The sequence below is a fragment of the Dendrobates tinctorius genome, unplaced genomic scaffold (genome assembly GCF_039654945.1).
Source record: "Dendrobates tinctorius isolate UK_male_01 unplaced genomic scaffold, ASM3965494v1 ptg000455l, whole genome shotgun sequence".
Classification (NCBI taxonomy): Eukaryota; Metazoa; Chordata; class Amphibia; order Anura; family Dendrobatidae; genus Dendrobates; species Dendrobates tinctorius.
This window is the reverse complement of record NW_027362117.1, coordinates 1,317,350-1,389,438: the sequence shown is the minus strand read 5'-3', so window position 1 is coordinate 1,389,438 and position 72,089 is coordinate 1,317,350. Positions and strand designations below refer to the sequence as shown.

At 45.4% G+C, this 72,089-nt stretch overlaps 1 protein-coding gene across 2 annotated transcripts; it reads left to right on the top strand.

Moving 5' to 3' along the window:
* Positions 1-18,814: 18,814 nt before the first annotated feature.
* LOC141077469 (uncharacterized) lies at positions 18,815-71,172 on the top strand. 2 transcript variants are annotated; one of them, XM_073564410.1, is made up of 2 exons: positions 18,815-19,365; positions 69,541-71,172. In XM_073564410.1, exons 1-2 carry the CDS (start codon positions 18,979-18,981, stop codon positions 70,156-70,158), a joined length of 1,005 nt encoding a protein of 334 aa, XP_073420511.1. In that variant the 5' UTR covers positions 18,815-18,978; the 3' UTR covers positions 70,159-71,172. The 2 variants fall into 2 exon arrangements, with proteins under 2 accessions (XP_073420511.1, XP_073420510.1); XM_073564409.1 differs by lacking the exon at positions 18,815-19,365 and adding an exon at positions 46,731-47,294.
* The last annotated feature ends 917 nt before the right edge of the window (positions 71,173-72,089 follow it).

The following is a 72,089-nucleotide window of genomic DNA, read 5'->3' as shown; positions in this document are numbered from 1 at the left end:
CGGAGACAAAATAAATCCCAAAAATGAAATCCTCTGTACCCCAAAAAGGCATTTCGATCCCTTGACATACAGGGAATTCTCCCTCAAAATCCGGAACACAGTCCGAACATGTTCCACATGAGAGTCCCAATTCTTGGAGAAGATCAAAATATCATCCAGATAGATAATCAAAAATGTATCCACAAAGTCTCGGAATATATCGTTCATGAAGCACTGGAAGACAGAAGGGGCATTAGTGAGCCCAAAAGGCATCACCAGGTACTCAAAATGTCCCTCCGGAGTATTAAACGCCGTCTTCCATTCATCCCCATGCTTAATGCGAATAAGATTATACGCCCCCCTGAGGTCAAGCTTGGTAAACCAGCAAGCACCTTTAACTCTGGAGAATAGATCAGAAATCAGAGGTAACGGATACTGATATTTAACAGTAATTTTGTTGAGGGCACGATAGTCAATACAAGGCCTTAATGAACCATCCTTTTTAGCCACGAAAAAAAAAACAGCACCTAAGGGTGAAGAGGATGGTCTAATATGACCCTTCTCCAATGCCTCCTTAATATAGGATCGCATAGCCTCGTGCTCGGGTACAGATAAATTGAAAAGCTGACCCTTGGGGAATTTACACCCCGGGTTCAGCTCAATTGCACAGTCATAACTCCTATGAGGAGGCAAAGACACAAACTCATTCTCACTAAATACATCATAAAAGTCAGCCAAATAGTCAGGAACATCATGCGACTGGGGAGAGGTGGAGAAAACAGGAGCATTACTAAGGGCACACCGACAACCCCAACTCACCACAGACAAAGATTTCCAATCCAGAACTGGATTATGGATTTGCAACCAGGGAAACCCCAGAACAATGGTATCATGCAAATTATGCAACACCAAAAATCTGCAATTTTCTTGATGGTCTGGGGCGACCCGCATTACCACCTGGGTCCAAAACTGAGGTTTATTCTTCGCCAAAGGAGTAGCATCAATACCCCTCAAATGGATAGGCGTCCGCAGAGGTGTCATAGGAAATCCACAACGTTTAGCAAAATCCAAGTCCATCAGGTTCAGAGCTGCTCCTGAATCCACAAAAGCCTTGGCGGAAAATGTGGACAGGGAGCAGATCAGAGTAATTGCCAGAAGAAACTTAGGTTGAACACCACCCACAGAAAACGTGTGTGCACAACGTTTCTCTCGTTTAGGGCAGACAGAAACAATATGCGAGGCATCTCCACAAAAAAAACACAGCTTATTACGCCTTCTGAACTCCTGACGTTGAGCCCTAGACAAAACTCTATCACATTGCATAGGTTCAGACATTTGTTCAACAGGTGGTAACATCTCTCGTGTAGTTTTGCGTTCACATAAACGCCGATCCACCTGAATGGCTAATGACATAGAATCGTCAAGACCAGAGGGAACAGGAAATCCCACCATAGTATCTTTTACAGTTTCTGACAAACCCTTCCGAAAGAGGGCTGCCAAGGCACCATCATTCCAGGTAGTAAGGACCGCCCACTTTCGGAATTTTTGACAGTACAACTCTGCCGAATCCCGACCCTGGCTTAATGCTAACAGGGTCTTTTCAGCCTGATCAATAGCATTAGGTTCATCATACAACAACCTCAAGGCTTGAAAAAATGCGTCCACATTATTCAGAATAGGATCATCAGGTTTCAAAGAAAACGCCCAATCCTGGGGATCGCCGCGCAGCAAAGAGATGACAATTTTAACCTGCTGCGCGGAGTTCCCCGACGAGTTAGGCTTCAAGGCAAAAAATAATTTACAATTATTCTTGAAATTCAAGAATTTAGACCGATCCCCCAAAAATACATCAGGAGTAGGAATCTTTGGTTCAGCAGCATGTGAATGAGCAAGATAGGCGGAAATTCCCCGCACTTCAGCAGCCAGCTGTTCCACATGATCAGACAATTGCTTCATCTCCATTGAGAGAAAAATTCCCCCTACGGCCTCAGAGATATAGAGGAAAAAATATGCACACAAAAAAAAAAAAAATTCTGACACTTTTTTTCTTCTTTTTTTACAATTCTCTCCTGCTATTGAGTACCCTAGGATCTGCGGTATGGCTGGTGAGTCTGTTATGATGAGTCACCGAAGGAGGAAAAAACCAAATACCAGCTAAGTCCAGAAAAACCAGAGAGGTTGGCAGCTATCGGATTGCAGACCCCTGAACCTATCCACAACAACTAGCAGTAGCCGTGGGGGGTTCCTACGGTGCCCTAGACCCCTCGATCACAGCCGGAGAACTATATAGCCTAAAGACAGAAAGGGGAAAAACTAAACTGCCCCAGAGCAGACCCCAAAGCAATAGGCAGCCCCCAACATATAATGACGGTGAAGCAAGATGAAAACACTAACACAGATAGAAAGATAGGTTGAGCAAATGATGGGGCCCAAGCTAACTACATAGGACAGGATAGGAAAGCTGCTGTCTGCCATCCGCAAAAACCCTATCAAAATGAGCCAACCGACTGATAGGAAAAACAGGCCCTGAAGTCGCTAGGCTTCAAAAGACTATATCAGCACTCAGGTATATTCTGAAGACAGAGCAAAATATCAACAGATCAGAGACAAAAATGGAGTTCAGCTCACCCCTGGCCGGGGATGACAGAACTCCCAAAAAACAAGGCAAAACAAAAACAAAACTGAGGAGTACTAAGAAGAGCAGAAAAATTTAGCTTTGAGATGCAGGGATCAGACTGGTCTACAAGAATCCAGCAGGAAAATCACCAGCCAGGAAGAAGGGCGTCGGCAGCCTTATATCCAGTCCTAAATTCCAGCCACCCAGTCATCATCTAGCTGCCCATGTGTTTGGTAATCAGCCTCACTACCTTCCTTCACCAGAGGAGGGAGTTCATCAGACCTCAATGGTGAAGGGAAAAATGAACTCACAACACTCACCTCTGCAGGTAATTAACACAGGGGAAAGTGACAGAAACCAAAGGGACAAGGTAACAAAAACACAACACCAAATAAGCAAACTCAGCAGAAGCACCACTGCACCCAGAGAGCTCCTTACTCCAGCTTGGTCACTGCAGATTGCTCTAACACCGACAGTCAGTGTATAGGACACAGCACCAGAGTCAGAATGTGTGCCCGGGAAGTGCGGAGGAAGCCAAGGACTCCTGCTGTAACGAGCGGCCGTGGCTGTGAGTGTGTCGCAGGTTAACAGGACATGCAACACGTGATAACCAGGGGAGTAGCTGGAGGCGGGGAAAAGCCTCGTACTCCCAAGAACAGGGCCGGGATCCACGACCGATCCTCTGGACCATACCCCCTCGAGTGTACCAAATACTGCAAAGTACGACGCACCCACCGGGAATCTACAATGCATCGTACCTCGTACTCCATGTGACCCTCTACCAATACCGGGGCAACAGTGGACAAATAACCCTCCTCAACAGTTCCCAAAGGCTTCAAAAGGGATTTGTGAAAAACGTTGGAAATTTTAAGCTGGAAGACATAACCTATAGGCAACCAGATTAACAATTTCCACAATTTCATCTGGGCCAATGAATTTAGGACCCAACTTAGCAGAGGGAACCTTGAGTTTTATATTCTGAGTGGACAACCACACCTTCTCCCCTACCTGGAAAGTAGGACCTGACACTCGTTTCTTGTCAGCAAAAAACTTGTACCTCCCCTGAGCCTTGGAGATGTTTTGACGAACCTCAGCCCACATACCCTTCAAATGCTGCACAGTCCCTACAGCCCCACGACAACCAGAGTCCAAGAGACAAAACTTCCCAAAATGGGGGTTAAATCCATAATTGACAAGGTAGGGCGACATGCCAGTAGTCTGACTCACACGACTATTGAAAGCACACTCAGCCAAAGGCAAAGCATCACACCAATGATCCTGCCTAGAAGAGGCCACACACTGCAGAATTTTCTCCAGGGACTGATTAGTACGTTCGGTCTGACCATTTGACTCCGGGTGATAAGCAGAAGAAAAGGACAAGGTAACCCCCAATTTCTTACAAAACGTCTTCCAAAATTTAGCGACAAACTGCACACCTCTGTCAGACATCACACTCATCGACGCACCATGCAGACGCACCACATGTTGCACAAACAGCCTGGACAAGGTCTCAGCTAAGGGTAATGCGGATAAGGGTACAAAATGGGCCTGTTTAGAGAACCTGTCCACCACCACCTACACAACGGTATTATCCCTGGAAGGAGGGAGATTGGTGATAAAATCCATGGACAAGTCCATGGTCTATCAGGAACTGGCAAAGGCAACAATTCCCCGGCCGGCTACAAGAGCTCTTAGAACGAGCACAAACCCCACATGCAAACACAAACTTTCTGACAACAACCAGCGAGGGCCACCAAAAAACCCTTGCCACAGGAACTCCCAAAGGAGCCAAAGACTAAATTGCACCGGGACAAACAATTTACCAACCGGTTTAGAACTAGAAGAGAATGGGCCTCAAAAATTTCTCGCTCCAACTCAGATGAGATATCGGCCACAACCACCCAAGGCTGAAATATGGAGGATGGAGGCTCGGGAGGAGACACTGGATCAAAACTTCGAGACAATGAAACAAGCGTAACATTTTTAGATTCGGGGCGAAACGTGATGGAAAATTGAAACCGAGAAAAAAAAAAAAGTGACCACCGAGCCTGCCTAGGAGTCAATCTTTTGGCAGACTCAATGTAAGCTAAATTTGTATGATCGTAATCACAGTAATGGGATGAGCCGCCCCCTCCATAAAATGCCTCCATTCTTCAAAGGCCAACTTGACAGCAAGAAGTTCTCTATTGCCCAGATGATAATTTCTCTCTGCTGGAGAGAACTTCTTGGAAAAGAAGCACATGGTTTAAGATTGGTCAAAGTGGCGGGTCTCTGTGAAAACACTGTCCCAATCCCCACCCTGGGAGCGTTAACCTCCACAACAAAAAGTTTAGACTGATCCGGTTGAACCAACACTGGGGCGGTCGTAAAACACCTCTAACGCCAAAAAAGATTCTACGGTGGACGCTGACCAATTTTTAACATCTGCACCCTTAAATGAGAACAATGGGAATAGGGGAAAATATGTGTAGGTGGGTCAAGAGCTGGCTCAGGGATAGGAAACAAAGGGTGGTTATTAATGGAGTACACTTGGACTGGGTCATGATTAGCAGTGGGTACCACAGGAGTCAGTTTTGGGCCCGCTTCTTTTTAACATATTTATTAATGACCTTGTAGGGGGCATAGAGAATAGAATTTCAATATTTGCAGATGACACTAAACTCTGCAGGGTAATCAATACAGAGAAGGACAATTTTATATTACAGGAGGATTTATGTAAACTAGAAGCTTGGGCTGATAAATGGCAAATGAGCTTTAATGGGGATAAATGTAAGGTCATGCACTTGGGTAGAACGAACAAGATGTATAATTATGTGCTTAATTGTAAAACACTGGGCAAAACTGTCACTGAAAAAGACCTGGGTGTATGGGTGGATGACAAACTCACATTTAGGGGCCAGTGTCAGGCAGCTGCTGCAAAGGCAAATAAAATAATGGGATGCATTAAAAGAGGCATAGATGCTCATGAGGAGAACATAATTTTACCTCTATATAAGTCACTAGTGCGACCACACTTAGAATACGGTGTACAGTTCTGGTCTCCGGTGTATAAGAAAGACATAGCTGAACTGGAGCGGGTGCAGAGAAGAGCGACCAAGGTTATTAGGGAACTAGGGGGTCTGCAATACCAAGACAGGTTATTACACTTGGGGTTATTTAGTTTGGAGAATCGAAGGATTAGGGGTGATCTTATTACAATGTATAAATATATGCGGGGACAGTACAAAGACCTAATGATCTTTTTACTCTTAGACCTGTGATGGGGGAAAAGGGGGCATCCTCTACGTCTGGAGGAAAGAAGGTTTAAGCATACTCACAGACGCGGATTCTTTACTATAAGAGCAGTGAGACTATGGAACTCTCTGCCATATGATGTTGTAATGAGTGATTCCCTACTTAAATTTAAGAAGGGACTGGATGCCTTTCTGGAAAAGTATAATATTACAGGGTATATACACTAGTTTCCTTAATATTGAGTTGATCCAGGCAGCTAGTCTGATTGACGTATGTGGAGTCGGGAAGGAATTTTGTTCCCCAATGTGAAGCTTACTGTTTGCCACATGGTTTTTTTTGCCTTCCTCTGGATCAACATGTTAGGGCAGGTTAGGACAGGATATGGGTTGAGCTAGATGGACTTAAAGTCTCCCTCTAACCTTAATAACTATGTTACTATGGAAGTGTGAGATCAGTAAGAGGCTTAACCACCTGTGAAAATTCCCTGATGAACTTCCAATAATAATTTGCGAACCCCAAGAAGCGTTGCAAGCCTTTCAAGTCTCGGGGCTGAGCCCAGTCAATGATAGCCTGCACCTTCTTAGGATCCATGTGAAACCCCTCGTTAGAAACAATCAATCCAAAAAATGATAATTCCTGCACAAAAAAAAACATTTTTTTCAATTTCGCAAAAAGTTGGTTTTCCCCGAGTCTCTGGAGAACAGTACGCAAATGTTGCAAATGGGATTGACCATCAGAGGAGTAAATCAAGATATCGTCAAGGTGTATCACCACAAAGTGACCGATCAGGTCTGAAAACACAACATTAATAAAATTTTGAAAAATGGCTGGGGCATTTGTCAGGCCAAAGGGCATAACCAGATTCTCATAGAGACCTTCAGAAATGAGAAACGCCACCTTTCACTCGTCCCCCTCTCAAACCGTTAAGTTGTAGGCTCCCTGTAGATCCAATTTAGAGAACCACTTAGCCCCGGACAATTGGTTACATAAATCAGGAATGAGAGGGAGTGGGTACGCGCTTCTCACAGTGATTTTATGGAGTTCCCGAAAATCGAGGCAAGGGCGCAAACCACCATCTTTTTTCTTTACAAAGAAAAATCTGGCTGCCACAGGAGAAACAGAAGGGTGGATATGCCCCTTATGAAGACTCTCGGAAATATATTCCTTCATGGCCAGCAACTCAGGACCTGAAAGATTAAACAAACGGGCTTTGGGTAATTTAGCCCCAGGAATTAAATCAATGGCGCAATCATAAGACCGGTGTGGCGGTAGAACCTCAGTCTCACTTTCGGAGAACACGTCCTTGAAGTCCTTCAGGTACTCCGGAATACCCTCCAGACCGACAGACGATACATATACAGACTTTACACATTTAGTCATGAACACAGAATTGCAACATTGGTGTGACGAGGTCAGCTTACGCTGAGTCGACTTTCTTTAGAGTGGACCCTCTGCTGGGTTGTGGCATCCACCCACCTAGGGCGAGCTGACCTTGTGAGGAACCACCCCCTATACAGGGAGTGTCAGGGGCAAGACCAAGGGGGTGAGCCACCACGACTGCCGGAACCAGACGGCCGGCTCGAGTAGACACTAGGTACAAGTGTCTGACGACAAAGGATGTGCAGGAAACAAGACAAAACGTGAATTCAAGGTTTCTTCATTAAGGCAAATTCAGGATAACATAAGTGCAAAACGTGATAACAGGCAAACACAGCAAGGTGCGTGCATGGCACGCCAAGGTCCATGGAATAGTATGTACTAGAAGGCAAGCCCGGTTACCGGCAAGGACACAATGGCATCGGACTCCGGACAGCTGGCAAGGATCTGGGCATCAGGCTGTAGTCGTCATGCTTGCGATCTCTGGCAGTGATGGCAGGTTCCGGAAATCCAGCAGGGAAACCAGGGTACAGGCAAGGAGGCACGACAGATCTCCAGGCATGGAGCGTGTTAGGAAACACGACTAGGTCCAAGGCAAGATTCCAGGCAGGGTGCGTGCTAGGGGCACACCAGGGTACAGGGCAAGGTGCAAGGCAAGGTGTGTGTGTAGGGGACACGCCAGGTTCAACGTGCAAAGTACGGTGCGTGTGTAGGGGACACGCCAGGGTTCAAAGTTCAACATACAAGACAGGGTGTGTGTGTAGAGACACGTCAGGTTCAAGGCAGAGTCCTGCGTGTGCAGAGGGGCACACCAGGGTCAAGGTTCAAGGCAGGGTCCTGCGTGTGCAGAGGAGCACGCCAGGGTCAAGGTTCAAGGCAGAGTCCTGAGCGTGCAGAGAGGCACGCCAGGGTCAGGGTTCAAGGTAGAGTCCTGCGCGTGCAGAGGGGCACGTGTTATGAATGGGTCACCGAGGAGGAAAAAAACAACAAGCTAAGTCTCAGAAAACCAGAGAAGTTGGTAACTATGCAGATCCCTGATCTTAACCACACAGCTAGCAGCAGTCGTGGAGCGTTCCTACGATGATCCTAGAAACCTCGTCACAACCGGAGAGCTACATAAGCCTAAAGCAGGAAAAGAGGAAAACTAACTGCCCCAGAGCAGACCCCAAAGGAAAGACAGCCCCCCAAATGTATTGACAGTGAAACAAGATGAAAACACAAACAAAGGCAGGAAAATAGGCTGAGCAAACGATGGGGCCCGACTAACTAGAAAGGACAGGAAAGGAAAGACACTGTTGTGAGTTCATTTTTCCCTTCACCATTGATTTCTGATGAACTCCCTCCTCTAGTGAAGGAAGGTAGTGAGACTGATTACCAAACACCTGGGCAGCTAGATGATGACTGGGTGGCTGGAATTGAGGACTGGATATAAGGCTGCCGACGCCCTTCTTCCTGGCTGGTGATTTTCCTGCTGGATTCTTGGAGACCAGTCTGATTCCTGCATCTCAAAGCTAAGTTTTTCTGCTCTGCATTGTACTCTTCAGTTTTGTTTTGCCTTGTTTTTTGGGAGTTCTGCCAACCCCGGCCAGGGGTGAGCTGAATTCCATTTTTGTCTCTTATCTGTTGATATTTTGCTCTGTCTTCAGAATATACCTGAGTGCTGATATAGTCTTTCTGAAGCCTAGCGACTTCAGGGCCTGTTTTTCCTATCAGTCAGTTGGCTCATTTTGATAGGGTTTTTGCGGATGGCAGACAGCAGCTTTCCTATCCTGTCCTATGTAGTTAGCTTGGGGCCCATCATTTGCTCAACCTATCTTTCTATCTGTGTTAGTGTTTTCATCTTGCTGCACCGTCATTATATGTTGGGGGCTGCCTATTGCTTTGGGGTCTGCTCTGGGGCAGTTTAGTTTTTCCCCTTTCTGTCTTTAGGCTATATAGTTCTCCGGCTGTGATCGAGGGGTCTAGGGCACCGTAGGAACCCCCACGGCTACTGCTAGTTGTTGTGGATAGGTTCAGGGGTCTGCAATCCGATAGCTGCCAACCTCTCTGGTTTTTCTGGACTTAGCTGGTATTGGGTTTTTTCCTCCTTCGGTGACTCATCATAACAGAATCACCAGCCATACCGCAGATCCTAGGGTACTCAATAGCAGGAGAGAATTGTAAAAAAAAGAAAAAAAAAAAGTGTCAGAATTTTTTTTTTTTTTGTGTGTGCATATTTTTTCCTCTATATCTCTGAGGCCGTAGGGGGAATTTTTCTCTCAATGGAGATGAAGCAATTGTCTGATCGTGTGGAGCAGCTCGCTGCTGAAGTGCGGGGAATCTCCGCCTATCTTGCTCATTCACATGCTGCTGAACCAAAGATTCCTTCTCCTGATGTATTTTTGGGGGATCGGTCTAAATTCTTGAATTTCAAGAATAATTGTGAATTATTTTTTGCCTTGAAGCCTAACTCGTCGGGGAACACCGCACAGCAGGTTAAAATTGTCATCTCTTTGCTGCGCGGCGATCCCCAGGATTGGGCGTTTTCTGTGAAACCTGATGATCCTATTCTGAATAATGTGAACGCATTTTTTCAAGCCTTGGGGTTGTTGTATGATGAACCTAATGCTATTGATCAGCCTGAAAAGACCCTGTTGGCATTAAGCCAGGGTCGGGATTCGGCAGAGTAGTACTGTCAAAAATTCCGAAAGTGGGCGGTCCTTACTACCTGGAATGATAGTGCCTTGGCAGCCCTCTTTCGGAAGGGTTTGTCAGTAACTGTAAAAGATACTATGGTGGGATTTCCTGTTCCCTCTGGTCTTGACGATTCTATGTCATTAGCCATTCAGGTGGATCGGCGTTTACGTGAACGCAAAACTACACGAGAGATGTTACCACCTGTTGAACAAATGTCTGAACCTATGCAATGTGATAGAGTTTTGTCTAGGGCGCAACGTCAGGAGTTCAGAAGGCGTAATAAGCTGTTTTTTTTGTGGAGATGCCTCGCATATTATTTCTGTCTGCCCTAAACGAGAGAAACGTTGTGCACACACGTTTTCTGTGGGTGGTGTTCAACCTAAGTTTCTTCTGGCAATTACTCTGATCTGCTCCATGTCCACATTTTCCGCCAAGGCTTTTGTGGATTCAGGAGCAGCTCTGAACCTGATGGACTTGGATTTTGCTAAACGTTGTGGATTTCCTATGACACCTCTGCGGACGCCTATCCATTTGAGGGGTATTGATGCTACTCCTTTGGCGAAGAATAAACCTCAGTTTTGGACCCAGGTGGTAATGCGGGTCGCCCCAGACCATCAAGAAAATTGCAGATTTTTGGTGTTGCATAATTTGCATGATACCATTGTTCTGGGGTTTCCCTGGTTGCAAATCCATAATCCAGTTCTGGATTGGAAATCTTTGTCTGTGGTGAGTTGGGGTTGTCGGTGTGCCCTTAGTGATGCTCCTGTTTTCTCCACCTCTCCCCAGTCACATGATGTTCCTGACTATTTGGCTGACTTTTATAATGCATTTAGTGAGAATGAGTCTGCGTCTTTACCTCCTCATAGGAGCTATGACTGTGCTATTGAGCTGAACCCGGGGTGTAAATTCCCCAAGTGTCGGCTTTTCAATTTATCTGTACCTGAGCACGAGGCTATGCGATCCTATATTAAGGAGGCATTGGAGAAGGGTCGTATTATACCATCCTCTTCACCCTTAGGTGCTGGGGTTTTTTTTGTGGCTAAAAAGGATGGTTCATTAAGGCCTTGTATTGACTATCGTGCCCTCAACAAAATTACTGTTAAATATCAGTATCCGTTACCCCTGATTTCTGATCTATTCTCCAGAGTTAAAGGTGCTTGCTGGTTTACCAAGCTTGACCTCAGGGGGGCGTATAATCTTATTCGCATTAAGCATGGGGATGAATGGAAGACGGCGTTTAATACTCCGGAGGGACATTTCGAGTACCTGGTGATGCCTTTTGGGCTCACTAATGACCCTTCTGTCTTCCAGTGCTTCATGAACGATATATTCCGAGACTTTGTGGATAAATTTTTGATTATCTATCTGGATGATATTTTGATCTTCTCCAAGAATTGGGACTCTCATGTGGAACATGTTCGGACTGTGTTCCGGATTTTGAGGGAGAATTCCCTGTATGTCAAGGGATCGAAATGCCTTTTTGGGGTACAGAGGATTTCATTTTTGGGATTTATTTTGTCTCCGTCAACTATTGAAATGGACCCGGCCAAGGTACAGGCCATTTATGATTGGGTTCAGCCCACTTCTTTGAAGGCCCTCCAGAAGTTTTTGGGTTTTGCTAATTTTTATCGGAAATTTATAGCTAATTTTTCTGGTATTGCCAAGCCATTGACGGATTTGACTACGAAGGGTGCTGATGTGCTGAATTGGTCCCTGGAGGCTGTTTCTTTCTTTCAGGAGCTGAAGCGAAGATTCACTTCTGCTCCGGTTTTGCGGCAACCTGATGTCTCACTCCCGTTTCTGGTGGAGGTGGACGCTTCTGAGATTGGTGCAGGAGCGGTGTTGTCCCAAAAAGATCCTGTGACATCTAAAATGAATCCTTGTGCTTTCTTTTCCAGAAAGTTCTCCCCATCCGAACGTAACTATGATGTGGGGAATCGGGAACTGTTGGCCATGAAATGGGCATTTGAGGAGTGGAGACATTGGTTGGAGGGAGCCAAACACCAAGTTGTGGTCCTTACTGACCACAAGAATTTGATTTACCTGGAGTCGGCCAAGCGCTTGAATCCTAGACAGGCTAGGTGGGCCTTGTTTTTCACACGTTTTGATTTTGTGGTCTCTTTTCTTCCGGGCACTAAGAATGTCAAGGCAGACGCCCTCTCTAGGAGTTTCCTTGCTGATTCTCCTGTTGTGACTAAGCCTGCTACCATCTTAGGCGAGGGGGTAGTTCTTTCTGCCATCTCGCCCGATTTGAGACGTGCTCTGGAAGAGTTTCAGGAGGACAAACCTGAGCGTTGTCCCAGTGGAAAGTTGTATGTTCCTGACCAGTGGAGGAAGAGAGTGATGTCTGAAGCTCATTGCTCTGCATTGGCTGGTCATCCAGGTATTTTTGGTACTAGAGATCTGGTGAGTCGATCTTTTTGGTGGCCCGCCTTGTCTCGTGATGTCAGGAATTTTGTGCAGTCCTGTGGGACTTGCTCCCGGTCTAAACCTTGTTCTCGCTCTAGTGGCTTGTTGATGCCTTTGCCGGTGCCCAGGAAGCCATGGACCCATGTTTCAATGGATTTTATCTCTGATATGCCTGTCTCTCAGAGAATGACTGTTATTTGGGTGATTTGTGATAGATTCTCTAAGATGGTCCATCTTGTACCACTCCCTAAGTTGCCATCTTCCTCTGAGTTGGTGCCCTTGTTTTTGCAACAGGTGGTTCGCTTGCACGGGATTCCTGAGAACATTGTATCTGACAGAGGAGTTCAGTTTGTGTCTAGATTTTGGAGGACTTTCTGTTCCAAGCTGGGAATTCAGTTGTCCTTCTCCTCTGCGTTTCACCCTCAGACCAATGGGCAGACAGAGAGAGCAAACCAGACTTTGGAGTCGTATTTGAGATGTTTTATTTCTGCTGATCAGGATGATTGGGTTTCATTTTTGCCCTTGGCCGAATTTGCTTTAAATAATAGAGCTAGTTCTGCCACTTTGATGTCACTTTTTTTGTAACTTTGGTTTTCACCCTCTATTTTCTTCAGGGCAGGTGGAGCCTTCTGCCTGCCCAGGTGTTGACACTGTGGTGGAGAGAATGCACCAGATCTGGAACCAAGTAGTGGATAAGTTGTCTCTCACCCAGGAAAAGGCCCAGCGGTTTTCCAACCGGCGTAGGACCGTTGGTCCCCAGTTTAAGGTGGGTGATATGGTTTGGTTGTCATCAAAAAATATCGCTATGAAGGTGGCTTCTCCTAAGTTTAAGCCTAGATTTATTGGACCTTACAAGATTTTGGAGATTATTAATCCGGTCTCTTTTCGGTTGGCTCTTCCTGTCACATTTAAAATTCATAATGTGTTTCATAAGTCCTTGTTGAAGAGGTTTGTTGAACCAGTAGGTCCTGTGGTGGCACCTCCTGACCCTATATTGGTTGAAGGTAACATGGAATATGAGGTAGAGAAGATACTGGATTCCCGTCTGGCTAGACGGAGACTCCAGTATTTGGTTAAGTGGAAGGGTTATGGTCAGGAGGATAATTCCTGGGTCTCTGCCTCTGATATTCATGCCGAAAGATTGGTGCGTGCCTTTCATCGGGCTCACCCGGATCGCCCTGGTGGCATGGATGAGGGTTCGGTGACCCCTCCTCAAGGGGGAGGTACTGTTGGGAGTTCATTTTTCCCTTCACCATTGAGGTCTGATGAACTCCCTCCTCTGGTGAAGGAAGGTAGTGAGACTGATTACCAAACACCTGGGCAGCTAGATGATGACTGAGTGGCTGGAATTGAGGACTGGATATAAGGCTGCCGACGCCCTTCTTCCTGGCTGGTGATTTTCCTGCTGGATTCTTGGAGACCAGTCTGATTCCTGCATCTCAAAGCTAAGTTTTTCTGCTCTGCTTAGTACTCTTCAGTTTTGTGTTTGTTTTGCCTTGTTTTTTGGGAGTTCTACCATTCCCGGCCGGGGGTGAGCTGAATTCCATTTTTGTCTCTTATCTGTTGATATTTTGCTCTGTCTTCAGAATATACCTGAGTGCTGATATAGTCTTTTTGAAGCCTAGCGACTTCAGGGCCTGTTTTTCCTATCAGTCGGTTGGCTCATTTTGATAGGGTTTTTGCGGATGGCAGACAGCTTTCCTATCCTGTCCTATGTAGTTAGCTTGGGCCCCATCATTTGCTCAACCTATCTTTCTATCTGTGTTAGTGTTTTCATCTTGCTTCACCGTCATTATATGTTGGGGGCTGCCTATTGCTTTGGGGTCTGCTCTGGGGCAGTTTAGTTTTTCCCCTTTCTGTCTTTAGGCTATATAGTTCACCGGCTGTGATCGAGGGGTCTAGGGCACCGTAGGAACCCCCCACGGCTACTGCTAGTTGTTGTGGATAGGTTCAGGGGTCTGCAATCCGATAGCTGCCAACCTCTCTGGTTTTTCTGGACTTAGCTGGTATTTTGTTTTTTCCTCCTTCGGTGACTCATCATAACAAGACACTGTCTGCAATCTGCCAAAAAACCCTAAGAAAATAATGTCCAACACTTCTGATAGCAAAATTAACCCTGAAGTCACTAGACTTCTCCCACTATATCAGCACTCTGAAATATTCTGAGACAGAGCAAAAAGAGGCCAATCTAATAAGGGACAAAAAAGGCAAATTGGCAAATACAGATAAATAGAAGTGGAAATTCAGCATAGCCCCAGCAGGGGCTGGCTGACCACACAAGAAACTGAATTGACCAAAAAGCGCAATTGTGAACATTAGCAAAAAACAAACTTAACTTGAGAAGACTGGAAGAGAGCTTAAGTCCAAGACCTGAGAAGCAGACTGAATCACCAGCACCAGGATAGGGCGTTGGCTGTCTTATATCCAGTCTGATACTCCAGAGATCCAATCGTTATCCTCCTCATCAGTTGGCAGATCACTACCACTTAAACCAACCTCACTACCTCCTGTCACCACCAGAGTGAGAACGGAAGGAGAACTCTCAACTGGTGGAGCAGAAAATGAGTTCATAACATTACCCCCCCTTGAGGAGGGGTCACCGAACCCTCATCCATGCCACCAGGCCGATCAGGATGGGCCAGGTGAAAAGCACGAACCAATTTATTGGCATGAATATCAGAGGCAGAGACCCACGAATTATCCTCCTGGCCGTAACCCTTCCATTTGACCAAATACTGGAGTCTCCGTCTAACCAAACGAGAATCCAATATTTTCTCTACCTCATATTCCACATTGCCTTTAACCAATACAGGGTCAGGAGGTGCCGCCACAGGAACTACTGGCTCAACAAACCTCTTCAACAGTGAATTGTGAAATACGTTATGGATTTTGAACGTAACTGGAAGAGCCAATCGAAAAGAAACAGGATTAAGAATCTCCAAAATCTTATAAGGTCCAATAAATCTTGGCTTAAATTTTGGAGATGCAACCTTCATAGGAATATTCTTAGATGACAACCAAACCATATCACCCACTTTAAACCGGGGACCAACGGTCCTATGCCGGTTGGAAAAACGCTGGGCCTTTTCCTGAGAGAGTGACAACTTATCCACCACTTGGTCCCATATCTGCTGCATTCTCACAACCACAGTGTCCACACCTGGGCAGGACGAAGATTCCACTTAGTAACTTCCTCGACCGTTATCCAGACCTAGACGTTTCCTGACATCTTAGCGGACGAAGGGCAAGAAGGGAAGTCCTTTTTCCAGTGTCCTGGAGCCCCACAATAAAAATACAGCTTGTTTTCCTGGCGGTGCCTCCTTTCCTTCTTCTTTAACAAAATGGCTCCCACCTCCATGGGCTCAACACATGACGATGAATCAACTTTGCTGGAATACAAAGGGGTCTCCTGCTGCATCACTCCCCTAGCACGGAATCTACGGTCCACGCGGACAGCCTGTGTCATAGCTTCATCGAGGAAGTCCGGTGGAGGATGTAACGCCAAGGCGTCTTTCAGGTGCTCGGACAGACCTCTACGGAACAAACCCCTGAGAGCTGAGTTGCTCCATGACACCTCTGCAGCCTAACGCCTGTACTCAAAATAAAACCACTCAGCTGAGTGCCTTCCCTGCGCCACACTCATAACCATGTCCTTGGCCAGACGCACACGATCAGGTTCATCATATATTTGCCCAAGGGCCTCAAAAAACCAATCCACTGAGATTCTTTCAGAGGCCGTAGGGGAAAGAGAGAAAGCCCAAGCCTGCGGAGCCTCCCTTAATAACGAGATAATCACTCCCACCTTTTGACCCTCGTCACCTGAAGAACAGAGTCGCAGTGAGAAAAACAGCTTTAAAGGCCCAAAATTTCTTTTTATCCCCAGAGAAGGTATCAGGTAACTTAACGGGCGGTTCAGGAGAAATTAAAGAAACATCACTAACCCCCTCACCCTGAGCCCTAGAGGAAAAAGCATCCTGCACCGCATCCGCAACCTCCCTCTGAACCTGCTGCTGGGACTGAGCCAGGGTTCTCTGCTCAACAGACAACTTTGGCATCATTTGAGTAAGACTATTGACCTGCTCTGAGAGCACGAAGAGGGTCCATAACAATACAGTAATGCCGCAAAGCCCTACGCAAGAGAGGGAAAGATTTCTTATGGGTCAGTGATAATGTAATGGACAACACCAGTGTCAGAATGTGTGCCCGGGAAAGTGCAGAGAAAGCCGGAGGACTCCTGCGGCCGCGGCCGTGAGTGCGCCGCAGGTTAACAGGACCTGCAAAATGTGATAACCGGGGTAGTGGCTGGAGGCGGGGCAAAGCCCCATACTCGCGAGAACGGCGACAGGAGCCGGCGGAGCCGAGAGGATAGTCAAGCAATCCGAGGTCAGACAAGAGGGTAACGTGGTAACTAAAGGAGACAGACAGCATGGTATAATACAAGCCGGGGTAAAAAGCCAGTGAGGATAATGCAGTCACCAAGGGTACAAACGAGAGAATAGTCAGGGAGCTTTAGCCAAGGTCAAAACCAGAGATAAGAAAGAAGGTACAGAGTCTAAGCGCAGATACAAAACGAGGGATGGGCCAGGTCATACACGGTACAAGCATACAAGAACAGGCACTACACACAGGTATCACAGGGGTCAACTGCTCAGCCGAGAACAGAAGTATCACTGACAACAAGTCCAGCACAGGGGCGGCTAAATATAGCCCTCCCCAAACCAAAGGGAGGCCATGCAAAATTAACTCTAGAAGGACAGTGAGGGAAATCCCATCCAGAGCCATGATAGTCAGCCGATGCATCAGGTGACCTTTTAAAGGATGGTGGCATCAGCTGACCAAGCAGCAATGCAATACACCAGCATGCCAGTGTAAGAAAAACTGACATTTAACCCTCGCTGGCCTGAAAGGAAAAAGGTTTAACTCAATGGAACCAGATCTGCTACAAATCCAAAAATGGATTGTGAGTGACAATATGCCACCCAGCCCTCCCCAGTGATGCATATGCCTCCAGCCCTCCCCAATGTTGTGTATGCCTCCTAGCCCTCTCCAGTGATGTATACTGCCTCCAGTGATTTACATGCCTCCAGCCGTCCCCAGTGATGCATATGGCCCCTAGCTCTCCTCAGTGATTTATATGCCTCCAGCACTCCCCAGTGATGTATTTGCCCCCAGCCATCCCCAATGATGTACATGTCTCCCGGCCCTCCCCAGTGATGTGTTTGCCTCCCAACCTTCTCCTGTGATGTACAGGTGCTTCTCACAAAATTAGAATATCATCAAAAAGTTAATTTATTTCACTTCAAAACAAAAAGTGAAACTAATATTATATAGAGTCATTACAAATAGAGTGATTACAAGTGTTTATTTCTGTTAATGTTGATGATTATGGCTTACAACCAATGAAAACCCAAAAGTCATTTTCTCAGTAAATTAGAATGCTTTATAACACCAGCTTGAAAAATGATTGTAAAATTCAAAATGTTGTCCTACTGAAACATATGTTCACTAAATGCACTCAATACTTGGTCGGGGCTCCTTTTTGCACCAATTACTGCATCAATGCAGCATTGCATGGAGGCGATCAGCCTGTGGCACTGCTGAGGGGTTATGGAAACCCCGGTTGCTTTCATATGAGCCTTCAGCTCATTTGCATTGTTGGGGATGGTGTCTCATCTTCCTCTTGACAATATCCCATAGAATCTCTATGAGGTTAAAGTTTGTTGGTGAAAATTAAGCCAGAGTTCAGGAGCGCTTATCTTAGCAAATCTCCACTATTACGATGTGCAGCTTTCCTCTCTCTTATACTGCAGTTTGTGCTGAGCGATTATTGATCACAACCCTGGGGAACAGATATAAATGTGTCTGGGAAAATGATGCCTGTACAGTATAGACAGCCGTATTCTCCATTCACAGAAACAGCCAAAGCCAGGATAGAGCAATCTGCATATCATCGTTGTCTATGCACACCTGACTCGGACACTACAAAACACTTTTGCATCGAAACTGCAAATTTGGTACAATGTACATTATAGAGACACGTACATAAAAGAGGTATTCTCCAAACTGAAAGTTGTAAGCTATCCATTGAATAGGTGGTTACTTTCTGATCACTGAGGGTCTGACCACTGGGTTCCCCAAAAATCATGAGAACTCTTGTGTATGGGACAGCCAAAGATATCAAACTCAGCTGTTTCTGGCAGCCCCATAGACAACAGATGGAAGTCGGGCATGTGCACCTCCGCTCCATGCAGACCCTGCAGAGCATTATTCTCGGGGTCACTGAGGCTCCATATCGTCAAACTACTAGTGATCTGGATACTATGAATAATGGACAGCTTTCAATTTTGGAACATCCTTTAAATTTTTTCTTTACAGTTCTTGGAAGGTACGCTTTATTTACTGGAAAATCATTCTATGCTATGGAACTACATCTAATTTATGCAGATAGAGCTGTGCAGCAGGAAAAGTTTCATACTTCGTCATCTATAATATGTAATTATGATACCGGAGAGCACATTCAGTTCATCTGCCTGGTAAAGACACGAGTCGGATAAACTCTATAAATCCTTCAATCAATCTTCTCACGCAGTAAAGAACTTATAAAAGAACAGAAGTCGGGAAGGAGCCGCAGTTTTTCTGCATAAATATCACCAGCACTAAAGGACTTTTTTTTACTTCTTGGCATAATGACTGAAATACCGAACCTCAGCACCTTCATCCTTCAACATCATAATGTCGTGGGGACATCACTCTTCGCGCTGTTGTTGCTCATACTGAAAAATTTGATGGAACCAGAATTCGACTGTCCTTCAGATAAGGCACTTGGCATCGCCTACAGTTTGACATTTTTTGGGATTCCCACATTTGTACTTTTTGTTCTAGGCTGTAAGTTTTCACGTGGATGTTGTAAAGCACCAAATAGCTGTGCTGACATGGTGTACACCACTATACAAATCCTATACGGCCCCCTGCTGTGGTTCTTCATTTTATTAGCAGATGGACGATACGCTGGATGCTTTATGAGATCTTTGTCTGGAAACAGCATAGGATCCAATGCAAAGGCAATAAGTCAGGTAAAAACATCTTTTTTTTTAAATTGATCAATAACATTTGTGGACTTTAGAAAAAGAGAAACAATATATTTATAGGTGTCAGAAGTAACATAACCCTGCATACAAAAATACATGATAACATACTGCCTGGAGCCACCACTATGGGGAGCTCTCTGTATACAGAGATACATGATAAGATCCTGTCTGCAATCACCACTAGGGGGAGCTCCCTGTACACAGATGCATGATAAGATTCTGTCTGCAGCCACCATTAGGGGGAGCTCCCTGTATACAGAGATAAATGATAAGCTCCTGTCTGCAGTCACCACAAGGGGGAGCTCCCTGTATACAGAGAAACATGATAAGATTCTGTCTGCAGCCACCACTAGGGGGAGCTCCCTGTATACAGAGATACATGATAAGATCCTGTCTGCAGTCACCACTAGGGGGAGCTCCCTGTATACAGAGATACATGATGAGATCTTGTCTGCAGCCACCACTAAGGGAGCTCCCTGTATACATATATATATAATAAGATCCTGTCTGCAGCCAACACAAGGGGGAGCTCCCTGTATACAGAGATACATAAGATCCTGTCTGCAGTCACCACTAGGGGGAGCTCCCTGTATACAGAGATACATGATAAGATCCTGTCAGCAGCCACCACTAGGGCAAGCTCCCTGTATACAGAGATACATAAGATCCTGTCTGCAGCCACCACTAGGGGGAGCTTCCTGTATACAGAGATACATGATAAGAACATGTCTGCAGTACCACTAGGGGGAGTTCCCTGTATACAGAGATACATTATGAAATCATGTTTGCAGTCACCACTAGGGAGAGCTCCCTGTATAGAGATACATGATAAGATCCTGTCTGCAGCCACCACTAGAGGGAGCTCCCTGTATACAGAAATACAGGATAAGATGATAAGATTCTGTCTGCAGACACCACTAGGTGGAGCTCCCTGTATACAGGGATACATGATAAGATCCTGTCTGCAGCCACCACTATGGGGAGCTCCCTGTATACAGAGATACATGATAAGATCCTGTCTGCAGTCACCACAAGGGGGAGCTCTCTGTATACTATATATACATTCATGAGAAAATCTAAGTGCATTCGTTTTGAATACCATGGTTTTGCTTATCAGGCCAAAGTAAAAAATAATCTGGTCCTTAGGTCTTAAAATTAGGTAAATACAATCTCCAATAAACAACAATATATGGGATATTACACCATGTAATTATTTACGTTTCACAAACTAGGCCAAATAACAGAAGTAGTTTGTGAAATATTATGTCTACTCCATGAGCCAATAGCTTTTAAATATACTGTACCTTTAGCAGTAATAACTAAAAAAAAATATTTCTGTACGACTCTCAACATCATGGAGGAATTTCAATGCACTTTACAATGCTGCTAAAATTCCTTGTGGTTTGTGGAAATTCGTTTCTGCATTTTTTTTTTAGCTGCAACACTGCAGCTCTGTGATTCTTTCCTATTCAGCCTTTCTGATGTAGATCGGCCTCTCGGGATCATTGTCCTGTTGCATGAACCTGTTGCAGCCAAGTTTAAGTTGTTTTTTTTATAGACGGCCTCATCTGTGACCCTAAAATACTTTCGTATAAAGAGAACTTGCGGTTTCTTTTTCATTAAATGCGGTGAAGGGCGAGATGGTCAAACATATTCATTTTGGTCTTGTCTATCCAAAGGACAATGTTCAAGAAGTCTTCTTGTTTGCACACTTTAGCCAAGCTGCCATGTTCTTTTTGAGAGATGAGCGTCTTTCTCCTGATAACCCTTCCAGAGAAGGTACGCTTGTTCAGTCTTTTGTTAATTATACTATCATATACTTTAAACACACTAACCAAGGCCTTTAGAGTCTGAGCTTTAGAGCTTGGGTTTATTGCAATTTCTCTCAGTATTGATCTTGGGATGAATTTTCTGGGCCATCCCTTCATGGGTGTTTTTTCAACTGTCATAAATGGTTTCCACTGGTGAATAACACTGGTCAACGCAATTTTTCTGGCAAAAGGTTTTAAAACATATTTTAAGTCAATTTTGACTGCTGATTATGAACTCCGTTTTTGGCTATCACATCAGGATTTCGAGATATTTTCAATTTTTGATGAAAATTACTCCTATCGAATGTTTTATGATAAGAACACATGATTTTCGGTACTACATTTTGTATATTTTTAATCAAGGAATAACCAAGATTACAAAGTCTATGTACAGCAAATCAAATATACTTACAGAATTAAACTACAAAATATAAAAACACATATATATGGCACACAGATGAATGGCAAATGGCAGTTATTTGAACTTTCTTTTCTTGGCTGATCTGTGATGTACAGCTTCTGGTTTGTCTCTCATCAAGCTCCAGCAATAGTCAGCCATCATATGTGAGTCCCACCAGCCTTGATACCTTTCTTCCATTGTTTTAATGTCCTGATGAAAACGCTCCCCTTGTTCCTCGCTCACATCCCCAAGGTTCTCTGGAAAAAAGTCCAAATGGCTGAGTACATAGTGAATCTTGATACTCATTCTACATCCAAGATTTCGCAGACTCATTAGTAGCTCTTCCACAATCTCTTCATAGTTGTCTGCTTTCTTATCCCCTAGAAAATTCTGCACCACAATACAAAATGCATTCCAAGCTCTTTCTTCTGTCTCATTCATTGATGTGATTAAATTTGGGTCTCTCATAAGTGTTCTTATTTGAGGTCCATCAAATATTCCAGCCTTTTTCTTCTCTTCACTAAGACCAGGAAAAGTTGAACATATATAGTTAAAGCATTCTCCACTGTGATTGAGAGCTTTGATGAACTGCTTCATCAATCCAAGTTTTATGTGCAAGGGAGGAAAGACAATGTTCTTCCTATCCACTAGAGGATCCTGGATGACATTCTTATCGCCAGATGCCAAACTCTGTCGCTGAGGCCATTCAGTTTTCACCCAATGCTCTGCTGTAGCTCTACTGTCCCAGTAGCACAGAAAACAAGGGTGTTTTGTGTACCCTCCTTGCAGACCCAAAAGAAAGTTAACCATTTTCAAATCAACACAAATTAACCACCCATGAACATTATATTGTAACCTCTCTAGAACAATCTTGATGTTTTTATATTCTTCTTTAAGTTTTACAGAATGACCTATTGGTACAGAGCCATACTTATTTCCATTGTGTAACAGAACACATTTTAAACTTCTTTTGGAACTATCAATAAAAAGCCTCCAATCCCTTGAATCATATGCTGGAAGTCCCATAAAGAGAAGTAGCCCTTCAACATCAGTACAATAGACAAGCTGGCCATCTGAATGGAAGTACTTACGCAGTTCTGCTTCCCTGTCACGATAAAATGAGACACTTGTACCGGGTTTCAACATTCGATTCTCTTGTAGTCTTGAAGCCAATAGTTCAGCAGACTCTTTGTAGATAAGATCTCTAACCAGATCATTCAAAGCAGACTGAGTAAACAGAATTGGTTTGTCACAATCTTCATCACATGGCTGAAAAATATCTGGACTGTCTTCTTCATCAGTATAACAATGTGAGGAGAGATCTGTGTCAACGTTTTCTGGAAGCGCAGTAAATTTTGGAACAGGTATGTCTTCACTATGGGCAACTGGTCGAATAGCTGAAGGGATACTCGGGTATTGCAAATATTGCTTGTTTTTCTTATTGAAACCTTTTACATCGACAAGGCAGAAATAGCAGTCTTCTAAATGATTGCTTGGTTCTCTCCAAACCATAGAAACTCCAAACTGAAGTTTAGCATTCTTTCCTTGAGACCATGATCTCAAGCTCTCAATACAGGTTTTGCACACTTTGTGAGGACCCCAATGCTTGTCTTGGTCTCCAAGCTTTACTTTGAAGTACGCAAAATACACCCTCTTAACAAGATCAGTAATGTTGCACCTCTGAGTCTTCACAGTAAACTTTCCACAGATGTAACAAAAAATATTTGGATCATTTGCGCACTGTCTTCTGCGAGATGTAGAGGCCATTGTTAGATCAGCAAAACATCCTGCAGAGAAATACAAGACAAAAGTTGTTCGCTACCTGAGTTGTTCATTGAATTTCTGTCCCCCCCACACACCTTAGGTATTGATTCACAAACAAAAAACAGAAAAACAGCAGCATAAAAACAATAAATATCAAAATTCATTGAAAATTTCAATAAATAAAACAGTACCTGCACACAACTGTTGTGTACATTGAAAACTGTTTGTTTACTTTATTATCATAACAAATGGGAATTATGTATATTCAGGCTGTGTGCCCACGTAGCGATTTTTAAGCGTTTTTGCAGCGATTTTCGGCGCGAAAACGTTTAAAAATCGTGCACAGAACGCACCCCATGCATTCCTATGGCATTCCGCACATGCTGTGCTAATGCTGCGCTTTTTTCCGCGGCGGAATCGCATCGCGGAAAAAGTCGCAGCATGGTCATTCTTTTGTGCGGAATCATGCGCGAAGTTAAGCGTCTCATGTGCGGTTGGTACCCACGGTGTGGAGGAGAGGAGACTGTCCTCCAGGCCCTGGGTACCATACCCCTGTAAAAAAAAGAATAAAAAATAAAAAAATTGGGGTATATTTACCTTCCGACGTCCCGCGCTGCATTCCCGGCCTCAGCGTTCCCAGTAATGCCTTGCGGCAAGGTCCAGTGATGACGTAGTCTCGCGTGACTCTAGCGGTCTCGTGAGATCGCTATAGCAATGCGAGACCAACGTCATCACAGGTCTCGCAAGGCATCGCTGGGAACGGGAGCGCCGCTGAGACTGCGCGGGACGTCGGAATGTGAATATAACCCGTTTTATTTTTTTATCATTTTTAACATTCTATCTTTTACTACTGATGCCGCATAGGCGGCCTCAATAGTAAAAATCCGGTCACACTTGTCAAACACTATGTTTGACGAGTGTGACCAACCTGTCAATCACTTTCTAAGCGATGCTTCAAATCGCTTGGAAAGTGCTTGAATATCGCACGCGAAAATCGCGATGAAATCGCGCATAAAAAAACGCGCGATTTCTGGGAATGAGTCCGGTTTTCAGGGTGCATTTTAAAACGCTACGTGGGCACATAGCCTCAAAGAAAACAAAGATATTCTCACATTTATTGGGAGACTAAATGAAAACTAAATTTACCTTAGTGAACTGTATAAACCGGCACTTTTCATACACTACTTATATTTTTCATGGAATTCATGAAAATGGGCTATATACCTATAGCGCAAAAACGTGATGTGATAGAGAAATTATAAGATCAGATTTGAATTCAGCACCCTCAAATTAGTCTAAAACTGTTCTTAAAGTCCATGTCAGAAATTTTTTTTTTTTTTTTTTTTTGTAGACCAGTGTAATTACTCACTATAGATTGATGGAGAACAAATTGTTTGTAAATGGTCCCATAACCATTCCCATGACTATTGGTAGCTACACTTGGTTCTCTAAGATCATTCCGGATGTCTTATCTTTCATCCAGATTAATGGTAGAGGTAGAGAAAACTACGTCGGCATGTGTCTAGCGTACCTATCTTTAACATTGGGTACGCAGGCCATGCAAATGTATGCAAATGTCTCCGCATGCATTGTTTTGACTCTGCGCTGACCGCAACAATATGCAGCATGTTGCTTTCGTCGCAGCGTCAAAACGACGTATGCGGAGGCATCTGCATACATTCGCATGGCCTGCGTACCCAATGTTAAATATAGGTACGCAGGACACAGGCGGAGCTGAATGGATGAGGTGTGGCAGCGGGCAGGGCTTAACGGAGGAACTACGCAGCCCTCCGCAGCTCTGCCCAACGCAAGTGTGAAACCAGCCATACTCCATAGAAAGCAGCTGACGCGTTTCTGGCGTGTAACCGACCTTAGTCATAGTGAATATTAAAAAGACAAAATTAAAACAACGTAAAGCCCTTAATAGCCTATCCACTGCACGAGAATAACGATGACACTTGGAAGCAGGTAACAAACATTGCACCAGCCAAAATTCATTATGGCCTCATTCACATGTCAGCACCTGGGCATCAGCGTCTGTATGACAAAACCAGAACCCACAGGGAGAGCACCTGCTGTGTCCTGGAGACGCTCCTGGCCCCAGCAAACACCAACGAAAAACTGAAGAAAAACACAGATGTGTGAACAACAGCTTACATATCCAATTTAGTATGAAAAGGAAAAAGGCTATAACCAAGTGTAATAGATTTACTATATATCTTTGTTTACCACAATAAAAAAAAAACTTTCACCACTGACCATGTTGCAGTGGTTTATTTTTTCTCCTTATATTGTAGGGATTTACACTCGTGAGTAGACACTCGCTTAGCACAGGCAGAAACAAGGTAAGGTTTATGGCGTTTCTCCGCAGTCCATATGCTCCATATGCTTTCCCCAGCATAAGAAAATCAAAACATTACAGCTTTTCCTCAGCCTAAAATGCTTAATAAAGTTCACAGTCCTTTTGTTGTAGTAAGCACAGTACATTATCATTGTTGTACTCACACCCCAGCACAGACATTAGTTATCTCAGGCAGTCTGTAACTGGCTTCTTTTCAGCCCCATTACCAGAGGAGTGTTTGCCTCCCAGACAGCTCACATTTGCTGGTCACTGACCTCCGCCTCACAGACTGCTCAGCTTCCCTCACTGACTGACTCACAATGACCACAGGACTTGGCTCTAGACATAGTCAGGAACATGCAATCAGGACCAACAGTGCTACCTGGCTTTACTACAATATAAACTTGGAGATAAGAGATCATAAAGTGACCTTCCTCTCCTTGGCACAGGCTGAAACCCATTTTCTTTGATAATTTTTTAAAGTTTCACATCTTGATTCAGAATAGGTCAGTATTTGTGTATAATGGATTTTACTTGATTGAACTGTCTACTGTAAGGTGAGCTGAACACAAACTTATTAAACATTTTCTTTTTGTCATTACATAGAAGTAAACTTCTGTCCATACTTATGATTTTTATCTTCTGCTGTTTTAATGGATTTTTTATTTTAGCCTTGAGCTAATAGTCGGCTTTTAATTATCTGTTTTTCCTGGCAAATCGCCTGCTTATCTGAATATATCCATTTGGCTCTCATAATTTCACCATAGGGACCAATTCTAAAGTGTGGATGGGATGAGCCCTAGTTGCATGTATTGTGGTATTTCCTCGCACCTCTTTCTGATGCATAATGGTGTGAACTTGGCTTCATACAATGTCACCAGAAAAAACAAATCCAAAAATTCCATTCTTGAATTTGGAGTGGAATTCGCAAAATATATATTACATAGATTATCACAGAGGTAATCAGTGAAACTTGGCACGGTCACTACGCTACCGGACCACACTATTAGTATGTCGTCCACTTACCGACCGTACTAAATTAAATTCTCTGCAAAGGGATTGTCTACGGAAATAATAAACTGTTTCTCCCACCATCCTAAAAATAAAATTGCAAGTGATGGGAAGAAGCGTGACCCCATCGGAGCTCCCTCTACTTGCAAAATAAAATTCATTGTTGAAACTGAAAAAGTTATGCTGCGGCAAAAATTGTTTGCACATTACTAAAAATTATTTTAGATCTTGATAATGGGAACTATAATTATTAAGGCAATGCAACCTCATCATATATAATGTATAAGTAAAAAGAGTTACCAAATCGCAGGTAAAAAAATAAATATATAAATATTGCTATTTAAAGTCATCCATAGCTTTCAACATTGAGGAACCCTATACCTGAGATGATGGAATGGAGGGGTGGGGGAAATACGCTTTTGTGCGTTTTAGGAAGGCCATGAAAAATGAGTGCAATGGGTGTTTTTTAAAAAGTAATTTTATTGTGTATTTATTTAAAATTCCCATTTTCAAACCTTCATCCAAAATATTGTATAAGCCTTTAGAAATTACTTCAGTTGGATTGGACTGCAGTCTACGGTAAGAAGCATTGTTATCCAAAATGTCATATACTAATTTTGGATATACAGAGGCATCCAACAATACAATACACTCCACCAGGTCTCATTTACGCCTAACCAAATTGTTGTCATTTTTTAGTTCATGAAGGCATAAATTTTGATTTTTGGTTGTTATATAGTTTTTAATTTTTGTTGGTGGTGGCATCATGGTGAAAAGACAAAATTAGGAAAAAAAAAAAAAGAACAGCACTCTTTAGACAAAAAGGAGGTGCACGTATAGGGTCCCAACCCTTACGATAAAAAATATGTGGTATCTGGTACTCTCAAAAAAGGGCTAATTTTTATTGCAATCAAGAAATGGTGTATCAATATATATTTCAGTCTAGATGACCTTCATTAGGTTGCTAGTAGCATATAAATTCATTGTCTGGAGATTAGACTCCGGCTGTTTAAATTTCAAATAGCAGCCCCTGTGTTACGGTTGCTGTAGCGGGAAGGTATGGAGATGCAACCCGGAAGTGGACCCTCTGGGTCACGGCTCCAGAGCCCCTGAGGGCGAGCGCCCAGGTGAGGACCACCCCCTATACAGGGAGTGTTAGGGGCAGACCCCCAGGGGATGGAACCGCGACAGCCGGAACCAAAGGGGCGACAAGGGCTAGGCAGGAGTGGAGGCACAGGCGTATCCGTACAGAGAGCACAGGAGATCACAGAGAGCGTAGGGATCAGGCAGAGCGCAGGACCGGAGCGTAGCGGGTGCGAGTGGCTGGAGGCTACAAAAGAAGACACAAAGTGGAAGGATGTGAGGAGCAGGGCCGAGTAGGAGCAACTGAGGAACACAGTACAGCAGGGGAGCAGAGGAAGGACTGACGGAGGCAGAGAAGATAGAGGCAAGAGTAAGGGTGCAAGGAGCAAGAGCACAAACAGAGGCAGGATAATAGGGCCTGGGACACGGAGAGTGCTTCAAAGACAGCAAAACCGTGTTAGAAGAACAGGCGTCTTACCTGTCCAGACGCCGGACATAAGTAGCGCTGGGCGCCACCATGTTGGAGGCGGGGCCAGCGCGTCATGTTACCCAGGGGGCTGCGTGCCTGGAGGGAGGCAGTGCGCAGACTCCTCCCACTGGGGGAGCCGGAGGCCAGGCGCGAGGACGCGCCGGAGAGCAGGGGCGCGCAGGGAAGAGCGCGTCGCGGGTAAGTGAAGCCCGGGGGCGTAACAGTACCCCCTCTTTACGTCCCCCTCTCCTCACGCTGGAGAGAAATCGTCTCATAATGCGAGGAGCATCAATATTCTCCTGGGGTTCCCATGATCTCTCCTCAGGACCGAAACCCTTCCAATCCACCAAAAACAGGGTCTTTCCCTTAACTGTCTTCAAAGCCAATATATCCTGAACCTCAAAGGTATTATCCGAGCTACAGGGTTGGGAAATTTGGGAAGGCGCGGAGTGGTATTGGTTAAATACTGCAGGTTTGAGGAGAGATACATGAAAGTTATTGGGAATCCTTAGTGAAGCGGGCAATTTCAATTTGTAGGCCACGTCGTTGATGCGACTAAGATCTCAAAGGGGCCAATGTAACGAGGACCTAATTTATAGGAGGGAATCTTCAACCTGACATGCCGAGAAGACAACCAAACTTTATCCCCTGGGCGATACGGAGGTGCATCTAGCCGACTCTTGTCAGCATACCTCTTCATCCTGAGGCTGGCACCCTCGAGGGCTACTTTGGTCTCCCTCCAAATCTGAGAGAAGTCCGCAGACAAAAAGAGTCCGCTGCCGATACACCCGAGGTAAGGGACAAAGGAAGGGGTATGCCGGGGTGCTGACCAAAAACCACAAAAAAGGGAGAATTGGAGGAGGCTTCACTTGGGTGGTTATTATATGCAAACTCAGCCCAGGGAAGAAGTGAAACCCAATCATCTTGGTGCACATTGGAAAAATGCAAAGATAGGATGTTAGAGCCTGGTTGACTCGCTCGACTTGACCATTATACTGGGGGTGGTAGGCAGAGGAAAAATCCAAAGTAATCTTCAGCAACCCGCAGAGGGCTCGCCAAAAACGAGAGGTAAACTGGAGTCCTCGATCCGAGACAATATGCTGTGGGAAACCATGGAGGCGAAAGACATGGAGCAGGAAGATCCTTGCCAACTCAGAAGCGTTAGGAAGACCAGGTAGAGCGATAAAGTGAGCCATTTTGGAAAATCGGTCCACGACTACCAAAATAACCGTACATTTGGAAGAGGAGGGCAAATCGGTGATGAAATCCATCGCAATATGAGTCCATGGATTGGTAGGTACAGGTAACGGATGTAGGAGTCCCGAAGGACGATGTCGTGGTACCTTGTTCCGGGCACACGAAGGACAGGAGGTGATGAAATCCTGGACGTCCCTGCGAAGCGAAGGCCACCAATAATGGCGGGAGGCAAGCAAGAGAGTCTTCTTAACTCCAGAATGTCCTGAAAATTTTGACAAGTGGCTCCAACGAAGAACCTTGAGTCTATCTCCACTCTGAACAAAGGTTTTACCAGAAGGTGGGGAGACTAGGCTTAGAGGGACCACGGTAAGGATCCTGGTGGGGTCGATGAGGTGTGCTGGACCCTCCTCATCCACTGGCTGGAACGACCGTGACAGGGCATCTGCCTTAACATTCTTATCCCCGGGTCGGAAGTGGAGTTTTAAGTCAAAGCGTTCGAAGAACAAAGCTAGGAGGGATAGCTAATACTAGAGAAGAGAGAGAGAGGATTCAAAAAGATTTAAATAAACTGGAGAAGTGGGCAGCAACTAACAGAATGGTTTTTAACAGGGAGAAATGCAAAGTACTACATCTGGGCAATAAAAATGAAAAAAGCATATATAGAATGGGAGGAATAGGGCTAAGTGACAGCACATGTGAAAAAGACTTGGGTATACTAATAGATCACAGACTGAATATGAGTCAACAGTGTGATGCAGCAGCAAAAAAGGCAAATGCAATTCTAGGATGTATTAACAGAAGCATACAGTCTAGATCACGTGAAGTCATTATTTCCCTCTACTCCTCTTTGGTCAGACCTCATCTGGAATATTGTGTCCAGTTTTGGGCACCACATTTTAAAAAAGACATCAACAAACTGGAGCAAGTTCAGAAAAGAGCGACCAGAATGGTGACCGGTCTGCAAACCCTGTCTTATGAGGAAAGGTTGCAGGATTTGGGAATGTTTAGTTTGCAAAAGAGAAGACTGAGAGGAGACTTAATAGCTGTCTACAAATATCTAAAGGGCTGTCACATTGTAGAAGGATCAACTTTATTCTCATTTGCACAAGGAAAGACTAGAAGCAATGGGATGAAACTGAATGGGAGGAGACACAGATTAGATATTAGAAAAAACTTTTTGACAGTTAGAGTGATCAATGAGTGGAACAGGCTGCCATGAGAAGTGGTGAGTTCTCCTTCAATGGAAGTCTTCAAACAGAGGCTGGACAGACATCTGACTGGGATGATTTAGCGAATCCTGCTTTGAGCAGGGGGTGGGACCAGATGGCCCAGGAGGTCCCTTCCAACTCTACGATTCTATGATTCTATGACCATCTGGCCTGCCGTGGATTGAGCCTTTGGGCGGACTGAAGATAGGCCAAATTTTTGTGATCCGTAAAAATGATGAACGGATGGAGAGCACCCACGAGAAGATGGCGCCATTCTTCAAGAGCCATCTTTATGGCCAAAAGTTCTCTGTCTCCAACGGCATAGTTACGTTCGGGAGCGGAGAAAGCCTTTGAAAAGAATCCGCAGGTGAGAGTACGCCCAGAGGAGATCTTCTGCAGAAGGACTGCTCCTGCTCCCACCGAGGAGGCGTCAACCTCTAAAATGAATGGTCGGCTGGTATCTGGACGATGAAGTACCGGAGTCTTCGCAAACTCCTGCTTCAAGCTTTCAAAGGCAGCTTCAGCATCAGAGGGCCAATGATTGGGATCAGCCCCTTTGCGAACAAGAGCCGAGATGGGTTTAGTCAACGAAGAAAAGTGGGGGATAAATTGCCGGTAATAATTGGCAAACCCCAAAAACCGCTGGATAGCCTTTAGTCCGAGGGGACGCAGCCATTTGAGAACTGCCGAGACTTTCTCAGGGTCCATCTCTAACCCTGTGTTCGAGACGATGTAACCAAGGAACGGCAACGAAGTCTGCTCAAAGAGGCACTTCTCCAACTTGGCAAAAAGATGGTTCTCCCTAAGACGTTGGAGGACTTGGCGAACGTCTCGGCGATGTGTGGCCAGATCCGGAGAGAAGACTAAGAGGTCATCAAGTTAGACTACGACACAGGAGTAGAGGAGATCTCGAAAGACATCATTAACAAGTTCCTGGAATACTGCAGGTGCGTTGCAGAGCCCAAAGGGCATAACCAAATACTCGTAGTGCCCGTCTCGTGTGTTAAACGCCGTCTTCCACTCATCTCCAGCACGTATGCGAACCAGATTATAGGCCCCTCGTAGTTCAAGCTTTGTAAACACACGTGCTCCTTTCAGCCGATCAAAGAGCTCAGAGATGAGTGGCAGTGGATATTTGTTCTTCACGGTGATGCGATTCAGGCCACGGTAATCGATGCAGGGACGCAACGACCCATCCTTCTTCACAAAAAAGAAGCCCGCTCCTGCAGGGGACAATGACTTGCGAATGAAACCCCTGGCCAGGTTGTCTTGGATGTATTCAGACATGACTTGGTTCTCCGCCGAGGAGAGAGGATAAATCCTACCCCGAGGCGGAGTGGTGCCGGGAGCGAGCTCAATGGGGCAGTCGTAGGGTCGGTGCGGCAGTAGAGTTTTGGCCTCTTTCTTATCGAAAACATCCACAAAGGCACTGTAGGCAGACGGCAATCCGGAGAGAACAGGAGAGGGAAGAGGGATACCCACAGGACGCACCGGCAGCAGACACCGAGCCCGACAAGACTCCCCCCAGCGCAAAACATTGTCGCTATGCCAGTCCAAAGTGGGCTCGTGGAGTCGTAACCAAGGAAGACCGAGTAGAATAGGATGGAAGATAATAATAATAATTTTTATTTATATAGCGCCAACATATTCCGCAGCACTTTACAATTAAGCGGGGACATGTACAGACAATAAATTCAATACAAGTTAAATACAAGTTAAGACAATTCAAACAGTGACATTAGGAGTGAGGTCCCTGCTCGCAAGCTTACAATCTACAAGGAAATGGGGGGACACAGTAGGTGAGAAGTGCTTGTTAATTCAGGTCTGGCAATTATAATAAATTTCGATTTTCATATAAAGCTGCATGATCCGGTCATCAGCCCGTGTGTTTAAGTGCAATAGACAAGTATCAAGTGCAGTTATCGTGTGCATGGAGGGTGTGGAGACAGATGAATAGTAGGGTGCAGATTCAGAATAATATTTGGAAGGAGGGAACAGGGCAAAGTTAGTTTGCTGAGTAGTTGATGTGGTAGGCTTGTTTGAAGAGATGGGTTTTCAAAGCGCGCTTGAATAGGTCAGGGCTAGGTATCAGTCTGATCGTCTGGGGAAGTGCATTCCAGAGAGCTGGAGCAGCACGAGAGAAGTCTTGGAGACGGAGGTGCGAGGTTCGGATTATGGGGGATGTTAGTCTTAGGTCATTTATAGAACGGAGGGCATGTGTAGGGCGATAGACAGAGATGAGAGAGGAGATATAAGGTGGTGCAGAACAGTGGAGAGCTTTGTGGGTGAGAGAGATGAGTTTATACTGGACCCTGTAGCAAATAGGTAGCCAGTGTAATGACCGGCACAAGATGGAGGCATCGGTGAAGCGGCTGGACAGAAATATGACCCTGGCTGCCGCGTTCAAGATGGATTGGAGAGGAGAAAGTTTGGTAAGAGGGAGACCGATCAGAAGAGAGTTGCAGTAGTCCAGACGAGAATGAATAAGAGCGACAGTAAGAGTCTTAGCAGTTTCAAAGGTGAGAAAAGGTCGGATTCTGGAGATGTTTTTAAGATGCAGGTGACAAGAGCGACTGAGTGATCGGATGTAGGGAGTAAAGGAAAGTTCAGTGTCGAATATGACCCCAAGACAGCGGGCATGCTGCTTGGGAGTTATGGTTGAACCCTCCAGGGTTATTTCGATGTTAGGTAGAGTGAGGTTAGTAGAGGGGAGAAACACAAGAAGTTCAGTTTTGGAGAGATTTAGTTTCAGATAGAGGGAGGACATGATGCTAGAGACAGCAGACAGACAATCCTTGGTATTTTGAATTAGGGTAGGGGTGATGTCAGGGGAAGAAGTGTATAATTGGGTGTCATCGGCATAGAGATGATACTGGAACCCAAATCTGCTGATTTTTTGTCCAATAGGGGCAGTGTATAAAGAGAAGAGGAGGGGGCCTAGGACTGAGCCCTGCGGGACCCCGATAGTAAGGGGACGAGAAGAGGAAGAGGAGCCGGAAAAAGATACAGTGAAGGAGCGGTCAGAGAGGTAGGAGGAGAACCAGGAGAGGGCTGTGCCCTTGAGGCCTATAGAGCGGAGCATAGTGAGGAGGAGCTGGTGATCCACAGTGTCAAATGCGGCAGAGAGATCCAGGAGAATCAGCAGGGAGCAATGACCTTTCGATTTAGCTGTTATTAGATCATTAGAGACTTTAGTGAGGGCAGTTTCAGTAGAGTGTAAAGAGCGGAAACCAGATTGTAAGGGGTCGAGAAGAGAGTTATCCGAGAGATAGCGGATTAGACGGGAGTGGACCAAGCGTTCCAGGAGTTTAGAGATGAAGGAAAGGTTAGAGACAGGTCTGTAGTTAGCAGTGCAGTTCTGGTCCAGGGATGGCTTTTTAAGTAAAGGGGTTATGATGGCATGTTTAAATGAGGAGGGAAATATACCTGAAGAAAGAGAGAGGTTAAAAATTTTAGTCAGGTGAGTGGTGACCACAGGTGAGAGACTGCAGGAGCTGTGAAGGAATGGGGTCACTGTTGCAGGTTGTAGGCCGAGCAGAAGCGAGGAGCTTGGAAACTTCTTCTTCTGAAACAGGCTCAAAGATGTCTAGTGAGCTTGAGGTGCGGCCGGGAAGGGGATCCAGGCACTGAGGAGATTGGGCTGAGATATCCTGATGGATGTGGTTGATTTTTTCTAGGAAATAAGTGGCCAGATCCTCACCGCTGAGGTTGGTGATGGGGGCCTGTACTTTAGGTTTCAGGAGGGAGTTTAAGGTTTCAAAAAGTCGTCTTGGGTTGTTGGATAGTGAGGTGATGAGGGTGGTGAAGTAGGATTGTTTGGCCAGATGAAGGGCAGAGTTATAGGTTTTGAGCATGAACTTATAGTGGGTGAAGTCTTCTGCTGAGAGAGATTTTCTCCACTGCCGCTCTGCACACCTTGAGCAGCGCTGAAGAAGGCGTGTTTGCGTTGTGTGCCAGGGCTGCCGTTGTCTGTGTCGGGTCTTTCTGCATATAGAAGGTGCTGCTTCATCTAGGGCATTCTTCAGTGTATTATTGAAGTGTGACAATGCTATGTCTGGACAGGAGAGGGTGGAGATGGGGGCTAAAGATGTGTGGAGATTGTCCATAAGCTGTTGGGTATTAATGGTACGCGTATTCCGATAAGTGTGGTAAGTGGGGGTGTCCCGGGTGAGGAGACAATTCTTGACTGAGAAGGAAAGAAGGTTGTGGTCCGAGAGCGGGAGAGGTGAGTTAGTAAAGTCGTGCAGTGAGCCGGGACGGGAGAAAACCAGGTCTAGAGTATTCCCGTCCTCATGTGTACGAGAATTAGTAAACTGTGAGAGGCCGAATGAAGAAGTTAGAGAAAGAAGATGAGAGGCAGACTGGGAGAGCGGATCATTGATGGGGATGTTAAAGTCTCCCATGATGAGGGTGGGAATGTCACAGGATAGAAAGTGAGTAAGCCAGGTGGCGAAGTGGTCTAGAAACTGGCGGGAGGAGCCTGGAGGGCGATAAACAACCGCCACTCGTAAGGAGAAGGGCTTAAAGAGTCTGACGGCGTGGACTTCAAAGGAAGGAAATGTAAGTGAGGGAACCGGGGGGGATGACCTGGAAAGCACATTGTGATGAAAGGAGCAAACCAACACCTCCACCCTGTCTGTTCTCAGGTCTGGTGGTATGTGAAAATTTCAGCCCACCAAACGAGAGAGCGGCAGCAGAGGTGGTGTCTGAATGCTGGATCCAGGTTTCTGTAATAGCCAGAAGGTTAAGGGAATTAGAGAGAAAAAGATCGTGAATGTAAGTCAGTTTGTTACACACAGACCGTGCATTCCAGAGAGCACATTGGAAAGTGATAGGAGAAGGCATGCACTGAATGTTAATAAGATTAGCAGGGTTTCTATATGCAGATGGAGGAGAGTAGCGTATGCTGGTGGAGGGAGGCCCAGGGTTGGGGGAGATGTCACCTGCAACTAGTAAAAGGAGAAAAAACAGAAAAAGCAGGTGGTGGGATGATTTGTATGAACGTTTTGAGTGCTGCATGGAGGTTTTGGATGGTTTGGTGTGGGTAAGAAATGTCAATAGAGCCTCAGAGTTATACATGGGAGAGGGGAAAAGGGAGGGGTGGATATGCAGAGAGTGCACAGAATGTGTAAAAGGGCAGGCGAGTTGTTAATAAGCAGAAGTGAAGACAAATAAGCAGCAGGTTGATATGCATATACCTGCCAAGACAAAAAACGTAATTTTCTCCCTGTGTAGGGCTCCTACCTGCAACTCTATCTCATGAGTGACATGAGTAACTGTCTCTAGCAGGGCTCGACCATCTACAGAAGCGAGGCTTAGGGGGTTCACTAAGGGTTTCACAGGAACCGAAAATTTGTTGACCTCCTCAAGCCTAATAAAATTTTCGGAGGCACCCGAGTCCACATAGGCCACCAGAGAAGCCCGCTTCCCTTCAACATGCAAAAGGACAGACAAAGTGAGGGGTTGAGAGGTATCAAAAACGCCCAGGAAGGCCTCTCTTACCTGGCCTAGGCGGAGAAGTTTTCCGGACGGTCAGGACAGGTTCGGAGCAAATGGGAGCTGCTGCCGCAGTAGAAACAAAGGCCTTGCAGGGCATCTCCCTCAAGGTGCGAAATGATGAAGGCCACTTTGGCTCGGTCAGTGGGGTACTGCTGGGGGATTAATTCAAAATGGAGGCGGCACTGATTTAAAAAACCCCGTGTAGTGAAACCTCCACCAGGGGGTGCTGGTGAGGGAAGAGAGGTTATACACTAAGAGCAGCAACCCTGAGCAACAGCACAGGTGCCACAGGTAACGAGAGAGAATAGTCAGACGAACCGAGTCAGAAAGCCAGAACATGAGCATGGGGTCCAAACGTGAGACGAAATACGTGGTCGGGGTACAAGCCAGGGAGTCAGATGCCAGAGAGGGAACGTAACAGCAGAGATGAATACCAAGAGACGGGGTCAGAAATCAGTCCGGGTCATACACGTGAATATCAGTCAAAGGCAGGAGGATCACCAGGGTACAAGGGTCAGCGGCTCTAAACTGCAAGCTTGAGCTATCACTAACACTGGTCAGCAGGCTGTGAGGGATTTAAATAGCCCAGCTAGCTCCAGAACGAGGCTGAGGAGATTAACCCCCTTATGACCAGTCCAGAGTGAAGACAGCAGAAGATAACTCCGGACTGGACCATGACAGTACCCCCCTCTCAATGGGGGGCCACTGGACCCCCAGGCTTCCCTGGATGATGAGCGTGAAAGGCCCGGACCAACCGATCCGCATGGACCGAACGCGCCGGCACCCATGACCGATCCTCAGGACCGTATCCTTTCCAATGGACCAAGTACTGAAATGAACGATGGAGCATACGAGAATCCACCACCTGTTCCACCTCGTACTCGGTCTGCCCATCTACCATAACAGGCTGCGGGTGCGAGGGAGACTCGTCAGAGGAAGGCACCGACGGCTTCAGAAGCACTTTATGGAACACATTAGGAATCCGTAATGACTGAGGCAACCGCAGGCGAAAGACCACAGGATTAATCACCTCTAAAATCTCATACGGACCAATAAACTTGGGACCCAACTTAGCAGAGGGAATTCTCAGCCTTATGTTTTTGGTGGATAACCATACCTTATCCCCCACCTGATAAGTCAGCCCCACCGAGCGTCGTTTATCTGCAAAAAACTTATATTTGCCCTGAGCCTCCCCAATGTTTCTCTGAACTTCCCTCCAAACCTCCTCCAACCGCAAAAAGGCTGAATCAGCCCCTGGACACTCCGAATCTAGTCTGGAGAATTCGCCAAAATGAGGGTGAAACCCATAGTTGCAGAAGAAAGGAGAAGTACCAGTAGACTGATTGATACGATTATTGAAGGCGAATTCCGCCATAGGTATCATAGAGCACCAATCATCCTGTCCGGATGTGACAAGACACCGCAGGATCTGCTCTAAAGACTGATTGGTCCTTTCAGTCTGACCATTGGTCTCGGGATGGTAGGCCGATGAAAAGGTCAGACTGATGCCCAGCCTTTTACAAAAAGCTCTCCAGAATTTTGACACGAATTGCACCCCTCTATCAGACACCACACTGACAAGCACACCATGCAACCAAATCACATGCTCAATGAATAGCTTAGATAGAGTCTCAGCATTAGGAAGGCCCGTTAAGGGTACAAAATGTGCTTGTTTGCTGAACCTATCCACAACTACCCAGATCACGGTTTTGCCATTAGAGGGTGGGAGATCGGTGATAAAATCCATGGACAGGTGAGTCCACGGTCTATCCGTAATTGGCAGTGGCACCAATTCCCCGGCCGACCGGTTGTGGGAGGCTTTAGCGGGGGCACAAGTTTCACAGGAGGACACAAAACCAGTGACGTCAGAAGTTAACGAGGGCCACCAGAACAGCCTAGTGATGGCTTTACGAGTGGCCGAGATTCCTGGATGCCCACTCAGAGCTGAGTCGTGGAACTCCTGAAGTACTCTTAACCGATACTGGACAGGCACAAAGAGCTTATTTTCAGGTATGGACGGGGGAGCAAGAGATTGGGCCTCACGAATCTCCTGCTCCAATCTCTGGGACACCAAAGCCACCACCACCCCGCGCTGAAGAATGGAGGAAGGAGGCTCCGGAGGCGATACCGGATCTAGGCTGCGAGACAAGGCATCCGCCTTCACATTCTTGGAACCTGGTCTGAAAGTGATGGAAAACTGAAATCAGGAAAAAAAAAAGTGACCACCTTGCCTGTCTCGGAGTCAGACGTTTGGCGGATTCGATGTAAGACAGATTCTTGTGATCTGTAATGACAGTGATACGATGGACAGCCCCCTCCAAAAAATGCCTCCATTCTTCAAAAGCCAATTTAATGGCCAACAACTTTCGGTTACCCACATCATAATTCCTTTCAGCAGAGGAAAATTTTTTAGAAAAGAAGGCACAGGGTCTTAAGTTAGTTAATGTGGTGGGCCCCTGGGACAACACAGCCCCCACTCCCACCTCAGAGGCATCTACTTCTACGATGAATGGTTTAGACAAGTCAGGTTGCACCAGTACCGGAGCAGTCATGAAACGTTCTTTTAACAAAGAAAACGCCGCCACAGCTGGAGCTGACCAGTTTTTAAGATCCGCTCCCTTTTGGGTGAGATCAGTGAGAGGTTTGACCACTTGAGAGAACCCCTTGATGAATTTTCTATAATAATTGGCGAAACCCAGAAATCGCTGAAGACCCTTGAGATCTCTGGGTTGCACCCAATCCACAATGGCCTGTACCTTCCTAGGGTCCATACGAAACCCCTCAGCAGACAGGATGACCCCTAGAAAGGACACTTCTTGAGTAAAAAATGAACACTTCTCCAATTTGGCAAAGAGTGAGTTCTCCCTGAGCCTCTGGAGAACCGCATGAAGATGACCCATATGACTTTGTCTATCAGAATATATAAGTATATCGTCAAGATAAACAACTACAAAACGTCCAATAAAATCAGAAAAAACATGGTTAATGAAATTCTGGAATACCGCTGGTGCGGAAGTCAAACCGAAGGGCATAACCAAATTTTCAAACAGACCCTCAGAGGTGAGAAACGCAGTTTTCCATTCATCCCCCTCCCGCATACGGATGAGATTGTATGCTCCCCTGAGGTCCAACTTAGAGAACCACCTGGCCCCCGACAATTGATTGTACAAATCAGGTATCAGTGGGAGAGGGTAGGCTTTTCTTATGGTTATTTTATTCAGTTCTCGAAAATCGAGGCATGGGCGTAAACCACCATCCTTCTTTTTTACAAAAAAGAACCCCGCTGCCACGGGAGAGACAGATGGCCGTATATGCCCTTTACGGAGGCTCTCAGAGATATACTCCTTCATAGCAGCCCGCTCAGGGCCGGAGAAATTGTACAGCCGGGCTTTGGTCAATTTGGCACAGGGAACAAGATCCACGGCACAATCGAATGGGCGGTGTGGTGGTAGAACCTCAGCCTCCTTTTCGGAGAACACATCCTTAAAACCCTTTAGGTACTCCGGAATACCCTCCAGGTTGACGGATGACATAGACAATTTTCAGAACACCCAGGTCCCCATTTAACAATATCCCGGGACCCCCAGTCAATAACTGGGTTATGCCGTTGCAACCAGGGAAACCCTAACACCAGGCCAGCAGGGAGGTTATCCAAAACAAAGCATGACATGCGCTCCTGGTGTAGGGCCCCCACCCTGAGGGTAAATTCTTTAGAACTGAAATGGAGACCATCCTTAGTGAGAGGTGTAGAATCAATAGCCACAATTTTTAAGAGAGTCCCCAACCTAACTGTCCCTAATCTACAGCGAGCCACCAGCTTAGAGTCAGTCAGGTTCAGGGATGACCCACAGTCTACAAAAGCCGAAGTATGGAAAAAGCCGTTCTCAACACCAAGTTCCACCTTTAGCAGTACTCTTGAAAAGGAAGAAAAAGGTACCTGAGAGTCTGGGTGACCTCCACGATTATCACCTAGACTCAGCCGCTTGTTAGTCGGAGGACAGGAGGGGCAGTCTTTTTTCCAATGTCCGGGACCTCCGCAGTAAAAACACAATTTTCCATCACGTCGCAGTCTCCTCTCTTTCTCCTGGGGGTTGGTGGCTCCCACCTCCATAGGTTCAGATGGAAGCAAAACATCAGGGTTAGCAGGGAAAAACGGAACCCCTCGCTGAGTAACACCTCTCTCCCGCAGTCTCCGATCCATACGGATAGCCTGACTCATAGCCTCCTCCAATGAACTGGGAGGTGGATGGAGAGCCAGAGCATCCTTCAAGCAATCCTACAGTCCCTTCCTGAACAGACATCTCAGTGCAGAGTCGTCCCAGGACACCTCAGTGGACCATCGACGGAATTCGGAGCTGTACCATTCGGCTGAGTGCTTCCCTTGCCCCAGACCCAAAATAGTGTCCTCTGCCACCCTAACACGGTCCGGTTCATCATAGATAAGTCCTAGGGCCTCAAAGAACCTATCTACCGACATCCGTTCAGGGGCAGTAGGGGGCAACGAAAAAGCCCAGGATTGGGGACCCTCCCTAAGTAAGGAGATAACAATCCCCACCCGCTGAGTCTCATCCCCAGACGATGGGGGTCTAAGAGAAAACCATAATTTACAACTCTCCTTGAATATATGAAATTTATCTTTTTCGCCAGAAAATGTGTCAGGAAGTTTAACTGAGGGTTCAGGAGAGTGCAAAATAACATCTACAGAGTCACCTGGTGGACAAACAATATGAGAGGTGTTTCCCTGCATGGTCTTAATAGTCTCAGTCAGTTCTTTCTGTAAGAGGGTCTGAGACATGACAAGGGACTGATGATTCACATAAAAGTCCTGCGCCATCTGCATCAAACTGGACACTTGATCCGCCAAGTTATGCAGCAGATCCATGGCCAAAGGAAAAAAAAATGCAAAATCCCGTTTAAATGTGTGGTTAGTGATAATGTAGTGAAACCTCCACCAAGGGGAGCTGGTGAGGGAAGAGAGGTTATACACTAAGAGCAGCAACCCTGAGCAACAGCATAGGTGCCACAGGTAACGAGAGAGAATAGTCAGACGAACCGAGTCAGAAAGCCAGAACATGAGCACGGGGTCCAAAACGTGAGACGAAATACGTGGTCGGGGTACAAGCCAGGGAGTCAGATGCCAGAGAGGGAACGTAACAGCAGAGACGAATACCAAGAGACGGGGTCAGAAATCAGTCCAGGTCATACACGTGAATATCAGTCAAAGGCAGGAGGATCACCAGGGTACAAGGGTCAGCGGCTCTAAACTGCAAGCTTTAGCTATCACTAACACTGGTCAGCAGGCTGTGAGGGATTTAAATAGCCCAGCTAGCTCCAGAACGAGGCTGAGGAGATTAACCCCCGCATGACCAGTCCGGAGTGAAGACAGCAGAAGATAAACTCCAGACTGGACCATGACACCCCGACACAATTTGGCGTCACCGCTATACCGGGGTGGTTTGGCCAGCCGTGGAGGAGGATGGGAACCCGCAGCGGGAGAGGCGGCCGAGTGCAAAGCGAGCAACCGACCATCCACCGAAGCCATATAGCTAAGGATATGGGACTGGGTATCACGCTACTGCGCCAATTCTTGTTGTAAGCCAGCCAACTGAGCGGCGTTACCAGGGTCAGAGGATTGGAGAGCGGAAAGACGAGAGTCCGTGGTTTTCATAAAGGACATCATGCGCGTCTGGTTCTCCCGAAGGAAAACCAACTCCTTTTGGGCAGCCGTGGCTCCAGCGGGGTCCATGACCTGTTCTTACTGTTACGGTTGCTGTAGCGGGAAGGTATGGAGATGCAACCCGGAAGTGGACCCTCTGGGTCACGGCTCCAGAGCCCCTGAGGGCGAGTGCCCAGGTGAGGACCACCCCCTATACAGGGAGTGTTAAGGGCAGACCCCCAGGGGATGGAACCGCGACAGCCAGAACCAAAGGGGCGACTAGGGCTAGGCAGGAGTGGAGGCACAGGCGTATCCATACTGAGAGCACAGGAGAGCACAGAGAGCGTAGGGATCAGGCAGAGCGCAGGACCGGAGCGTAGCGGGTGGCTGGAGGCTGCAAAAGAAGACACAAAAAGCGGAAGGATGTGTGGATCAGGGCCGAGTAGGAGCAACTGAGGAACACAGTACAGCAGGGGAACAGAGGAGGGACTGACGGAGGCAGAGAAGGTAGAGGCAAGAGTAAGGGTGCAAGGAGGAAGAGCACAAACGGAGGCAGGATAATAGGGCCTGGGACACGGAGAGTGCTGCAAAGACAGCGAAACCGTGTTAGAAGAACAGGCGTCTTACCTGTCCAGACGCAGGATATAAGTAGCGCTGGGCACCACCATGTTGGAGGCGGGGCCAGCGCATCATGTTACCCAGGGGGCTGCGCGCCTGGAGGGAGGCAGTGCGCAGACTCCTGCCACCGGGGGAGCCGGAGGCCGGGCGCGGAGACGCGCCGGAGAGCAGGGGCGCGCAGGGAAGAGCGCGTCGCCGGGTAAGTGAAGCCCGGGGGCGTAACACCCTGTGCTTGGAAACCAGGAAATCCCGTTGCTGTATCGCGGTGCGATGTTCTGACAGGCTGAAAACCATTGTGAGGGACGTTGCACTGCGATATGACGCTGGGAAGGAATTTTGAACATAATTTTTGTTGAGTTTGCTTTTTCTGCTGATTTACCGTATTTTCCGGCGTATAAGACGACTTTTTAACCCCTGAAAATCTGCTTAAAAGTCGGGGATCGTCTTATACGCCGAGTGCATATGGCGGGGGAGTGGTCCCGATGAAGGGAGGGTGTAGGTGGTGTTATCCCCTTTACCTCATTGGTGGCAACGGTGTGGCGGCTCCTCCTTCAGCAGTGTGGCGGCTTTGTGCTGGGGGTCGGCGGCTCCTGTTTGTCCAGCGTGGGGGCGCTGTGCTGGGGGCGGCTGCAGCAGCTCTCTGTCCAGCGTCGGGGCTCCTCCGGCATTTCCCCATAGCCCGGAGGCCCAGGCAGCTCCATTGCTGCGATGGGGTGGCCTCCGGGAAAATGGCCGCCGGAGCCCGCGCGAGCTCAGATTCAGATCTCGTCCCGAGATCTCGGGAGACGAGATCTGAATCTGAGCTCGCGCGGGCTCCGGCCGCCATTTTCCCGGAGGCCACCGCATCGCAGCAATGGAGCTGCCTGGGCCTCCAGGCTATGGGGAAATGCCGGAGCCCCGACGCTGGACAGAGACCCGCGCAGCCGCCCCCCAGCACAGCGCCCTCACGCTGGACAAAGAGGAGCCGCCGCTGACATCCAGCAGAGAGCCACCACACTGCAGATGGAGGAGCCGCCGATCCCCACAGCACAGAGACCCGCAGCACCGCTGCCATCAATGAGGTAAAAGGGGGATGATAACTCCACTTACACCCTCCCTTCAACATTGGGACCACTCCCTCGCCATATGAAGATTGGTCCGCACCCGGCATATAAGATGACACAATCGTATAAGAAGATCCCTCGACTTTTAAGATGATTTACTATTTTAACTGGAAAAGTCGGGGGGTCGTCTTGTACGCCTGGTCGTCTTATACGCCGGAAAATACGGTAAATTAAAATTTGCATTATTAAAACTATGATGTAGTTTTCTTCTATCATGTCAGGTTTTTTTTCCCCACCGAGTATCCAATGTGATTACTCTAGGCTGGATCGATGGTAGCACCAGTGATCACTTGTTAGCCGAGAGTGTACCTCCCTGGAGCGGGTAGGGTGGAGGACGACCTTGATGACTGGCAGCTATACTGTTACACGTGAGACAGTGTGGGGAGAAGTCGTGTGCTGATCTATATAGTGAAACGTATTCTGAAAGTCTGTATACAAGGTTTTAGCAGAATTTTTTTTTTTTCCACACTTATTTCCTTTCTTTGAGATCATGGCTGGCTCTGCTATTTCTCTTCGCAAGTGGTTAAACAGTCCTGAAATCTTTTGTTATATCTGTGACAGTTTCACCAGTCAGAGGACGAACGTCAGCACATTGTCACAAGCTTATTTTCTATATTTCAAAGTAAAACTTGGTGATCAAAATGAGTCTTGGGCCAGTCACAAGGTGTGAGCAGTGTGTTGTGAGTTTACGAATGTGAACGAAGGGACCACGCGATAAGATGCCATTTGGTGTACCTAGGGTTTGGGGAGAGCCAAGAGATCATTCCAGTGACTGTTACTTTCGTAAAGTGAAAACTTCAGGATACAACAAGAAAAACAAAAACGAGCATCCTAGTCTACCATCAACTATACGTCCAGGGCCTCATTCAGCTGAAATCCCAGTGCAGTTTTCCTTGAACTAACCTCTTTTCAAGAACAGCATTATGGTGAAGAACACAGTAACAGCAATGATGAAGATTTTGAGATTGAAAATGTCTTCGTTTGTAGGGGATTTGACCTTCAAGAGTTGAACTATTTGGTACAAGATTTGGGACTATGAGAAAAGGCTTCAGAACTCGTTGCATCTAGACTGCATGAGAAAAACTTGCTTGAAAAAGGAGTTTCCATCCAGAGAAAGCGCATGTCTGCATTATTTTAGAAGTGACAGTGGCTTCGTGTATCGCCGTAATATACATGGTTTAATTGAGGAATTGGGAATTACATTCTAGAATTCAAATGAAGGGCGACTGTTCATTGATAGCTCAAAGCCGAGCTTAAAGTCTGTCCTGCTCCACAATGGCAATTTATTGGGTGCAGTCCCAGTTGAATATTCAGTTTCTCTTTGTGAAAAATTCAGGAACATAAAAAGAGTCATTGTAGAATGAATGGAAGCAGAGCGAAGACTCAGTGATGAGCAGTGACGTCACGGCTAGTTACTGAGCATGCGCCGGCTGCTTCCATTCATTCCCCAGTAGTTTACAGTCGGAGCAGCTGTGTTAGCAGCGCTACGCCTGTAAATGTATTAAACCCCTGAGATGGATTTACGCCTTGGGACATGACTGAGTGCCGGACAGGTAATGTATATGTTTGGTTTATTATGTTCACGTTTTTTCCAGGAGGAGGGCATCGCAAAGGAATTACCAGTGTAATAAAGATTTAAACAATGTGTGTGTTGTCTTCTTTCATTAAAATAATTTATTCTTATTGTGTGTGTTTATTTTACTTTTTAATTACTATAGGATTAGTAATGGATAGGTGTCTTATTGACACCTCTCCATTACTAATCCGGGCTTAATGTCACCTTATAATAGCAAGGTGACATTAACCCCTTATTACCCCACTTGCCACCACTACAGGGCAAGTGGGAAGAACCGAGCAAAGCTTCAGAATAGGTGCATCTAATAGCTGTGTCTTTCCTGGGGGGCTAGGGGCTGCTGTTTTTAGGCTGTGGGGGGCCAAGATCAACAGCCCCTTAACAGCCTGAGAATATCAGCCCTCAGCTGTCGGCTTTAGTCAGGTTGGTTGTCAAAAATAGGGGGGACCCCACGACTTTTAATTATTTATTAAAATAATTTAAAAAAACAGTGTGGGGACTCCTCTATTCTTCACAACCAACCTGGCTGAAGCTGACAGCTGAGGGATGCAGCCCCCAGCTGTAAGTTTTGTCTGGTTGGTTCATAAACTGAGGGGGACCCCTTATCGCATTTTCATTCATTCTGCTCTCTCCTGCCGGGAGAGCAGGAGAGAAGAATCACAGCCGCGGTCAGCACCAGCCACCGGGAACAGCGCTTACAGTAGCTGCTTCTTCCCGGCAGTCGTCCATGAGCACGGAGGACAGTGTGACCAGTTCTGTGTGCACATGTGCAGCACGTGTTGCGGGCCGTGAAAACACGATGACATGTGCACAGACGCATTCATTTAAATGGGTCTACGTGTGTCAGTGTCTCCGGTGAGAAAACTGTCACTACACGTACCGGAGCCACTGACGTGTGAAAGAAGCCTTATGCTGCAGTTTGTGCTGAGCGATTATTGATCACAACCCTGGGGAACAGATATAAATGTGTTTGGGAGAATGGTGCCTGTACAGTATAGACAGCCGTATTCTCCATTCACAGAAACAGCCAGAGCCAGGATAGAGAAATCTGCATATCATCGTTGTCTATGCACACCTGACTTGGACACTACAAAACACTTTTGCATCGAAACTGCAAATTTGGTACAATGTACATTATAGAGACACGTACATAAAAGAGGTATTCCCCAATTTGAAAGTTGTAAGCTATCCATTGAATAGGCGGTTACTTTCTGATCACTGAGGGTCTGACCACTGGGTTCCCCAAAAATCATGAGAATTCTGTGAATGGGACAGTCAAAGAAATTAAACTCAGCTGTTTCTGGCAGTCCCATAGACAACAGATGGAATTCGGGCATGTGCACCTCCGCTTCATGCAGACCCTGCAGAGCATTATTCTCGGGGTCACTGAGGCTCCATATTGTCAAACCACTAGTGATCTGGATACTATGAATAATGGACAGCTGTCAATTTTGGAACACCCCTTACATTTTTTCTTTACAGTTCTTGGCAGGTACACTTTATTTACTGGAAAATCATTCTATGCTACAGAACTAAATCTAATTTATGCAGATAGAGCTGTGCAGCAGGAAAGGTTTCATATTTCGTCATCTATAATATGCAATTATGATACCGGAGAGCACATTCAGTTCATCTGCCTGGTAAAGACACAAGTCGGATAAACGCTATAAATCTTTCAATCAATCTTCTCACGCCGTAAAGAACTTATAAAAGAACAGAAGTCGGGAAGGAGCCGCAGTTTTTCTGCATAAATATCACCAGCACTAAAGGAATTTTTTTTTACTTCTTGGCATAATGACTGAAATAGTGAACCTCCACACCTTCATCCTTCAACATCATAATGTCGTGGGGACGTCGGTTTTCGCGCTGTTGTTGCTCACACTGGAAAATTTGGTGCAACCAGAATTCGACTGTCCTTCAGATAAGGCACTTGGCATCGCCTACAGTTTGACATTTTTTGTGATTCCCACATTTGTACTTTTTGTTCTAGGCTGTAAGTTTTCAGGTGGATGTTGTAAAGCACCAAATAGCTGTGCTGACATGGTGTACACCACTATACAAATCCTATACGGCCCCCTGCTGTGGTTCTTCATTTTATTAGCAGATGGACGATATGCTGAATGCTTTATGAGATCTTTGTCTGGAAACAGCATAGGACCCAATGCAAAGGCAATAAGTCAGGTAAAAAATTTTTTCGTTTTTTTAAATTGATCAATAACATTTGTGGACTTTAGAAAAAGAGAAACAATATATTTATAGGTGTCAGAAGTAAAATAACCCTGCATACAAAAAAAAATGATAACATACTGTCTGGAGCCACCACTAGGGGGAGCTCCCTGTATACAGAGATACATAAGATCCTGTCTGCAGACACCACTAGGGGGAAGTCCCTGTATACAGAGATACATGATAAGAACGTGTCTGCAGCCACCTCTAGCGGGAGCTCCCTATATACAGAGTTACATAAGATTCTGTCAGCAGCCACCACTAGGGGGAGCTCCTTGTATACAGATACATGATAAGATCCTGTCTGCAGTCACCACTAGGGGGAGCTCCCTGTATACAGATACATGATAAGATCCTGTCTGCAGTCACCACTAGGGGGAGCTCCCTGTATACAGGGATACATGATAAGATTCTGTCTGCAGTCACCACAAGGGGGAGCTCTCTGTATACTATATATATACATTCATGAGAAAATCTAAGTGCATTCGTTTTGAATACCATGGTTTTGCTTATCAGGCAAAAGTAAAAAATAATCTGGTCCTTAGGTCTTAAAATTAGGTAAATACAATCTCCAATAAACAACAATATATGGGATATTACACCATGTAATTATTTATGTTTCACAAACAAGGCCAAATAACAGAAGTAGTTTGTGAAATATTATGTCTACTCCATGAGCCAATAGCTTTTAAATATACTGTACCTTTAGCAGTAATACCTTGAAAAAAAATATTTCTGTACGACTCTCAACATCATGGAGGAATTTCAATGCACTTTACAATGCTGCTAAAATTCCTTGTGGTTTGTGGGAATTCGTTTCTGCATTCTTTTTTTAGCTGGATCACTGCAGCTCCGTGATTCTTTCCTATTCAGCCTTTCTGATGTAGATCGGCTTCTTGGGATCATTGTCCTGTTGCATGAACCTGTTGCAGCCAAGTTTAAGTTGTTGTTTTTTTTATAGACGGCCTCAACTGTGACCCTAAAATACTTTGGTATAAAGAGAATTTGCGGTTTGTTTTTCATTAAATGCGGTGAAGGGCGAGATGGTCAAACATATTCATTTTGGTCTCGTCTATCCAAAGGACACTGTTTAAGAAGTCTTCTTGTCTGCACACTTTAGCCAAGCTGCCATGTTCTTTTTGCGAGATGAGTGTCTTTCTCCTGATAACCCTTCCAGAGAAGGTACGCTTGTTCAGTCTTTTTTTAATTATACTGTCATTTACTTTCAACACACTAACCAAGGCCTTTAGAGTCTGAGCTTTAGAGCTTGGGTTTTTTGCAATTTCTCTTAGTATTGATCTTGGGATAAATTTTTTGGGCCATCCTTTCATGGGTGTTTTGTCAACTGTCATAAATGGTTTCCACTGGTGAATAATCACTCACTGTAGATTGATGGAGAACAAATTGTTTGGAAATGGTCTCATAACCATTCCCATGTCTATTGGTAGCTACAATTGGTTCTCTAAAATCATTCCTGATGTCTTATCTTTCATCCGGATTAATGGTAAAGGTAGAGAAAACTGGACATCCCAATTCTTGGTGTATGTAAACTTCTAAATTGTATTCCATTTTGATTAAAAGAACAGCATATCACATATTATCACGTATAGGCTGGTTTCACACTTGCGCTGGGCAGAGCTGCGGGGGGCTGCGTAGTTCCTCCGTTAATCCCCACCCACTGACGCACCACTTCCATTCAGCTCCGCCTACGTCGGCATGTGTCCTGCGTACCTACCTTTAACATTGGGTACATAGGCCATGCGAATGTATGCAGATGCCTCCGCATGCATCGTTTTGACGCTGCGCTGACCGCAACAAAATGCAACATGTTGCGTTTGACACAGCATCAAAACAACGCATGCGGAGGCATCCACATACATTCGAATGGCCTGCGTACCCAATGTTAAACACAGGTACGCAGGACACAGGCGGAGCTGAATGGAAGAGGTGTGGCAGTGGGCAGGGCTTAACGGAGGAACTACGCAGCCCTCCGCAGCTCTGCCCAATGCAAGTGTGAAACCAGCCATACTCCATAGAAAGCATCTGACGCGTTTCTGGTGTGTAGCCGACCTTAGTCATAGTGAATATTATAAAGACAAAACTAAAAACAATGTAAAGCCCTTAATAGCCTATCCACTGTGAGTGAATAACGATGACAATTGGTAGCAGGTATGTAACAAACATTGCACCAGCCAAAAATCATTATAAAGTAATGCCTCATTCACATGTTAGCACCTGGGCATCAGCGTCTGCATGCCAAAACCAGAACTAGAACCCACAGGGAGAGGAGCACCTGCTGTGTCCTGGAGACGCTCCTGGCCCCAGCAAACACCAACGAAAAACTGACCAAAAACACTGATGTGTGACAGCAGCTTACATATCCAAATTAGTATGAAAAGGAAAAAGGCTATAACCAAGTGTAATAGATTTACTATATATCTTTGTCTACCACATTTAAAAAAAAAACAAAAAAAAAAAAACCTTCAGCACTGACCATGTTGCAGTGGTTTATATTTTCTCCTTATATTGTAGGGATTTACACCCATGAGTAGACACTCGCTTAGCACAGGCAGAGGTCTTAGTGCAAAACAAGGTAAGGTTTATGGCATTTCTCCGCACTCCATATGCTTTCTCCAGCATAAGAAAATCAAAACAGTGCAGCTTTTCCTCAGCCTTAATAAAGCTCACAGTCCTTTTAGGCCCCCCTCACACGCAGCGAAATCGCCAGCGAGATCACTGATTTTGTGACACCACAGCGATCTCACCAGCTAGATCGCTGTGTGTGACATGGATCAGCGACCGTCACCCCTGCCGGGTATCGCTGATGGTGCAGGATCGTCCTGGGCCGTTCTTTGATTGTTGGTCTCCCTCTGGCCAGCGTGCATCGCTGCATGTGGCAGCGGGAGAGCAACGATCAGTGACGCTGCACGCTGGTTTCCAATGTAAACAGCGGGTATCTAGGAGCCGCGCGGCTCTTAGTTGCCCGCTGTTTACCTTGGAAACCAGCGTCCATCGTCGCTGGTCCTGATCGCTGGAGGGGCTGTCTATGTGACAGCTCACCAGCGATCAGCTATGTCCCAGCGATCCCATCCACGTCGGATCATTGGTGGGATCGCTGGGACATCGATACGTGTAACGGGGCCTTTATCTGGAGTAAGCACAGTACATTAACATTGTTGCACTCACACCCCAGCACAGACATTAGTTATCTCAGGCAGTCTGTAACTGGCTTCTTTTCAGCCCCATTACCAGAGGAGTGTTTGCCTCCCAAACAGCTCACATTTGCTGGTCACTGACCTCCGACTCACAGACTGCTCAGCTTCCCTCGCTGACTGACTCACAATGACCACAGGACTTGGCTCTAGACATAGTCAGGAACATGCAATCAGGACCAACAGTGCTACCTGGCTTTACTACAATATAAACTTGGGGATAAGAGATCACAAAGTGACCTTCCTCTCCTTGGCACAGGCTGAAACCCATTTTCTTTGATAATTTTTTCAAGTTTCACATCTTGATTCAGAATAGGTCAGTATTTGTGTATAATGGATTTTACTTGATTTCATGGTTTTCAACATTGAAAATGTTCATCAACCCAGGCACTCAGCCCCTCATTGAGGAACCCTATACCTGAGATGATGGGATGGAAGGGTGGGGGAAATACACTTTTATGCGTTTTAGGAAGGCCATGAAAAATCAATGGGTGTTTTTTTAAAAGGTAACTTTATTGTGTATTTATTTAAAATTCCCATTTTCAAACCTTCATCTAAAATATTGTATAAGCCTTTAGAAATTACTTCAGTTGGATTGGACTGCAGTCTACGGTAAGAAGCATTGTTATCCAAAATGTCATATACTAATTATTGATATACAGAGGCATCCAACAATACAATACACCCCACCTTGTCTGATTTATGCATAACCAAATTGCTGTCATTTTTTAGTTCATGAAGGCATAATTTTGATTTTTGGTTAAGGTATATAGTTTTTAATTTTTGTTGGTGGTGGCATCATGGTGAAAAGACAAAATTAGGAAAAAAAGAACAGCAGTCCTTAGACAAAAAGGCGGTGCACGTATAGGGTCCCAACCCTTACGATACAAAATATGTGGTATCTGGTACTCTCATAAAAAGGGCTAATTTTTATTGCAATCAAGAGGTGTAACAATATATGTTTCAGTCTAGATGACCTTCATCAGATTAGCAGACTGAAAAGTTATATATTCATACACCATTTTTTGATTCAATAAAAATTAGCCCTTTTTTTTCTTTAGTGTGCCGGATTCCACATATCTTGTATCATGGCAAAAAGACCACAGGCCCTTTTCTATCAATTTCTGAAATATGTCTAATGAAAGTGCGATTTTACTGGTTAATATTAAGGGTATGTGCACACGTTGCGGATTCTGGTGCGGATCCGCAGCAGATTCTCCTGCGGTGTACAGTACCATTAAAGTCTATCTAAAACCAAAAACGCTGTGCATGTGCTGCGGATTTTTCTGCAGATTTGAATCCACAGCATGTCAATTCTTTTGTGCGAATCCGCAGCGTTTTGACACCTGCTCCATTATAGGAATCCTCAGGTGTCAAAACGCAGGGAAAATCCGCACAAAATCCACAAGTAAAATTGCACTAAAGCCACAGGTAAAATGCAGGTAACTTTACCTGTGGACTTAGTCAAATCGGCGCGGAAAAATCTGCAGGGTAATCCGCAACGTGTCCACATACCCTAAGGGTTTGAGACCTTTGGTTTTACATCATGATCCTCTACCACTTCTTCCAAATTACGATCCTCATCCGTTTGGTTTAGCATTACAATGGCATTCTGTTCAGAAAAGGATAGTCCCTTACAATTAAATGTTGTAAATGTATTACTGAAATATTTCTATATTCATCAAAAAATGCCTTCTCACGGTAAGCAAATGTATTTGTAGGATGGTGGGAGGAACGGTTTATTTTTATTTTGTAGATAATCCCTTTGCAGAGAATTTAATTTGGTATGGACGAAACACTAATAGTGTGGTCTAGTAATGTAGCTAACGCACCAAGTTTCATTGATTACCTCTATGATGACGCTGGGGAGGAATTTTGAACATCATTTTTGTTGAGTTTGCTTTTTTCTGCTGATTTAGATTAAAATTTGCATTATAAAAACTGTGATGTAGTTTTCTTCTATCATGTCAGGTTTTTTTTTTCCCCAGAGAGTATCCAATGCGATTACTGTAGGCTGGATCGATGGTAGCACCAGTGATCTCTTATTGGCAGAGAGCATACTTCCCTGGAGCGGGAGACAGTGCAGGGGGAAGTCGTGTGCTGATCTATATAGTGGAATGTATTGCGAAAGTCTGTATACAAGGTTTTAGTAGAATCTATTTATTTTTTTACACACTTATTTCCTTTCTTTGAGATCTATTATTTCTGTGACAGTTCCACCAGTCACAGGACGAAGGTCAGCATATTGTCACAAGCCTATTTTCCATATTTCAAAGTAAAACTTGGTGATCAAGATGAGTCTTGGGCCAGTCACAAGGTGTGAGCAGTGTGTTGTGAGATTATGAATGTGAACAAAGGGACCATGCGGATAAGATGCCATTTGGTGTACCTAGGGTTTGGGGAGAGCCAAGAGATCATTCCAGTGACTGTTACTTTCGTAAAGTGAAAACTTCAGGATATAACAAGAAAAACAAAAACGAGCATCCTAGTCTACCATCAACTATACGTCCAGGGCCTCATTCAGCTGAAATCCCAGTGCAGTTTTCCTTGAACTAACCTCTTTTCAAGAACAGCATTATGGTGAAGAACACAGTAACAGCAATGATGAAGATTTTGAGATTGAAAATGTCTTCGTTTGTAGGGGATTTGACCTTCAAGAGTTGAACTATTTGGTACAAGATTTGGGACTATGAGAAAAGGCTTCAGAACTCGTTGCATCAAGACTGCATGAGAAAAACTTGCTTGAAAAAGGAGTTAAGGCATCCTACTTTCCATCCAGAGAAAGCGCATGTCTGCATTATTTTAGAAGTGACAGTGGCTTAGTGTATCGCCGTAATATACATGGTTTAATTGAGGAATTGGGAATTCCATTCTAGAATTAAAATGAAGGGCGACTGTTCATCAATAGCTCAAAGCCGAGCTCAATGTCTGTCCTGCTCCACAATGGCAATTTATTTGGTGCAGTCCTAGTTGAATATTCAGTTTCTCTTTGTGAAAAATACAGAGACATAAAAAGAGTGATTGAGTTGTTAAAATGTCACAAACACAATGGTATGCTTACTACTTTGTCAACAATGTGGATATACCATGCATGCTATTTTTTACCGGGGAATGTGGGACAGCTGAGCTCGTGAGAAGCATTGGATGGAGAGGAATTAGCCTCCAAAATCTGACTTCAAACCTGGTTATCCAAATATTCTACATGAGCAACTTCAAAAGAATGCTTGGTTATCATTCAAAGACCTTGTGAAGGACTTTCTTGGAAATACACATGCAAACAATTACACCAAATTGTCCGAAGAATATTTAGAATTGAGAGTCCTCAGTGGTTGATACTTTTTAATGGCTAACTGAAAAGATGGTGACACATTGCAGCTTTCCAGACTACTCAGGTCTCTTCATCAGGCATTGACTAATACAACATCTGAAGAATCACATATTTATACACAACACGGCATAGAAATAACGCAATAGATAAGACAAGTGATGTGAAGCAGAACTATCATTATGGGAGAGGGATAAACATAAATATTGGAACAGTTCATAGATAAGGAGCGTGAAAGTTTTATTGCCCTCTGATTGGGGTCTGGTTCTGTGTTGTGATGACCCCAGAAGGTATTAAGAGCAAATTCCTTAATTGAGGTAAAAAGACATCATAAATCCATGCGACACGTTCATTCCTGCACTGAATGTGTCAAAAGTTGTCATAAATTTTTACTCTGAGACTCTTCTGTCTCTCTGAGATGTGAAGTTACCATTTAATACAAGTAATTTAATGTCCATCATGCTATGACCAGGGATACAAAAATCTTTTGCCACAGGTAGATCCATTCATTTTTCTCTTATTGTGTGACGATGAGAATTCACCCTTGTTCTCAGTTTTTGCCCTGTCTCCCCCACATACGGACCCCCAGTTGGACATTTAGTACAAATAATTAAGCACACCCCATTAGATGTGATGCAGTTGAAAGTACCTGGGATCTTGTAGTCCTGATGAGTTGGGGATCTTTATTTTGTCCGTGGTCATTATATATGGACAGGTTTTACATTTTTTCTGGTTGCAAGGAAAGGTTCCTGCAGCTGTTAGGGAGGACAGGGAGCTTCTGACAATGATGCTTCTTAAATTTGGGGGCTGCCTAAAACACAGCAGTGGGGGGTCTGGAAAGATGGATTGTAATTGGGCATCTTATTGTAGTAAAGGTTGCAATTTCTGTGCAGCTCCCCTTAGCACCTTCAGATTTGGATTGTAGGTGACCACTAGAGAGACACAGTTATTTTCATCTTTAGCTTTCTAATATAGCAGGTGATTCCTTGATATTCTGGTGGCTCTTGTAATTTGGTTTTTCTATTGCGTTATTTCTGTGCTGTGTATAGATATGTGACTCTTCAGATTTTGTATTAGTCTAGCCTGAAGAAGAGACCCGAGTAGTCTCGAAAGCTGCAATGTGTCACCATCTTTTCAGTTAGCCATTAAAAAGGTATCAACCACTGAAGACTCTCAATTCTAAATATCCTTCTGTCTACTGGCTAACACGGTACAAAGATATATATCCTTCCTGTACCAAATTTTCCAGAAACTCTTGGAGAGCTAAAAAAAAATGCTTGGTTGCAACCGAGTATCAAGGTGGATTTTCTGCATAGCAATCTTGCAAACTTCCCTGAAAAAAACTGGTGCAGTCAGTGATGAGCAATGTGAACGATTCTACAAAGATTTGAAGGTCATGGATGGTCAGTATAAGGGTAGATGGATATACGAGAGATTCTCCAAAGATTTAACACTCCAGGAAAAGCTGCAACTTGCAAGTGTAAATTTTTACTTTAACCGCTATTTAACTTTACTACTTGTACACAACTTGACTTACAGTAACATATATTTTGAACAAAATAGCTTGAAACCACCATGGTTACTTACCGGTAGCCGGTTTTTCCGGAACCCATGACAGCACCACCTGAGAGAGGGATCCGCCCCGCCAGGACAGGAACCTACTGAGACATAAGGGGCGGTACCTCTCCCCCGCTTCAGTTGGGTTACAGAGCACTGAGAGGACTTCCCGGTTAGTTACATGTTTAATCCAACACCACAACACTCAAAAAACACCCTACTAATTGTGCACACCCATATGGTGAAAAAGGGGGGGGGGAATATACGGGTGCTGTCATGGGTTCCGGAAAAACCGGCTACCGGTAAGTAACCATGGTGGTTTTCCCTTCACCCATGACAGCACCATCTGAGAGATTTTTGGAGATTCGAAACACCTTAGGGAGGGACCACCGCTTGCAGCACCCTTCTACCGAAGGTTAAGTCAGCAGAGGAGGACAGATTCAACCTATAGTGCTTAAAGAAGGTTGAAGGTGAGGCCCAGGTAGCGGCCTTACAAATCTTTTCAATCGATACCTCTGCTTTTTCGGCCAAGGAGGTCGCCACGGCTCTGGTGGAATGAGCCTTGATGCCGTCAGGAATCGGGATACCACTAGCTGTGTAGGCTACACTGATGGCCTCCCTAATCCATCTAGCAATAGTCCCTTTTGAAACCCCATAGCCTTTCCTGGCACCCTGAAAAGCTACGACTAGGGACTGGGACCTCCTCCACTGGCTAGCCATAGATATGTATTCTACGAGAGCTCTCTTAACATCCAAATTATGGAATTTTTCCTCCCCCAGATTTTTTGGGTTCTCGCAGAAAGATGGAAGGACAATTTCCTGGCCCCGATGGAAATCTGATGCTACTTTGGGCAGATAAGCGGGGTCTGCTCTTAACACTACCCTATCCTGAAAGACTTGCGTATAAGGTGGATTTACTGAGAGAGCCTGTAAATCGCTTATCCCGCGGGCTGACGTGGGGGCCACCAACAGGATTGTTTTTAGGGTCAGAAACTTTAGGGGCAGCTGATGTAATGGCTCATACGGATCTTTCGTAAGGGCTTCTAGCACCAGGTTTAAATCCCAGGGGGCTATCCGGGGTATTGGGATAGGCCTAGCTCTATGGCAGGATTTAATAAATCTGGCTACCCACCTATTTGATGCCAATTTGCAGTTGTAGAGTTCCCCTAGTGCAGACACCTGAACTTTAAGTGTGTTCACTGCTAACCCCATCTGCAACCCCGATTGTAAGAACTCCAGGATGGCATTAATCGGTTCTTTTCCTAACGGCCTACCTAAGAACTGCAGGAACTTATTCCATGTTCTACCGTAGATGTTAGTCGTCACTGGTTTCCTACTCTTTAGCAGGGTGGCCACCAACCCGGGGGAGAACCCTCTATCCGTTAAAAGCGACCTTTCAAATTCCACGCCGTCAGATGGAATCCTTTGATCTGAGCGTGGAATATTGGACCTTGAGCTAGTAAGTCCGGGATTTCTGGCAGAACCCATGGATCGGAGAGGGACATCCTTTGTAGCAGAGCAAACCAGGGCCTTTTTGGCCAAAATGGAGCTATTAGAATCACCCTGGCTTGATCGTTTCTGATTTTTCTGACAACTGTTGGGATCAGAGCCACTGGGGGGAACGCATAAGCTAGCCTGAAGTTCCACTGGATGTGCAACGAGTCCACTGCCCATGGTTTTTCTCTCGGGTTTAGAGAGCAGAATCTGTTTGCCTGTTGTGTTTGTTGGCAAACAGGTCTATCACCGGTGTCCCCCAAAGCTGAGTTATTTTTTGAAAAATGGACCGGTTTAGCGCCCACTCCCCCTGCTTCAGGGTATTGCGACTCAAGAAGTCTGCCTCTATGTTTTCTGCCCCTTTTATATGTAAAGCTGTCAAGGAGTGTAGGTGTTCCTCTGCTCTGCTCAAAATGTCTCTCGCCGCTTCCTAATGGAAGGAGTGTGATCTTGTCCCTCCTTGGTGGTTGATGTATGCCACCGCTACCTTGTTGTCTGACATGATGCGTACATTTCGACCCTGGAGTAGCGGAAAAAAGTGACTTAGGGCCTTGCTCACTGCCCATAGTTCTCTCAGGTTGGAGGATGCTTCCTTTTCTTGACGCGTTCAGGAAACTTGACCTATGATGCCCCTTAGGTGTGCCCCCCACCCCGAGGAGCTTGCATCTGTTAAGATTATATCTGACGTCTGTCTGTCCCACGGTATTCCCAAGGTCAGATTTGTCTCGTCCAGCCACCAATTGAGAGAGTCTCTGGTTTTTAAGGAAAGCTCCAGCTTTCCTTCTAAACGCCCTCTTAGCGATCTTTGTGCTGTTAGTATCTCCCACTGGAGTTGCCCGGTGTGAAACTGAGCCGCCGGAATACAGGATGTAAGGGTACCTAGCAGGGACATTGCTCTTCTTAATGTCATACGTGGTTGGTTTTGGCCCGTCAAGGCCAGATTTTGCACCTTTTCTATTTTGGACTCTGGGAGCAGACACTCTTGCCTTTCTGAGTCTAGTATAAATCCTAGGAAGGTCTGTTTTTTTAGGGGTTGCAATTTTGATTTTTTGAAATTGACTATCCACCCTAATTCCTGCAAGGTGTTGATCACCCGAGTCAACTGCGCTGTACAGTGGTCCTCTGAGCTGCCTACTATGAGAAAACCGTCCAGGTATGGTATTATGACCGTGTCGTGAATCCGAAAAAAGGCTGTCACTTCCACTATGACCTTGGTGAAAACTCTCGGGGCTATAGATATGCCAAACGGAAGAGCCCTGAACTGAAAGTGCCTTAGTGTGCCTTGAATATAAAGTGCTACCCTCAAGTATTTCTGGTAATCTGGGTGGATAGGGATGTGATAATACGCATCCTTTAAATAGACTACGGCCATGAAGCAATCTTGGTGTAGCAGCTTCACCGCCGTAGTTACAGATTCCATCTTAAAGGTTGAGTTCCTTATCCATAGATTGAGCCGTTTGAGATTTATGATTGTCCTGAATGTTTGATCGGGTTTTTTATCAGAAAAAGGGGTGAATAGAACCCCTTCCCTTCCTGTATGCGTGGTACCACGGAGAGTACCCGCTTGTCTATAAGGCTCAGGATCTCTGTTTCTAAGGCCACCTGCTCTTCAGTCACCTTCCTGATGGGTGTGATGACGACCACGGGTTTTGGCTGACGAATAAAGGGAATTTTCAGGCCTTCTGTTAGGATGGTTAGGATCCAGGCGTTGGAGGAGATCTTCTCCCAAGCTTGGAAAAAGAGTGCCAATCTCCACCCCCCCGGAATACTGGCGTCACTGTGGCAACTTCTTTGAGGTGGAGGTGCCTCCACCAAACATAAACCCCGATTCTTTTTTTCTTTTATCCTCCCATCTTCTCCTGTCAGCGGGAGGACGCCCCCTATTGAATCTACCCCTCCGAAAGGGCTGTCTCCTCTGATCCATAGGGAATCTGGGGAAGCCTTTTTTCTTATGGCCTGCTTTCTCCAGTATATCGTCCAAGTTCTTGCCGAACAAGAATTGACCATCGCAGGGGAGAGAGCATAATTTGGCCTTGGACTGAAGGTCACCCAGACAGCCCTTAAGCCATAACGCGCGTCTAGCAGCATTTGATAGTGACGCTGCCCTGGCTGTCATCCGCATAGAGTCCGCCGAGGTATCGGCCAAAAAAGCTGCTGCCCCGTGCAAGAGATACATCTCCGATAAGATTTTCTCTCTTGGGACCCTTGAAGCCAGCTTTTCTTCTAACTGCTGCAGCCAGATCATGAGGGAGCGTGCCGTGCAAGTGCCCGCTATCGCTGGTTTTAGTCCTCCTGCTGTCACTTCCCATGCGTGCCTCAAATATGAGTCCGCCTTCTTGTCTAGCGGGTCTCTAAGAACCCCTGCGTCTTCCAGGGGCAGGGCCGACCTTTTGGAGGACCTGGACACTGCTGCATCTATTTTGGGGATTTTGTCCCATATCTCCGCATCCTTATGATTAAAGGGATATCGTCTCTTAGAAGTGGATGGAAGGGCCCCCGATTTTTCGGGCTTTTTCCACTCTCTCAATAAGTGCCTGGATTTTCTCGTTTACTGGAAAGGTTCGTTTTTTCCTCTCCTGAAGCCCCCCAAACATTACGTCCTCTAAGGTTTTAGTCACCTTTTCTTCCTGTAGGCCCATTGTAGCTCTAATGGCCTTTAGGAGGGCGTCTGTGTCTTCTACAGGGAAACATGGTTTACCTCCCATGTCGCTGTCTGAGGATGATTTTTCTGCCTGAGATGACATTGATGCGGAATCCGAGGGGGAACTAGGGGGATCCTTCCTGGTTTTTTTTTCCCCTTTTTTTTAATAGGGACTTAATTGAGCCTTCCATTTCTGACCTTAGGGCAGATATCAGATTGGCTGCGAAACTAGGCGCTACCTCCGCCATAGTCCGTTGAATGCACGCAGCACAGAGATCTTTTTGACAATCTCTTGCTAGGGGAGATTTACATATAGCACAATCCCTATTGTTCTTCTTGCTTCCCGCTTTTCTGGGCCTTTCCTACAGGGTAAAGTATACAACAGAAGCCCCTATTAACATAATGCTAACATTCACGAAGATCACTCACCACCCGAAATCAAGGGTACCGGACTCGGAGGTTGCGTCGGAGCACGTGACCTGCGCTCTTTGGATCTTGAGGAGTCCCCCGATCTGCGGCTGGGGCGACTGCTGCTGGAATGGCTTCCATGCATTCTGCCAGAGGGCTGAGAGGAAGGCAGGGGCGCTGAACGTTCCTGCTCTGACTCCATGTTGCACCGCCGTTTGCTGCCGCCTCCTCTTTTTAAATAACGCGCCTCCGCTCAGGTGAGCGTCTCTCCCCTCCCCCCTGCGACCGCCGGCCGACCGCTTCAGAAAGCCGGCGTCGCACCCGGCGCCATTATACCGTCGCCGTTCTCTGACGTCAGCCGGCGCAACCAGCATGCAATGCGCCACTGACGTCAGCGGCCGGAAGAAGCCAGCGTCTCTCCCCTGCTATGGGGATCGAGATGCGGCGTGCGCGAGGGGAGGGCGGCGCTGTGGGGGCTTCCCGCAGACCCCGGGGATCCCACCGACGCCCGCACGAACCCGGAACCCCGGAGGGCCCGGGGACTGCGCATCCAGCACCCGACGGCCGACGCTGCAGGAGAGACACCTGTTCTTCCTGCGACGGGACGGGGCTGGGTCCATGCTTCTTTTCTTCGCCCATGACAGGCACCGCCGACAGTGGGGTTCCTTCCAGGACAGGAACCCAACTGAAGCGGGGGAGAGGTGCCGCCCCTTATGTCTCAGTAGGTTCCTGTCCTGGCGGGGCGGATCCCTCTCTCAGGTGGTGCTGTCATGGGTGAAGGGAAAATAAACATTACATTCAGGTTTGGGTTTTTTTTTGCATTATATGCACATTTTGTATTGAAACTTTTTGGAGACAAAGGGAGGATTATCCTGACGCTTAAAAAGTTGTTGTGATATGAAAAAACTGGGGTCACTTTCGGATTCAGACGTCAAAAGTTAGTCAAAAACAAGTGTCAGATCTAATTCAATGAAAATTGTGTTCCCCGGTAAATCAATGTACGTAACATTTCACTAATTCCAGTCCAAATTCAAGAATCCATGAAAACAGCAGAAGAAAAATCATAAATACGGAGAGCATTTTGCTTCTATATAATGACAAAAAGAAAAAAAGTTTGTAATAAATTAGTCTTCATTAGACAATTTAATCAAATAAAATCCATTATACACAAATACAAGTATTTTCACTAAATTAGCATATCATGAAAGAGTTAATTTATTTCAGTTCTACAATACAAAAAGTGAAACTCATATTATAGTTGTGCTCAAAAGTTTACATACCCCAGCAGAATTTTTGTTTTCTTGGCCTTTTTACAGAGAATATTAATGATAACGTCAAACCTTTTTCTCCTCTCATGGTCAGTGGTTGGGTGAAGCCATTTATTGTCAAACTACTGTGTTTTCTTTTTTGAAAAAATGATCAAAGAAAACGGATTTTTGGCCGCACCGAGGAGAGGACGGTCACTATGTGATATTTTATCCCCGAGTTTACATATGGAGAAAAAGGAAACCACTAAAACATGGTTGGTCATGAAGGCCACATTGTTTAAATGCGGTAAACAATGATGCATTGTCGGCATGAGGGCTGAGAAAAGACAGTCTGTGGATCTGCCAAATGGCGCATGTCACGGTATTGAATCTTTCATTAACTTCAACATGTGGTATATTGTATCAAATGAAAAAAATAATAGTGTTAAATGCATAGAGTGTACGATCAGAAATCTAAATGGTGATTATAGATTTTTTCCTTTTCATAGTAATTTGGATATGAAAGCTGTTGGGCTTTGTCCACACATGGGTGTATTTGGTCAGGTTTTCTTTGGTGTTGGGTTTCCAGGACATAGAGCAGGTGCTCGCTCTGTTCCACTCCTGGTTTTGGCATGCAGATGCTGAAGCAGAGTGCTAGCCATGTGCCGACACGTGAATGAGGCCTTAGGCTATGTTCACACGTTGCCATTTTGCTGCATTTTTATGCAAATTAAAAGGTGCTTTTTACAGTAGCAGCAAATGCTGTGAGAGTTCAGAAATATCATGCACACACTTGTTTTTTTTCTTGACTGAATTGGAAAACTACATTTAGTTAAAAGTAAAAAAAAAAAGTTTTGGTACCATGTTAGCCAGCTGAAAAAAAGGATTGATTTTCTCAGTGGGAGAAACAAAATAATAATCTTGTAGTTGAGACCTTATAATGACTAACAAAAATAAAATAAATGATGTTACACTGCAGCTTTCAAGATGACTGAGGTCTCTTCATAAGGCATGGTACAAAAAAACCATCTGTATTTGTATCAAGCATAGATTTGTATGGGTGCGCGTGACCAAAGCACGTTCATCTCTGGGACACGAACCTGTCTCCTTCCTGAGCGGTAACATAGTAACATAGTTAGTAAGGCCGAAAAAAGACATTAGTCCGTCCAGTTCAGCCTATAAAATTCTGTCAGAATAAATCCCCAGATGATCTATGTCCTTCTAAAGAACCTAACAATAACTGTAAGATACAATATTGTTACGCTCCAGGAAGACATCCAGGCCTCTCTTGAACCCTTCGACTGAGTTCGCCATCACCACCTCCTCAGGCAGGGAATTCCAGATTTTCACTGCCCTAACAGTAAAGAATCCTCTTCTATGTTGGTGGAAAAACCTTTTCTCCTCCAGACGCATAGAATGCCCTCTTGTGACTGTCACCTTCCTTGGTATAAACAGATCCTTGGAGAGATATTTGTATTGTCCCCTTATATACTTATACATGGTTATTAGATCGCCCTTCAGTCCTCTTTTTTCTAGACTAAATAATCCTAATTTTGCTAATCTCTCTGGGTACTCTAGTTCCCCCATCCCCTTTATTAATTTTGTTGCCCTCCTTTGTACCCGCTCTAGTTCCATTATATCCTTCCTGAGCACCAGTGCCCAAAACTGTACACAGTACTCCATGTGCAGTCTAACCAGGGATTTGTACAGAGGCAGTATAATGCTCTCATCATGTGTATCCAGACCTCTTTTAATGCACCCCATGATCCTGTTTGCCTTGGCAGCCGCTGCCTGGCTCTGGCTGCTCCAGGTAAGTTTATCATTAACTAGGATCCCCAAGTCCTTCTCCATGTCAGATTTACCCAGTGGTTTCCCGTTCAGTGTGTAATGGTGATATTGATTCCTTCTTCCCATGTGTATAACCTTACATTTATCATTGTTAAACTGCATCTGCCACCTTTCGGCCCAAGTTCCCAACTTATCCAGATCCATCTGTAGCAGAATACTATCTTCTCTTGTATTGACTGCTTTACATAGTTTTGTATCGTCTGCAAATATCGATATTTTACTGTGCAAACCTTCTACCAGATCGTTAATAAATAAGTTGAAGAGAATAGGTCCCAACACCGACCCCTGCGGTACCCCACTGGTCACAGCGACCCAGTTAGAGAATATACCATTTATAACCCCCCTCTGCTTTCTATCACTACGCCAATTACTTACCCATTTACACACATTTTCCCCCAGACCCAGCATTCTCATTTTATGTACCAACCTCTTGTGTGGCACGGTATCAAACGCTTTGAAAAAAATCAAGATATACCACATCCAATGACTCATCTTGGTCCAGTCTATAGCTTACCGCTTCATATTATGGCTGGACAGTCCCATCTAGTTTTTACTTGCGTATAATTGTTTGTACAGATGAACGAGGCACCTTCAGGTATGTTCATATTGTACCCAAGGATGAGGAAAACTTGTGCAAGGCTACAATTCTTCTCCTGATATCTTGTCTGATTTCTTGAGACTTTCCCATCATGCTACACAAAGAAGCAGTGTGTTTCAGGTGTGCATTAAAATACATACACAGATGTCTCTAATTAACTCAGATGTTGCCAAAAAAAAGAAGTTTCCAAACATGACATCATATGGCAGTCCAGAATTGTTTAAAGGCATAGTAATCTTTCCAATAAATAATTAATGGTTTCACATATATCTTGCATTGCTGGACCTTGCATTGTTCATGCTTGTGTGGTAGTGGCAAAGCTGAACTTTCGGATCCTGAAAAACGCAGCAAAAAAAAAAAAAACACTGCAAAAAAGCAGTGAGAAAAGCAGCAAAAAAGCCAGAAAAACCTGCTTTTTGTCTAGAGTGTTTTTACTACCAAAGAAAATCAGGTTTTGGCTGCAGAAAAAAAAGCAGCAAAAAAGTAATATCTGAACATAGCTTCATAGAGATTTTTGAGAGGTGCAATTTTGTTCCATACGTGCTTCCAATTGTCAAAATCATGATTTACTCGCTCTGCGCCTGCGCAGAAGATCATTGAAGACTCTGCTCATAGAAGGGCGGATAAGGTTCACATAGCCGTGCGAGTGGACAGCGCATGTGCGGGATTACGTCACCACAACTGCTATTATAATGAAGTCAGGAGGCTGTCATGGTTAGGACATGGTTAATGTCCTGTTCTCACAGGGTTAACTTTTGACGGCTTCTCTTTGGATCTGGGAGGGGTATTTATACTCACTCCAGACTAGGATTCCCTGTCAGCTATACTGTTATTCTGGCTGTGTCTGACCCCCCTGGTGTGCGTGGATACTGCATTGCTTGTTTGATTCCTGTGTATGACCCGGTCTGTCCCCTCACTCAGTTCTCTGTCTCACATTTTGGTATTATTGTCTTCTCTGGTTCTGACCTCCTGGCTTGGCTATTGTTACTCTGTTACAGTTTGTCCCTATTATACCGTCCATTGCCCGTTCTGGTTTTCTGATCTATTGCTACGTCCTATTTGTTCTGTCTAACCCTTTGGTACTGTCCTGCTATCTCGCGCTTTGACCCGGCTTGATCTGTTTTACGTCTCTGTCTATGCCCCTTGGTAACTTGTCCTGTAGTTACTTTTCTAGGAGTTTCCCTGCAGCTCCTAGCTCTGTGGAGCTTAGGCCACGCCCCCAGCAGTCATATGCTTCAGGTCCTGATAGTCTGAAGCACGCATCGTCACCGCTGCTGCCCCGCTCCACAGGTATCTTTGAGCACTGTTTTTGTACTCAGGACACGTGCACTGGCTCAGTAAGCAAGTGCAGTGCAGTGTTCCGGACAGAGGCAAGGATTTCTACCAGACACCGCACACTCCAGAGCCTGGAAGAAATCATTAACATATAACATTAAAACTGCTTTTCTCAATATTTAGATTGCCGCTATGAGGCAGACAGATAAGACTAGTTTAACCATTCTATTACCTGGAAATAATATAAGAAAAAAGCACCATAAAGAACCAAGTAATAAAAAATATGAAACTTTTATTGAAAACAACTTTGTAAAAACATACCTAGTCCGAAAAATACGGTATAAGACGCACCGGACCATAAGACGCACCCCAATTTTCAGAAGGAAAATAGGGAAAAAAATAATAATGTGTCAAATGGGGGTCCGTCTTACAGTCCGAATTCAGCTTACCTGGGAAGGGATCCGGCACAGGTGGAGGAGTGGTCACAGGGGTCATTCAGTGGTCCAGGCTGGTGCGGTGGTGGTGGCTCTGTGCTGGGGCAGATGGGCTGTGCTGGGGCAGCTGGACTGTGCTGGGGCAGCTGTGCTGTGCTGGGGCAGCTGGGCTGGGGCAGGTGGGCTGTGCTGGGCTGGGGCAGGTGGGCTGTGCTGGAGCAGGTGGGCTGGGCTAGCTGTGCTGGAGCAGGTGGGCTGTGCTGGGGCAGGTGGGCTGTGCTGGGCTAGGTGGGCTGTGCTGGGCTGGGGCAGCAGGGCTGGGCTGGGGCAGCTGGGCTCTGTGGGGTGAGGGTGGCGGCGGGCTGTGCTCCGGTGCAGGGGCGGCAGCGGACTGTGCTCCGATGCAGGGGCGGCGGCTTTGCCGGCATTTCCTCAAAGCCCGGAGGCCCCCGCACATACGTTGCTGGCTGCTGCCATGTTGCGGTGGCCTCCGGGAACATGGATGCCGGGAAGATGGCCACCGGTCCGGGGACGGCACATGCGAAGGTTCAGATCTCGTCCCGAGATCTTGAGAGACGAGACTCAAATCTCGGCAACGAGATTTCGTCCCCCAAGATCTCGGGACAAGATCTAAACCTGCGCATGCGCCGTCTCCGGACTGGCGGTCATCTTCCCGCCGTCCATGTTCCCGGAGACCACCGCAACATGGCAGCAGCCAGCATCGGATGTGCGGGGGCCTCCGGGCTTCGAGGAAATGCCAGCGGAGCCCCCCACGGAGCACAGAGAGCCGCTACCCCTGCACCGGAGCACAGCCCGCTGCCACCACCGCACCACAGAACCCCGCGGCACCCGCACCAGTCATGGACGGATGGAAGTATATTGTGACCATAAGACGCACCCCCAACTTTCCCCCAAAATTTTTGGGGAAAAAAGTGCGTCTTATGGTTCGAGAAATACGGTAGCTTAGGGTAAATAGGGATATGACAGTGGTAAGCCAAAAGGGTGGAACCACAGTAAAGGTCAGGTAAACCAACAGGCATAATGTATAAATAAAATATATTAAACAGGTTTGCTCAAAAGTACAAGTGCATTTGTGCCATGAATGTACCCAATAATATGATCTGGATGAAAAGTATATCCAGACCAAGGAATATACAAAGGAACAGAGAGTGTCCAGGAAGGCTCCATACCTAATGTAGGACATAAGGTGCTGAGCAAAAAAAAAAAGTGTGAACAGATAGTACAAAAAATGCCTAGAAGGTTACCTGTGCATCTGTGGAGCCACCCACCCCAACGCACGTTTCGGCGCTTTGCTTTCTTCTGGGGGAAGGTTATAGGTTTTCCATTCTATTACCTGTATACCCATAGTAATATCTTAAAAGCTTCCAGGGAGGGGGTGACAGATTCCCTTTAAAGATATAATCCACTACCCTGATTCAGTTACTAGTTTTGCCATAAATGCTTAAGGTAATGCCCCTAAATAACCACATAAACCTTTTCTGCCAAGTTTCATGATGTTGTATGCCTTTTTGCTTCACGTTCTGTGCCCTGGCACCAGCTCTGTTGTCATAAAGATCACTCTGCCTGCACCTCTTGCACTCCTCCCCCAGAGTCACACACAACCCCAGCACCACCTCGTGTACAGGAAACAACTGCAGGGAATAGAAATCATGCACAAAGCACCATTACACCGCTCTTGACAATGCAGATCACCCCATACCCCCCTCACTGACATGGATTATGGGATGGATATCTGAATGAAAAGAATATCTGCACTAATAGTATAATGGAGACAACTGTTTAATAGGTAATGCCTTATACCAAACACAACTGCTTAAAAGGCAACAACCTGATTAAATTGCTACAAATAACTTAAAATTTAAAAGGAGCCTTTTAGGAAAATGACTGCATCACAGATCAAATAATAAAAATAAGGTTGCTAAATACAGGGTGGGTCATTTATATGGATACACCTAAATAAAATGGGAATGGTTGGTGATATCAACTTCCTGTTTGTGGCACATTAGTATAGGCGAGGGGGGAAACTTTCTTGTGAAATTCTCAATATGTTTGATATGTCACATGACCCTCTTCCCACTGACAAAAATAAAGTAGGATCCAAAATGGCCGACTTCAAAATGGCCACCATGGTCACCACCCATCTTGAAAAGTTTCCCCCCTCGCATATACTAATGTGCCACAAACAGGAAGTTGATATCACCAACCATTCCCATTTAATTTAGGTGGATCCATATAAATGGCCCACCCTATAGAACAAAATATACATAGATAACTAAGGTGAGAGATCATAAGTAAACTGCCCTCACCATATGTGATATGAAAGTAAAGCAGGTGTCCATGTGATGAAAAATATGTAGTACTTGTCTAGTGGTTGTAGCGAGGAGACTCTTTCAGTCTTTGGCATGTGACATTGCCTGTTAAAGGGAATCTGTCATCAATTTTCTTGACTATCAGCTTCAACCACCGGCATCAGGGGCTTATCTACAGCATTCTGAAATGCTGTAGATAAGCCCCCAATGTTACGTGAAAGAGAAGAAAAATTAGTTATGTTATACTCACCCAGGGGCGTTCCAGGTCCGGTTTGGGTCTGGAGGGAGTCGCGGTCCGGTCTGGCGCCTCCCATCTTGCAGCGATGACGTCCACTTCAAACCTGGCCATTGCGGCTCCTAACAGGCGCATTGCTCAGCCCTATTGAGGGCAGAGCAGAGTCCTACAGTGCGCAGGCCTATTATGGGTGCACAGAACCTTAATTTATCTCCAGTGTGCAGTGTGTCAACATTGCATCTTGAGTTGTGATTGGGGGTGCTGGTGTACTCACTATATATATTAGTGAGAGTTCTGACTGTACTCACATTATTAAAAGAATACACAGGGTATACAAGAGTGTGAGTACATGTCTATACACCCTCCTGCTTACATACAGATAGGAGAGCAGGGTCTGCAGGGAGATCTGGCAGCATTCACAGCTGTTGAGTGCAGCCCCGCCTAGCTTTGCAGTAAGCCCTGCCCATTCACCCAAGTCACACCCACACAGCAAGCCCCGCCCCCTCTCCGTCAGCTTCCAGTCGAGAGCTGGGAAGTGAGTGAGAATCTGATGTCACATCACAGGGGGCCGAAGACTTTCAGCCAGAAGATCATGTGACCATGGAACAGCTCAGGATACAGCAGGATTTGATAAAGCGAGGGTTTTAGTGAAGTGCTTGTCTATGGCAGGTAGTTCACGTGAAAGGGAGATGTAAAGTAGAGACCAACCGCTTTAATTTTAAGACCTTCTATGGTCTCCTTATATGTGGATCCATAGAAATCAAAGAGGATGTACTTAGTTTTTCACATGACTATACATTGCAGTCTACCCTACATCAGTTTGCACAGTAGGTTTCTTAGCTCTCTTTAGTGGTTGTTTACCCAGAATTTATTCTTATATCCATATATCTATGTAGTGTTTTGAGCTTTGTCTTAGAAAGATAGAGCTCTGACCAGCATAACGATACATAAAAATAATCCATCATCCCTTAAACATGACAATGTGGTAAATCGTGATAATAAATAATAATTTTATTTCTATAGCGCCAACATATTCCGCAGCACTTTACATTTCAGAGGGGATTTGTACAGACAATAGACATTACAGCATAACAATAATCACACAGATCATAACAGATACCAAGAGGAATGAGGGCCCTGCTCGCAAGCTTACAATCAATGGGGAAAAGGGGAGACACAAAAGGTGGGTGGTAACAGTTGCCCTGATTGTATGGACCAGCCATAGTGTAAGAATCGGGTGTTCATGTAATTCTGCATGAACCAGTTAACAGCCTAAGCATGTAATAGTACAGACACAGAGGACTATTAAATGCATAAAGGGGTAAGAACATAATACGAGGTACCCGATTATGGTGAAAAAAATTTGAATGAGCTAACAGGGATAGTTAGGTTAATCCGTTGAGGCGGTAGGCCAGTCTGAACAAATGCGTTTTTAGAGCATGCTTAAAACTGTGGGGATTGGAAATTAATCGTATTAACCAGGGTAGTGCATTCCAAAGAATTGGCGAGATAATTCAGGATTCCGGATACATTATTGGGTGTCTGCTACTTTCCACCTTCCCAAAAATATTTATGTGGATGTATTTCTTTTCTACAGATGCTTGGTGTTGGAGTCACATCATTGATGATTCTGCTGTCTCTCTGGCTGGAAAACTGTTGTTGCGGCATCTCAACATTTTACTATCGTAAGAAATATGAAGCAAAAATGCTGCAAGACATTGAGGGAGCGCTAAGATCCAAAGCACAGACAATGCAAAACGATATTGTACAAGACTATGTGCAAATGGTTCCAGATGATCAATTCAGCCCAGAGCAAGCAACATGGTTCGAGAAGCTGGAAAATATCATATACAGAGAGAAAAACAAGATGGAGGGAAAATTCCAATACAATTTAATAATCTCAGAGGAGGTAAAAAAACAAGCAGCGAAAGACCGTGAAGCAGAACAAGCAAAAGAACAAGTAGCAAAACTAGCAGAAACACAACGTGTGGCAGAGCAAGCAGCAGAGCTAGAAAGAGAAGCAGCAAAGCACACAAGAGAAGCAGCCGAGCAAGCAGGACCACAAGCAGCAGAGTGCGCAATAGAAGCAGCAAATCGATGCGGAGCAGAAGGACCTAATAATAATCCAGAGGTGCAGGACAATAACAGCAATGGAGAGCAAATGACCTTGAAGAGGTTATCCATTTCCCGGACTCCGCTAATAGTTTTACCATAAATGCATAAGGATGATGCCTCTAAATAACCCCATATACTTTTTCTGCTACGTTTCATGTTGTTTTATGCCTTTATGCTTCATTTCCTGTGCCCTGGCCCCAGCTATATTGTCATAGTGTTCACTTCTTCATAATCATCAGCTCACTTCCTACATTTACTCATCATTTCTTATGCTGGGTTACAAGCCAGCAGTGAGCACAGACTTGAAACTCCACTTACACCTCTCCTAGTCCTCCCCCAGAGTCACACACAGCCCCAGCACCACCTCCTGTACAGGAAACAACTGCAGGGAATAGAAGTAATGCACAAAGCACCATTACACCAGACCTGATAATAAAGATTACTTCATACTACCCCTCACTGACTTGGATGATATGATGGATGAATGGATGAGATGGACATACAGTTAGGTCTAGAAAAATTTTGAAAGTGACACAAGTTTTGGCATTTTAGCCATTTACCAAAACATAGTTAATTAAGATCCAGTTCTTCAATAAGGATGGGCTTTAAAGTGCCAACATTCAGCTTTAATTTGAGGGGATTCACATCCTAATTAGAGAAAGGGTTTGTGAATTACAGCTCTTTAATATGTAGCTCCCTCTTTTTCAAGAGACCAAAAGTAATTGGGCAATTATCTCAAAAGCTCTTTAATGGGCTGCATTGGCTATTCCCTCATTAATCCATCATCAATTAGGCAGATAAAAGGTCTGGAGCTGATTTCAGAAGTGGCATTTGCATTTAGAAGCTGTTCCTGTGAACCCACAACATGCGGTCAAAGGAGCTCTCAGTAGAAGTGAAACAGACCATCATTAGGCTGAAAAAAATAAAAAATCCATCAGCGAGAGCACAAATGTTACTGGCGGCAATATCAATAGTTTGGTACATTCTGCAAAAAAAAAAAAAAAAAAAAAAGTGCACTGGTGAGATTGAGAACTCAACAAGAGCTGGACGTCTCTGGAAGACAACAGTGGTGGATGAACGTAGAATCCTACTCATGGTGAAAAAAAAAAAACCCTTCACATCATGCCCCCAAATGAAGAACACTCTCCAGGAAGTTGGGGACTCAGTATCTAAGTCTACCATAAAGAGAAGACTTCTTAAGAGCGAATTCAGAAAATTCACCACAAGGTGCAAACCATTACACTGTGTTCCAAATTATTATGCAAAAAATATTTCCTCATATTTTCTCTAAATTACCTATATGAATTGCCGTCATTTTTTCCCATCATCTACTATTCTAGTGTAATTGCAATGTTTTTGAACAAACTGCCTATGAAAACAGTATATTTTTAAAAATAATAAACACTCAAAATGCATGTTCCAAATTATTATGCACAGCAGAGTTTTCAACCTTTTTATTTTTATTTTGAACAAAACAATGGTGAATTGTGAAGTTATCAGCATTATCAGCTTATTACAGAATGAAATCAAACAGTTTTCAAGTCAAAACTTTCTTCTCGGTGATGTTACATTTGCACATAGGACCCTTGTTGGAAAGAAGCTTCTGAACTCTCTCGTCCATTGAATTTGTCAGTTTTTGGATGGTTTGTGTTTCAATTGTTTTGCATGTGGACAGAATCCCCTCCCAGAGCTGTTGCTTAGAGGTGAACTGCCTCCCGCCATCATAGACACTGCTTGTGATGATGCTCCAGAGGTTCTCAATGGGGTTGAGGTCAGGGGAAGATGGTGGCCACACCATAAGTTTGTCCTCTTTTATGCCCATAGCAGCCAGAGATGCAGATGTGTTATTTGCAGCATGAGACGGTGCATTATCATGCATGAAAATGATCTTGCTGCGGAAAGCACGGTTCTTCCTCTTGAACTATGGCAGGAAGTGCTGTTTTAGAAACTCCACATAGATTATGGAGTTCATCTTTACCCCTTCAGGGATCCTAAAGGGGCCGACAATCTCTCTCCCCATGATTCCAGCCC

What these genes read in the sequence shown, in the direction of transcription:
- LOC141077469 (XM_073564410.1), top strand. Translation starts at nt 18,979, where the DNA reads ATGACTGAAATACCGAACCTCAGCACCTTCATCCTTCAACATCATAAT. An exon ending in ATGCAAAGGCAATAAGTCAG is followed by an intron (nt 19,366 to 69,540) that starts GTAAAAACATCT and finishes TCTTTTCTACAG; the next exon opens with ATGCTTGGTGTTGGAGTCAC.